Raw genomic sequence first — 65,697 nt, 5'->3', positions numbered from 1 at the left:
TCGATGGAGGGTACGTAGGAGCAAAAGCCCCGCTTTTGTCGACCTCAAAAATAAAAATGAAATAAAAGGTAAGATAACACAATTTCACAATTCTAAAAAATAGGTTGTTGTCCTTTGAGACAAACGTGAGAGGTGCTAATACTTTCCTCAAACGTAAATACAACTCCCGAACTTAGAATTTTCGTTTTGACCGGTTTCCTTCGGTTTTTCCGACGTTTCCCACAAATAAACATTGGTGGCAACTCCGCGTATCTTTCCTCCTTTGGAAAGCGCACCCATAAACCTCGCCTCGCTCTCATGCAAACGGGCATGTTGCGACATTCATCATATAAACAAGTTAAATAAAAGAGAAATTTTAATCAACTTAATTTTAAAAGATAATGGTTTTGATGTTACCTTTCCATGATTCAAGTGCTTAGATCTTTAAAGATGGAAGTTAGACTTTTGTTTTTCTTAATTAAAATTCTTGAGAGATGTTCTCATCACTTTCATAGTCCTTGGATAGAAGGTTGATCTCCTTCTCCGAACCATCGGATGAGTCATTGTCATCCCAAGCAATATATGCCTTCTTGGATCTTCTTTCTTTATAGCTTTTCTTCTCATTCTTTTCGGGCCATGACTCATTTGAGGGGCAGTTTGCTTTTATGTGACCGGGTTGATTACACTTATAGCATTTAAGTGTAGGAGAAACTTCTTGGGATTTCTTCCCATTGTTGAAGTTATGGCTTCTCTCCATTCTTCTATTTTTGACAAATTTATGAAACTTCTTCACAAATAGTGATAAGTCCTCTTCATCATCAGATTGTTCTTCTTGTATTGAGGAGGAGGCTTTGAGTGCTATGCTTCTTTTCCTTTTGTCAGTTTCCTCATTTTGGTTGAGACGTTGGAGTTCCATTTCATGTTCCTGCAATTTTCCAAACAAAGTGGCAAGAGACATAGAGGAAAGATCTTTACTTTCAGAAATAACAGTTACCTTGGGTTGCCATTCCCTACTTAAGCATCTTAAAACTTTATTAATTAAATTTTCATTAGGGAAGATTTTTCCTAAGGAGGAAAGATGATTGACTATGTGTGTGAATCTTTTCTGCATACTTTGGATATTCTCATTAGGGTTTATCCTAAATAATTCATATTCATGTGTAAGGGTATTGACTCTAGATCTTTTCACATTAGTGGTGCCTTCATGTGTAACTTGGAGAGTATCCCACGTCTCCTTTGCATTTGAACAGTTTGACACTCTAAAATATTCATCTATTCCTAGGGCAAAAGTGATGATATTTTTGGCTTTAAGATTATATTGAATTCTTCTTCTATCCTCTTCAGTCCACTTATCTCTAGGTTTTTGTATTGTTGTGCTAGTGCTTGAATCTACTGTGGCGGGTATGTAAGGTCCTATTTCTATTGTTTCCCAAATATTTAAATCTATGGCTTCAATAAAGATTTGCATTCGGGTTTTAGTAGTAACCCTCACCATTAAAGATAGGTGGCCAATGGATGGAATTTCCTTCAGGAAACAGAGAATTTGAGGAGGCCATGAATCTTGAAGTTGATAAACTTTCTACAAGAAACCTGCTCTGATACCACTTGTTGGATCAAGTGGCCTCGAAATAATTAAGAAGGAGGGTTGAATTAATTATTAATGTTCCTTGACTAATTAAAAATTATCCTTCTTAATGTTACTAGATTCAATTAGGCTTTACTACTAAGTTATGTAATTTAAACAAAAGTAAAGTGTAAAAGAAAAGTACACAACAGAAATTAAAGAGTGTATGGAAGCATAAGACAAACACAAGAATTCTATATTGGTTTGGCCACAAACCATGCCTACATCCAGTCCCCAAGCAACCTGTGGTTCTTGAGATTTCTTTTCAACCTTATAAAATACTTTACAAGCCAAAGATCCAGAAGGGATGTACCCTCCCTTGTTCTCTTTGAAAAACCAAGTGGATGTACCCTTCACTTGAACTGATCCACAAGAGATGTACCCTCTCTTGTTCTCAGTATAACGATCCCCAAGTAGATGTACCTTCTACTTGTACCACAAAGGATGTACCCTCCAATGTGTTGGGACAAAGGATTCTCAGGCGGTTAGTCCTTTGAATCTTTGTAAAGGGGAAACAAAAGATATTTCAGGCGGTTAGTCCTTTGAAATCTTTTGCTTAAGGGAAAGGGAAGAATCAAAAGAATTCTCAGGTGGTTAGTCCTTTGAACTTTCTTGTAAGGGAGAAGAGAGACACAAAAGAATTCAGGCCGTTAGTCCTTTGTTCATTTGGCAAAGGAAGAAGAGAATGAAAAAGATGAATAGCACAAGTTTTTGAACAAATAACTTTTCTTGGAAGAGAAAGTGTTGAACAAAAACTTTTAGAAAGATGAAGAGAAATGAATCAGAAAGTTCTGTTGAAATTGTTGAAAGATAATGAAAGGTGGATGATAGATTATTTTTTAAATTCATGCCATGGTCACATATTTATAATCTCTTGATGATTTAAGTCAAAGCTTGTGACTCTTGGAATTTTCTTTAAAACTAGTCACTTTAAAAGTTGTGACTTTTGAAAAAGTCTTCAGAAACAAGTCACTTGAAGAAATGTGACTTTTGGAAATTCATTTTTTCGAAATTAGTCACTGGTAATCGATTATCATTAAGGTGTAATCAATTACACATCAACAGATGTGACTCTTCATTTTAAACTTTGAAAATTGAAACGTTTAGAAGCTCAGGTAATCAATTACAGGTATCGTGTAATCGATTACACAAGTTAAAAATGATTTGAAAAATGTTTTATCACTAGTTGTGACTATTGAAGTTTAAATTCTAACGTTTTGAAACATTGGAAATTGATTACATGCTCATGGTAATCGATTACAGCTTTGTAAATCAGTTTTGAAAACAATGTTGGCTACTGGTAATCGATTACTATCTTCTGGTAATCGATTACCAGAGAGTAAAACTCTTTGGTAATGATTTTGTAAAAACTTCTTGTGCTACTCAATGTTTTGGAAAACTTTTATTAGTACTTATCTTGATTGAGTCTTCTCTTGATTCTTGAATCTTGATCTTGATTATTCTTGAAACTTGATTCTTGAATCTTGAATCTTGAAACTTGATTCTTGAATCTTTGCTTGAAACTTTGCTTAACTCTTGATTCTTTGGCATCATCAAAATAACCTTGGAAGACATTGCTTCCACAAAGGGCACGGAAATAACATCAATTTTATAAATAGATAACTTTTACAACGTCTCATTTTCAAGGGTTTTTCAAAGGAAGTGTAAAAACACCTTATTTCAGTACCCAAAACACAAGACACACTGAAATAAACTCAAACTAACTAGGAGGAAAGCTTAGAAGTCAAAATTACCTCAGAGAAGCTACAAAAGAAAGGATTGAGGGATTTTTCTCCACCAAATCCTTGAGGTCGATTCTGAGGATTCCGCTTTGATTAAAATGTTCCTCTTGGTGTGGTGGTTCGACAGTAAGCAATGATGGCTCATGGCGGCCACCGATGGTCGTGGATGGTGGAGAAGAAGGTGTTAGGGTTTGGGTGGGTATTTTGGAGAGGAGGAGAGTGAAAAAATCATGTTTTTCATGTTGAAGAACATACTTATAATCTACAGATCTTGCTTAGCGAGTAAGCAGGACTCCACTTTTGGTGCTAAGCGCAAAAATTCTCGTTCAGCGCAATTCCCTCTCAGGTTGGAATTTGCATTGAACGCGACAATTCTTGCTGAGCTCAATTCCTCTTGCACTAAGCGCAACAATTCTCGCTCAACGTAACTCTCTCTTGGGTTGGAATTGCGCTTAGCGCGCTTCTCGCGCTAAGCAAGAGGAGAAATTTTGTTATTTTAAAAATCCCAACCGTTAGATTATGCGTACATATGTTAGAAACCTACAGTTAAAATTTGAAGATGATTAACAAATCCAAGATCACAGTTTTACTAGAATAAGTTTAGGTGAAATTTGGAATCTCATAATTTCAGCTTAGGTCAATAAAACTCCACATAACTCAACATCCACATCAAGAAAATCACTCATGACTAATTTAAACCATACCTCAACTCATTCAAGTCAATCATATAATCAAATAACATGATAAATACAATTAAACATCGATTTATAATTAGCGATATTTTAGGGTGTTACAATAAGGGCTAGTAACAAAACATCAAATGATATTCATTATGGAGATAAGTTATCAATATTGTTTAGAAATTAGAGATGTTAGTAACACCTTTGAAGAATTGCAAAGGTAGAAAGATAAAACTAATTCACAAACTTACCAACCTTGGGCTAAGTCTTGAAGTGCATCATTGAGGCACAAGAACCAATTCGAAGTGAAAATACACATCTTATCATGCTAGTGTTCTCAAAGTGCAAACAAAATGACAATAATTAGGACAAAATGTAATATTAACATTACAATTAATGTAATTCTAAGCTTCTACAACTAAGATAGAGGAACATGTGAGTTGAAAATTGGTAACTCATCTCGAAACACTACTACATAAAATGGTTTTAACATCAGTTCTAGAGGAGTTTCAACATCGCTTCAATAACCAATGTTGAAACGGTTGTCGTTGAAAGTAGGCATTTTCAACATCAATTTTAAAAATCGATGTTAAAAATCTCTTTCTACATCAGTTCTAGTTGAAATCGATGTAGAAATAAGGCAAAAATTTTGTATTCTGAAGCGCTTTCTACATTGGCTATGAAAAAACCAATGTTAAATGTGTTTACGATATCGGTTATAGCCAAAAACGATGTATAAAGTGTCTTTATAACATAATATTGTAAAGACACTTTCTACATTGGTTTTAGACCAACCAATATTTTTGTTGTAATTTTTTTAATATTTAGTCTATTTTTACATGGACTAACCATAACCAATTTATAAAAAAAATATTAATTTTAAATTAAAATATTTAAAAATATTATTTTCATTGAAATATCACATTACTTACAATCTCATAATATTAATGATTCCATGGTTAGCTTTGAAAAGTATATTCTGGAAAAGTATAATCACAAGCAACTACTTTCTGTATGAATCTTATTTTTTGACTAGATATGTCACAATGGCAAACATGATTTTAGGAAAATATAATGGATCAATATCTCAAAATGATACTTTTAATTTATATTTCTACAATAGACTTTTATCATTTTTTTGGTAGATAACTACTGTCAAATTTTCCTAGCTAAGAACAAATTGAAATAACCTAATGATAACTCTTGGAACCTGCCATCATTCAGGAAAAAAAGTGTTAAACGTCATGATACATCCATTATACCTCTTCTTAATAAGAAAATAAACAACCATATTCCTCATTCTGTATAAGAGAAAGAACATAGAAGACAAAAATGCATAGGTAGAAAAGGTTTGCTTACCACGCTAGCAGGGCATGTTTGGTATAAACTATTTTTATAAAAAAAAAATCATTTGTTTTTGAACACTCTCATGAAACTAACAAAAATAAGTGATTATTTTTCCAAACAAATTGAATCAAACATACACTTGAGATTATTGACTTCACAATTATCCTAGGTAAGTTTAAACCTATTTATTTAGAAAAATATGTTTGTCTAAAATGTCAACATATAATTCATGTTTATGCGTTTTGTTTATTAGTCAAACATAAGAAAAGCTTAAGGTGAGTTGAACAACAAATATTTGTTCTGTTTGAAGTAAAATTTAACATCTGAAAAAATAATCACGACGATGCACTATATACATGTTTAAAGCATACATATGTAGTGACTTCTCACCTTGTGAAGCATCATCCAGAAACTAACTTCACAATAATGAAGACAAAGTTGGGAAATATAAGAGGAAATCTTAGGTACTAAGTTGTATAAATGAGACCTATAAGCTGGACTTTAAAAGTTTTAGTCTGGCCAACTAAAATATCTGATGAGCCCCATCCTTTAGGTCAGAGAAAACGGTCCTCATTTAGTATTACTAATGCGTTTGCAAGAAGCAAGAACCTCTCAAGTAAGGTCCACATACCCATTTCCCTGCATCATAAAGATTACTAGATGATATGTTAGGCAAAGACTACTAGATGCTTTAAGAAATGGCAGTAAAGGAGCAGATAAAGGAGAAGAGAATGTGAATCATGAAGGAATCATACGAGAGAGAAGAGAGGGGAAATATAGGCATGAGAGGGGATTGGAACATGTATCAAATATCATTTCAGAGACTTTTGGGGATGCTAAGTATAGGAACAATTCCTATCTCAACAAAAAAAAAGTCATTATCTTATTATTTTAAACCTTTTTAATTTGATCATCCTGTAAGGAGCTAGTCTTCAATCATTACATTCTTCTTTTGCTACTTTAACTTATAGGAAATCCTTGTATTGACTACTGAGGGCACTTCCTCAGTGTTTCTAAAGCATAAGAATACCATTTCAGTTCAGTAATTTAATTCCACTTCGAGTACCTATCATATGACTAATGAATTGCCGAAAAATGGGAAATATGATAATGATATGTTAAAACAAAGACTAGTAGATGCTTTACAAATCACTGAAAACCATATGCATTGGCAAGTAAGAAAAAGATCAAGTTCATTCTAAAGCATTGATTGAGATGAATAACAACAAGAAGCATCATATTAAATCATGTGTTAGCTACTACAAAACCACTAACTAGTAGTTCCCTCCATTGACTTATCTCTATTAAAAAGGCCAATGATCATTGATACGACTGATGTTTGGAGGAAAAAGGAATCATTAACCATGAGCATGAAAACAACTAGCAGCACTATGTAAGTGTTTTACATAATCAAATCCTAGACTTTCAGACACCAGTTATCCTCATATTGCCTTATAAGTAACCATAATTCATAACCAATACCCATTAAATTGAAGTGAAGCATGTTATCCTCGAACTGACAAACTTACAATAGAGTTGACTAATCCCCCTTATCTGAATGCTAGAAAAATCAAAGTTCCTCTTACAATCACATAAAGGATTTCAACATCAGTCCATAAAATTGTATTATTTTATAAATAAACTCTTACTCTCAATTGAAGAATTTCTAATTTGATGATACTAGTTATCTTTTACGACTTTGCCCCCTTTTTTATGTGGGTGTCAATTATTGTTGTGCAAAGTACACACTTCAAAGTTCAAACACATTGAAACAATTGGCAGGCACAAGTGATTTTAAGGCATGGATAAAAATCCACAATAATAAAGGAACTCAAATCAATTTGGATGACAGTAATACCAACTTTCTCAAGATCCTCAACCTCATCCATGATAGCCAAAGCAATATGGTAGCATGTTTCAAATCTAAAAACAAATAGATAATGTTAAATAAATAGATATCCAGCAAAAAATCATTTAAACCAGCATGGTAGCCATAAAGGATTATTTGCATACCTTGGTGAGTCATCTCTAACCAAGGACTAGTTCAGAATAGTAACAAGGCCAGTAAGCATTCCCTTAATTGCTCTCAAAAGTACTCAACCATATCATTCATCTGATTTGGCATGATTTTTCAACAATTAAGTTTTTAACCATATCTCACTTAAGAAAGAAGTCTTTATTAAACTACTAGTAATATAAACATCATCTCCTTACCTCGGGCTCTCCATGCACCAAGACATCAATGTTAAGTTCTTTGTGGAGCTTTATAACATTGTTATTGCTAACTTCCTCCTTAATGAAATGGATATAATCTTCATCGGAGATCCTATTCACATAGTAAACAACATATAGCAATTTATATGTCAAACTGTAATAATTGTTGGGTTTGGCAGGTGACAAAAGATGAAGACTTCATACTCACTTGTTAGTCTTGAATCCACGATGAAGTGGCGTCTACCCTGACTTATCTTCCTTCACCGGAAGTGGCGTCTACCCTGACTTATCTTCCTTCATTGGAAGTGGCGTCTACCCTGACTTATCTTCCCTCTTTGGAAGTGGTGTCATCCAAATCTCCATAGCCTGTATCAAGCGATCCGCTCCTAGTCAGGTTCACATCAAATATCATTAGCAAAAAAGAAAACATGCAAAAGGAAAGGCAATAAGAAACATAATGACATCAAGTTTGTGACAAAAAGCCTCCAATGGGTTTTATGTCCCTCATCCTTTTATCTAGACAATGCCTTGGCTAAGGCATTCACTTCAACAACTTTTTGTGTTGCAAATGCAAGTCAAGACTTAATCTCTTGGTCTAATTTGGTCTCACTCACCAGATCAACTATAGTGTGAAGAAGAGATCAAGACATGGAAACCACAACCTTGTCTGCAAAAGAAAAAGATCATTGAATCCCAAGACACATAGAACATTGATTTCTTTTATCATTTATTGTTTGCCCATGGAACATTGATTTCTTTGTGCATAAAATGCATATAGGTACAAGGCATTAGAATAAAAAAGTGTATCCCATAAAATATTGAATCCCAGGATACATAGAAACTATACCTCATTACCTCCTAATTGCATTACCCTCCTTTGCCTGCATTTTACAAGTCCTACCAAAGGTAATCTTTGAGCGAATATGATTACTATGCTTCTAAAGGATACATTATTTACCAGGATGGAAAATGATTAATGATTAATTAATCAATTTTCACATCCTTATCTCATTTCGATTTTTGAATACTTATTTCAGCAATAATTGATGTGTGAGTCTTATTAAGCACTTCGTGCTCAATGTGCTAGTTTCATATCTGATAATCAATTACATGGACACAATACAATTAGCATTCATATGAGCACTTTATACAATTAGCAGGTGCCTCTGGGACTGCTATGAGTGTTGTCCTAATGTAACAAGGCCACCCTATAACATTTTTCAGTAAATTTTTTTGTCCCCTTTATCAAAAATCTTCCTTATGTTAGGAAACTTCATGCCATAACCATTGTAGTTTGCAAATGGTGACACTAATTTCTCAACCACCCATTCATCATACTCACTAACCACAAGAGCCTCCATGAGCTAGTGCCATAAGTTATTCAGACACCTGAACTACAAGTTTAACTATCCAAGTTGTTAGGGTATGACTACTCCATCCAACTTAAATCTAGTGCTAGCAATATGATCACATATGCCCTATCTCATACTCCAAATAACACATCGCATTTTACATTTTCCATGCCCAACATCACATTTCTGGACCAACTAAGAAAATCCTTGGAAGACAACACAAAGTTCCAATCTTTGTTATCCCTAATTCAACAGGATCCTATGGCACAACCATACTACTCTGTCCATGGTGGAATTCCACAAGACTGCAATAGGGGACACATGGGTGTGGCTAAGACCTTACATAGGCTACAAGAAAATTTCTTCTGGCCTAATATGTGCAAGGACTTTCAAACATATGTTGCTCAATGCCTTGTCAATAAGTCAAGTATGAGACCAAATGACCCACAAGTTTTGTCCAACCCCTTCCAGTCCCATATGCTATTTGGGAGGACTTCTCCTTAGATTTCATCACCGACCTCCCTTCTTCTCGAGGGTATAATACCATCTTGGTGGTAGTTTATCGCTTCTCCAAGGGAATACATTTTGGATTACTTTGCCCTTATTACACCACCTACAAAGTTGCCTTGTTGTTCTTTGACATTGCCTATAAAACTTATGACCTATCTCACAGTCTAGTGTTTGATTGTGACTCTCTCTTCATAGTTAATTTTGGCATTAGTTGTTTCATGTTTGTGGCACCAAACATTGCATGAGTACATCGTACCACCCTGAGTTTGATGGACAAATAGAGGTGTTGAATTTAGTGTTGGAATAGTACTTGTGTTCCTTTGTGCATTCCAAACCATCGCATTGGGCCGAGTTCATTACATTAGCCAAATGGTCATACAACACTTCAATCCAATCAAGCATGAGTCTTACCCATTTGAGGTCATCTATGGTAAACCTCTTCCCTCTCTTTCCAGTTATCCTCTTGGATTGTCACAGGTTGAAGTTGTCGCTGAGTTCATCTCTACCGGGGAGACAATCCATGCTATACTTTAGAAATGTTTGCCCAAGGAACAAGTTGCTATGCAATGCCTTGCATATAGCAAACCATCGCATTAGGCCAAATTCATCATTTTGTGGGGGCTAGGTTTATGTCAAGCTCTGTCACTATCGCCAACTTTCAGTTGTAGTTTTTACAGCAAGCTTGCTAAGCGCTTTTATGGCCCTTTTCAGATCATCGAATGTGTTGGCCAAGTTGTTTATCACCTCAACCTACCCCTTAATTCCAAATTTCATCCAATTTTTCATTAGTATGTATTGAAGCCACACCAAGGTCTTTTTCCATCCAAACAAGATGAGTTTCCAACCTTTGCTTTTGAGAAAAATCCATTGATTGAACCTCTAGGCTTGTTAGAAGCAAAGTTGGATCACTCCAAAATTCCTCCAAACCAAGCTCATTTTGGTCTAGTGGCTTGGGTTGGCACTAGAGGACACCAATTAGTAAAGTTTGGATGAAATTAACTATATCTTTCACCTTGAGAACAAGGTGCTACTAGTGTGACACCCTCTACCTCACACATATATGTACTAATAATAAAAGAAATAAAAAAAATTAAACTTAATTCAAGTTTTTAAAACATATTTAAATACAAGCCTTTCAAGAGGGTAGCAGGCTCACATTCACCTTTCTAAAATCATCATAAAACTTTTCTAAATAAATAATAAATTCACTTTGGCTCAAACAAGGCCGTCTATAAAACCCTATACCCCAATGCCACATCCTATCAGAGCGTTGTGTCCCAACGTCCTTCAGCACATGGTTCCTTAAAGCAATTCACCTAGTCATCTGCTCCCCCGAACACAAAGTTCAAGATCATCACAGGATCCAAACACCAATAACACACAGGGAGTGAGTTATCACATTCCTAACTAATAAAGAAACAAGACAACGAGATATACATATCATATAAACCAAATAAAACTCACTTGCACATAACTCACGTAATTCCGTCACTTTGTCATTCAAAGCTCACTTTTCAACCATCAATCACACTTTTCAATCATCAATCACATCACACAAGAATCACACACTCTGATCAAGACATAGTAACACATCATATTCATAATAAACAATTAGCAAGTGCATGAGACAATTATGCTAGGACTCAAGCCTATATGTAATGTGGTACCATGTCAGTGAAAAACCACCCTGGGGTGCTTAGGAGTACATAACAAGACACACCACACAATGGGTTTGTCAGGTCACTCTCATTAAGTAAGATCATAGGGAGACCAGTCAGGGTCACAATGTTTCGCAAGAATGCTCCAACCATATGGGATCAACATAGGCTTAAAGGAGTACTCAAACCCGGAGACCCCCAAGGCCTACACTCCGAAGAGTCCGTCAGGGCCTCTTCCTCCTGATTCAGGTCCAACCCCTAAAACAATTTTGCATGCAGACACTGCTCATGAATTATACAATACCCACGACCTCACGCTCGTGTTTTAAACACGTTCAACACAATTGCACTACGATTTAAAACTGGTTCCTAAATAGGAAACCTACACTTTTTCTTTAACACTGGCTCCTAATTAGGAACTTACACTTTCTCTTTAACACTGCGCATCAATGCTTTTCTCAAGATAACACTGGTCGGGTTATTGTACAATTCATAGCTTACAACACAAGTAATGTCACATCAAGTGTTAACTACACACTTATCCACAACCAAAACTCATTCACAATTTCACATCTTATAATGTCACAATCCACCATCACATGTTTACACGTATCTCACAAATTAACACATGTTCAACTTTACACTTATACTCAATCTCAATAACAATATTATAATCTCAAAGCAACATGTTATTTCACAATTTATCACATATTCCATTTATAAACATTGCTAGTGAATTACACAATACCACGACCTCACACTCATGTTTCAACACATTTAACACATTGCGCTACAATTTAACACTGGTTTCTAAATAGGAGACCTACACATTCTCTTTAACACTGTGCATAAACAATTTTCTCAATATCAACACTGGTCGGGTTATTGTATAATTCACAACTCATAACTCAATACACACATCTCAATACACATGTATCTCAAATCTAAACATAGTATTCTCAAACTCCAACACTTGAATAATTTTTGGAATCACACAATAACAACACTACAACATTATTTACATAAAATATTAATATAAATAAATATATAACTAAATCTATATATATAAATCCAGCAACGTATATCATATTTGATCATGAATTTAAAGAAAGTTTTCAATGTACCAATTCTAAATAATTAAAACACTTTCTCATATATATAAGTATACATGAATTTATATATATATATATATATTATCTAAGAATACAACACATAGTCTATTAGAATTCTTTTCTCAATTTCAAATATAATATCAATTTTAAACTATAAAAAAAAAAACTAAAAAGCAAGAAAAGGGGAAAATACAAACTCAATATCTCCTTACTTAATTTCATCAATTCATACTACGGTTCACACTCAACACAAAAGCATATTAATTTCACAAAAATTTCTCATTGAGACATCAAATGATTCATCAAACATATATAATTTATATATAACTCATAGTTATAATTATAAGGATAAAGTAAAAATTGTAAAAACACCCCAAAATTCATTCTAATTGATACTCTAAGGATCTCTGCACATGTTCTCACTAATCCCCAATCTTGAATAACTCATCCCTTACCTCTATGCAGGATCATGTGTCTTCTGATAGCGATAATAGCATCTCTATTGATTCCTCAAGCTTTTCCTCCGACTGCTCCGATAGAATTCCTAAACGTCATAGAGACGAAGAAGTGATTGAAGTCTCCATTTTTACTGTCTTCTTGCGATTCCTTTTTCTCTCTCCAGGAATATTTTCTCATAAATCCCAACGGTATAAATGTGAGGAATTGAATTTTTAACAACATATCAAAATTTCATAAAAATCCAACAGTTAACGAAACCGGGATTATAGTTTTACTAGAACGGTTTTGGGTTTCTACGGGAAAAGAGAGAGTTATGGTGAGAAGGGTATTTCTCTTAGCTCCGACACGATTTTGCAATTACCAACGGTGAGATTGGTTGGAAATGAGTGGTGCAACATGTGATTAAATTTCGCAATGATCCAACGGTGAATGATTCCGAGATCGTCGTTTTACTGAGACAGATTTTGTGGGCTGCGGGAAAAGAAAATGTTTTGAGGAGGATGAGAGGGAACACGAAATTGAGAGGATGGTCAGTCGTAAAAGCTACCGTCTGACCTAACATATTGCTATTCATACCTAGGATACTCACAAGCTATTATTGTATTTATTTTTAATATTTTATAAAAACAAACTCTATTTTATTTGTTATCAAATGCATAAATAAAATACCTTTCTATTTTTTTTCTCAACTATTATTTTAATACACTTATTTTTCTTTATTTATTTAATTACAAAACCCTTACCATAAAACTCTATTTATTAACAAATAACAATTTCTTTCAAATTAGTGTACAAAAAAGGGGATGTTACAACTAGGGTACCCTTAATTTATAGGGTACCCTACAAACCTAAAATGACCAAAATATAAGTCCCAAATGAAGTAAACATATTCTATTATTTACAAAGAAAATTAGACCCAATCTTGGCCTATGGACTAAAAAATCTACCATGTTGTTGATGAGAACCCTATGGCCTTCTTCAACAGCTCTAGTCCAATCCTCTTAGAGCCTTTTGCTCATGGCTCCAGAGACTAGTCTTTTCCTAAGGAGGATTGCATCACACTCTTTCTGCTAAATGGAGATGGTATGTTTCTTCACCAAAATCAAGCTTTGTGTGTGAATATCCTAAAGTCCAAGTATGGGGCGGAAAAATTTGGAAGGGGTGAGATTCCTAGTGAGGCTTCTATATGATGGGGGGGACTTGAGGAAGGTTTATGGGAGGAAGTGTGAATATAATTGGTTCAATTCTATGAAGGAGTGAAAAATGGGTGATGGAGGGGAGACAAGGTTTTGGATGGACTGTTGAGGGAGGGAATGAGAGCTTAGTTGATAGATTTCCTTCAAAATTGCAAACAACAAATGGAATTAATGAAAAATGTGAGAAGATGGGAATTAGGTAGGTGGTCTTGGGTTTTAGCTTGAAGAAAGGAGTTTTTTGTTTGGGAAGCACAGTTTAGAGATTCTTTGGATTTAATTTTGCAAAATATTAAGTGCTCTAAGCATGTGGAGGACGAGTGGAATTGGTTACAAGATGGGTCAGGCGCATACCCAACTTCTTCGGCATACAAGGCAATATATGCATAGAGGTTCGTAAGTCAACTTAATGAGGTGATGGATAGTATTTGGAAGGTAAATATCCCATTCAAAGCTATAATGTTATCCTAGAGAATACTTTTGGGGAAGCTGCCAACTACGGATAATTTGTTGTCAAGAAACATGGTGCTCAAATCAGAGGAAATGTTGTGCCTTTTTTGCAAAAGAAATAATGAATCTGCACAAAATGTTCTTTTAACTTGTGATGGGATGTATAGAGTGTGTTTGAGGTGTTATCAATGGTTAAACTTGTCCACTGTGCTACATGAATCAACCGCTGTTAATTTCAGGAATCATTTGGGGACCCTTAGTGATAAGGAAGGTATAGAAAGATGGAAGACAGTATGGTTTGCTACCTTAGGTGCACGTGGTATTTTCGCAACAAATGCATCTTTGAATACCTCTGTTTTGATGAAAACAAATTGTTGTAGAATATAAGCTTCACATAATGGTCGTGGCTAAAGCACAAGGAACGAAGGTTCTCGTACATATTCGTGCAGTGTATATCTAATCCTTGAGCTTGCATCAAAGTTCTATACTCTTCGTCTAGGGATTAGCCAAAAATTGGATGATGGAATATGTTGTGCATGTTGGCGATGGTGGGTGGCACTTTCATAATGAGATTTTATGAGAATATGAACATGCATTTGAGATGGAGGACAAGATAGTTATGGAGTGTCAAAAGGGATATTTATTGCTTTGTCCAATTGGCCTACTAGGCACACAATGATTTTCTGGGGATTATAATTTTAGGCTTTTAGAGTGTGTTTGGACGAGAAAATTTACAATTATGAGAAATTTTAAATTCTAAGAATTTTAAATACTTCAATTGAAATTCTTTTATTTTCAAAATTTTATTTTTGGATAAAAAAAATTAAAATTGTGAGGGTGAAAGAAAATAAAATGAAAGAAAAGAGAAAATATGGTTGGTGTGCTTCCAAAGAGAAGAACACTAATGCAACATAGGAAGTCGTAGGGAAACCGGGACACAATGGTGTATCCCATCACACCCGACCACAACATTCAGTCAACAATGCAAGACATGACATGTTTCAAAACTAAAGTAACAAGTCTAATATATTATCTAGGTAAATAGGCATGAGATGTTTCAAAACTAAAGTCCAAGTCTAATATATTATCTATCAAAGGTTGTTTTTTGTTTGACCTGACCTTTTTTAAAAGTTTGGCCTATTAATCTATTTAAAAGTTTATTTTATATTCAAATCTAAATTCTATAATTTTTCCAAAAGTGAAACTTACAATTCATATTATTTTTTCAACAACATAACTGTGTTAATGTCTCCGCACAATATAATCAAACAGAAATGATAGTCAATAACATAGCATACTTATGTATTTGATCCAAAAGTGAAACTTACAATTCATATTAGTCTTTCAATTATGCATAAATGCTATTTTTCTTTTCGGTATTTTTATTTTTTATCTATGCATATGTTCATGTCAAGATTAAAAGGAAACAAAAACTTTACATTCTTCCCAAAAACTTAAACATAGGAAATAAAAAAATTAGCATGTAGATATTATCAGCTTCACATATTACATATTTGTGATTCACGAACATGAAGTTATAATTTACGTTCATTTGTTTTAAAATATTTTGTTTATGATATGAGATTATTAATTTATTAGGATATTAAATATATAAATGTAATATGTAAATTGATTGAACTAAATAATTTTGTTTTAAAGCTTAAGTCTAGTCTTTTTTATTAAATAGGTCACGCCAGACCATAGACTCCTATAGGCGGTCTAACCTATTCTCTTCCTCGTGTAACCCCATATGAGAAACTTTTGGGAAGAAGCATATGTTACATAAGGACATTTGTAATTAGTGTTATCAAAATCAATCCGATGATTGATCCGATCCATATGCTACATTAATGGGTTAGAGGTCGAATCAATTGGCTACTTATTGGCCTGGTTGACGTGGTATATATATATTAAAAATTAAAAAATATATAATATAACTAACAAAATATGATCAATTCATAGTCCATATTCAAAAATTAAATTCATTGTCATGATAAAACTATAAATATTATATAATCATTTATTATTAAAAGTTATTTTGTTGGGTATCATCATTAAATTATTAAGAAAACTCTTATTTTTAGTAACTAATTATAAAAATAGACAGATATAAATAAATCTAGTGAGCATATATAAAACAGATAAATATAAATTAAAATAACTTATAAGTATATTAATTTTCGCTTCCATTTAACTAGTTTTACCAGAACCAGGTTTTGCCAGTTTGGAGCTGGTTTGATGACATCATATCTGGTCTGAATACTGACTCAGCCCGGTCATGGGTCCGGTTCCCAGCCCAACCAGTCTGGTTGAGGTGAGTTTTATAACCATATTTATAATCATTCGGATATTACTTGTACCCTCTTTATATATATATTATACTTATCTTTACTAATACAAGAAATAAAAAAATAACTATGACCAATGTTTTAAATTCTGAAGTGGTTACGGTTTATTTGCTTGATGGCTGGTTGCGGTTTTGAAAAGTTGCAACAAATTATGGACAAATGCGGCTAAATTACCAATGTAGGATGAAAATCCTCTGTCCCATAATCCTTTCTCAGGCCATGTCGCCCAATGAAATATTGACATGTCTGTAATGAATCTGTGTCACTACTCCATCACTTTAACGAAGGATTAACAACATTGTTTTTGGCACAATATGCTGAATGATCATGTTTTGTGCTATTCTGACCCGGTTGGAGGTTGTTCAAAGCATCCTAGATATGTCTCCTCCAAATTTTGATTGATCGTATTGCCTGGAAAGAAGCTTCTGGTGGTGCCTTTTCGGTGAAGTCAGCGTATGCATTGGTTTCTCAATCTCATGTCAAGCCTGAGATAAAATTGTTCAAGTTGATCCACACTATGGCTAAACAAGCGTTAGACTGTGATAAGGGCCTTCACATTTTTGAATTTGCCCAAGATTGTATTTATGCTGCTTTAAGAGCTGATATAGCTCATAATAAATCTACTAGAGATAGTTAATCCTCTGGTTCGTATTCACCAAAAAAAATGATTTGGCCCAATGTTCTCCTCTTCCATTCGCAATTCTCGTTCGAGTGCTTCAACTAACTGCAATAAAATTTCTAACAAAATATCATGATTCATTTTAACAACTCTTGCTACCATTCATTTTTTGGAGGAAAAAATGAATAAAATTCTGCTCCATTCATTCAGTCCAGCGTTGTTATCTAGAGTTTCAAGCCAAAAGATAAGATGTATGCATATTGGAAATTAAATTTTTATCACTAAGATTTAGGTGGCTTAAATGCAAAGTGAAAGATTACATTTTACTAGATGAAGATTATTTGAATGAATGGTCTTGATCAAGCGTTAGAAGATGAAAGACCGACTTCTATAAATGAAACTGACTGGACTAAGATCCAAACGAGAGTCGTGAACACGATTCGATTAGCCCTTGCTCCTAAGATAAAACACAACATGTTGAAGGAGACAACACCAAAGAGAATATCTATGCGTCAAAGTCACTAACCAATCGCCTTTGTCCGAAGATGGAGTTGTATCAACTAAAAATGGAGATGGGAGGAGATCTCCATGACCACATCAACAAGTTCAATTAGCTAGTAAGTTAATTGTTGAATCTAGATGATAAACTCTTTGATGAGGAGCAGGTGCTATTGTTGTTGGCCTCACGACCAAGGTCCTTCAAAGCTTTGGTTTAAACATTGCTTTTGGAAAGATCAATTTTGAATTTGGATGAGGTGACTGCCGCTCTTAGAGAAAATGAGAGAATGATAATAACTTTAAATGTTGACGATGAAGACAATGCAATAGCTGTGGTGGAGTCTGAGCAAGGGAGAAATCATTCAAGGAAACATAATGAGCGAAGAGAAAGATTAAAATCTCAATTGCATCCGCAAGGAGATATGAGTAACCTACAATGATACTGTTGCAGTGAGAATGATCATGTTTAAGTGAGGTATAAACAAATGAAGAAGGACTTGAAGAAATTAAGAGATATAATCAAAGATGACACTAACTCTCAAGCTAATGTAGTAAAAAGTGTTGAAGATGAAAATGATTTATTTTTTGGCAACAAACGATCAGTTTTGAAAACATTCATGACATCCAATGCTTCATTTCAAAAGACAAAAAACATTCCTAGCTTGATTTCTCATTTTCAGTTGCACAACAAATGCAAAAATTGCATGGTCAGAAACATATTTTACTTTTATACTCACGTCCCGTTACAAAGTTCATTAGTAACGAATTAACACAAGCCCCCTTAAGGCAAATCCGGTGCATTTCAAGTATAGCATTAAATAAACAAACAAGTTGAAAATAATATAATGTTCAATAACCTTAATAGAGTTTACACTACCTTGCAAGATTTATGCAAAACCATAATAATTATATAAAAACACATGGACAAATTAAAGAACACATTCGATTCCTAGCTAATACACCTATTGAATTTTCCTAAGCATTTCAAACTACATAAGAAGCAACACATGTCAAAACAAACTGAAGGTAGAGCATTTGAGAGACCCCAATTGGCGAAACTGGAACATGGTGACCAGAAGACTTGGCATGCTGAGAAAGAGACTCATCAGCCATGACCCTCACAATCATCTTCTGACCCTTCTCACAGTGCCCTGATGCACCACTGATGAAGTAGAAGGTCCCTGAGTGGTTAAGCTTGAACACAGTGTTGCCATTGTTGGAGAAGAGTGTGGGGTGTGTGGCGTTGCAGTGTGTGTAATCTCCCTCTCCCACCTCCATCACAGAGTCCTTCTTGTACTTAAACCCTGCACACACAGAAAAAAAAGCCAACCACTTGTTAACACATGCACCAATTTTCTCATTAGGAAAAATTTGTTTCGTGAAGATTTTTTAAAAAAGGGTCCGCAACCATAAGATTTCAGCAATCACAATTGCGGCCGCATCAACATCTGTCTGCAGTTTTCTACAATATTAAAGATAAAGATGAAAACTGTAACACATGTACCATGTTTTTAAACAGAAGTGCTAAATATTAGGAAGACGAAATTCTTAAGATAATCTGATTGGTGTTTTAATTTTTTCTCTCCTACTGATTATGTCTAACCCTTACCTATCATTATCAATGCTACTTCTTGTTGGTTAAAAAAAAATCGTGCAGATCAATTAGTATTAAAAAAGTTTATAACAAATAGCACTACTGTTTTTTAAAACATGCATGCTTAAAAATTTGTTTCTTGCAGGTTTTATAAATTGGTATGTGATCGGAATTGCAGTCGCATCAAGGATTCTGGAGTTTCTAAGATCACATTAGCACAGCTGTCTGCAATTTTCTGTGATATCAAGGATCACGATAAGGCTATAACTGCAATTTAAAATCTTTAGTATTAATCATGAATGCGGAATTTAAGAGATCGAGTGATATAGTTCTTACGAATGGTGTCACCAGCCTGAAACCTGTTTTGGGAAGCCCAATCATTGAAGAAGTTGGTGTCGTTAGCAGGTGGAACAATCCACCCTTTTGAGCCACCAACTTCGAACTCATTGGAAGCCACAGAGAAACATAGAAGAGTCGAGGAAATGACAAAGGGAAGCACTAGTAGTGAACCGGAACAAGAAGAAGCCATTGGAGAGAAGCAAGAGAAGAAATAGAGTGGAAAAGTTTGTGGTAAAACTGGCACGTTACGGTGTAGTTGTATTGTAATGTGGATAAATGGGGTTAGTTTTTATATATAGATGTTAGTGGGGAAGTAGGATTTGAATGAGTTGGACGAGAAATGGGAGTAGTGGGGTGATTACAGTTATTTACAAGTTACACGTCTTAACTTAGAAATTTTGTTTTTTGCTAATAAATTTGACTTGGTCATTTGGGTCCAATCCTCAATTAAGTTAACTCGGTTGAAAAATTCAGATAGGAAATTTGGCGGGCAAAGCAGAAATATACACAAGAAGCAAAAGAAGAAGAAAATTGCTATAATCACGGATAATGGGTAATGGTGGTTTATTGGGTTATTCACCTCGTACACTCTGTATGGTAATTAGTATATTGGGAATTATAATTTGCCAAAAACAATGTTTTAAGGTGCTACATTTATTGCATTTCAAGAATATAAAGCACGTGGAGAATGTTCACTTCATGTATTGGTACCTTTCTCAATAGAATAATTGATCTCATAAGTGAAAAGGAAATTACATTTTGCTTGAATAATGGCATATACACACATATTGTTGATATTTTTTCTCTGTCATTTCCGTGAATAAGTGTAGGGTGTAGAACAAACAGGCAGGGTCAGTATTAATTATCAGTATGACACTATAACAAAAGCAGACAAAGTAATGATTTGCACTTGCTTTTCAAGATAAAATTATGTGACAATATACCATGATGTTCCTATGATGAAGTTTCCAAATCTATTATTGTATGTTTAGACTCTTGATCAGAATCATTAGATTTAGGTGTTTGGCATTTCAAACTTAAAATCCGAGGAAAAGCACTCTTTGATCTAATTATTTTGGTAGTTCCATGCTTCTCAGAAAGCTCATCAGATAATGTGTTTAAGATAACATCAAAACGCCTCTTGTAGGTAGGGAACCTTGTGATGAATTTGGTGATCCCTTGAAGCCTTTGTTATAGATATGAAGACAAAAATGAGAGGGAAAAATTCCTTAGTGAAAAATTAGTACAAAAATTATTAAAAACAGATAATTTGATTTGGTTTGAAATGTATACCTCCTTGCCAATGCATCAAGTTCAGCACGTTTGCGGTCAGATTCAGGGGCTGCGCCAATAAATGATTTTTTTATCCTCTCAGGATCACCATTGAAGAGGACTAATTTGCCAAAGTAATTCTCTTCTGACGGATTAAGATTTTCAGCTTTGATTTGTTCTTTAATGATTAAAAGGGGATTAAGAAACCATTCAAAAAATTGTTCCTTCGGTTTGTTTGAGGTAGTTAGTTCAGTATCTTCACCTACATGGAGGAAGTGTAAGCCTAATGATATCTTCAAGATGAATTAAAGCAATTGATCATGAAATACAGAAGCAAAAGGGGCAGAGTAGAGAGACGAGAAAAGAAAAAGAAAATGCTGACTTTTGTAAGATTGTCATATAATAACAATACATGAATCAAGGGTGAATGCTACCTAGTCATTTATAGTCATATATTTATGTTTAAAAAAACATGCACTCTTGGTATAAACTTTTTTCTTAAATATGTTTTAAATCCCTAATAAATATTTGATTTGTGTTTTTTCTCTAATCAATTTTTGTTTTGCATTAAATCTGTAATAAAATAACATTTTTTGTTTTTAGTCCTTGATATTTTGTTTTTGTTTACGATAAATTAGTGAATTTTGTGTTTGCTCCATAATAAATTAGTAATTTTTTTTTTTATTCTTGACTAATAACAAATAGAAAAATTTTATCATAAAACAAATATAATATTCACTAACTTATAAGGGACTAAAAATAAGTGTCAAGAATCAAAAACAAAATTGTTATCTTATTAGAAATTCAATGCAAAGCAAAAACTTATTAAAAGCAAATACAAAAATCGAATATTTATTAGAGATTAAAAATATATTTAAGCCTAAACTTTTTTACATTGTCAATTAGTGAAAAATCATCTTTGGTATAATTTAAAGATAATTATTGTAAAAGTCAACAGCGTACGCATATATTATTTAGGCTTAAATATGTTTAAGCTCTCAATTTTGTTCTAGATTCCTAATAAATTTTTTTCATTGTTTTAAATTTTCGATATATTAAAATTTTGGTTGAGTCCCTAGTATTAATTAAATGATGATATATCAACTTACAAATTGATCCTTCTAACCTTATCAATAGTTACAATGGTGTCACATCATCACTTAATATAAAAGTTTTAATATATTAGGGATCATAAACATATTTAAACCTATTATTTATTCTATATAATAATTAGAGGGAAGAAGGAAATTACAACTAGTTCTGCAACAAGTGATCACTTACTTATCAATATACCAGGGGAATTGGCTTTTGCAGAACGCAAGAGTACTTGGAGAAGGCAATATGCTGGCAAACCAATTCTAATGACTCTACTCCCTTTACCTGACTTTGCTTCTTGTATGTCTTCATGTGTTATCACCCCTTCAGAAACCAGTGATTCTCCAAGCTGATGACATTCCTTGAACAAGCCATCCAACAGCTACACAAGTCACAAGTCATGAACAACATTTATTTAGTATAGCTCCTAAAGCCTAATGCAAAACATGAACTCAAAAAGTAACATTTGAGTCAATGGCATGCCTCAGTGGACATATCAAAGAGAATACCTCAAATGGTTTGAACTCGGGTATATTATCTTTCAGTGAATATGCATGAGAAAGTGTCTTTGTTAAGGACTTTGTTTTTGGGAGGGAAATTGAACGAGAAGGTGTCCTTGACAATTTCAATTCAGTAATTTTTCGATATCGAGGCCTATCAAACACAAGTCAAGAGCAATATTAACTGCAAAGTCACAGTAACAAACTAGTATTAGAAAGCATGGCTGAATGAAACCTTGGGAAGCAGGATCCTTCTTTCATGTCAAGAATATCATTGCTGTATTCATCATAAAGGGACACAGCTGCAACAATGTACCCCAGGCCAAACAAGAAAGAGGATTCCTGCATTTCAAAGAACAAAATAAACATGTAATGCCTAGGAGAAACCGATGCATCGTCCAAAGTTTAAAAAAGGCTTGGTTCTTATTGTTGTTTATACCATGACTCATTCAAGTTTAATACCATGAATGAGGTATTATTCATCAGTGCCATAGATAGCATATTTAAGAATTTGGGCATAGAAAACATTACAAAGTAGGCTGCTTAAAATCCAGATTTAAGTAGAGGATCTAAGGTTGGCAGAGGATGTGACCATGTGAGCATACAAGAAATATTTTTTATTCTAATCCCCAGATTTCCTACAATTCATCTCTTAGAATTTCGGTTTAGGGGACTCAACCCTATAAAACAGCATTGTAGGGTGAGGACTGCCAAGCCTTAGAAGAACTACATTAATCATATCTCTAATCCATGTGGGAGTCGGCACCCTCCTAAGAACAGACAACTAAAACAAATAAATACTGATTGGATCTAGGATAAGATTTGATACAATTTTAGATTTTAAGCTTACAACCTAACTCAACTCCACAAACTTAACTCATAAGGTGAAGACTGTCTAAGCCTTAAAAGATCTTGAAACTGCTGAGTGTGTGGATCAACTGGCATGGGATTGTTTCAATTTAACCAGTAGTCTTGAGTTTTTGCCTTGAATATGTAGTTGCGTTAAATACTCGGAGGGAGAATTTTGCCACCCATAAAGGTCCTATCTAGCTTGAGCATAATTCTCTCTAATGCAGAATGCATAACAAAAGGATATAAAAGCAATGACATACATGAAAAGAAACCAACTAAAGTCTCCCCACCAAACTTATACATGTGTCAGTCATTAGAAAATTATTGTCTTACACTAACCTAAGCATAGCATAACAGGCTACAATAAATTAGTACCAATAGTATCAATAGAGACTTAAAACTTGTAAAAGGATTGACCTGATAAGTAATAAAACCTGCATATCCACCAAGAACGAAACTGGCTAACACAGATGCCAGAACTGCCCCAACAACAGCCAGTGGCCACAGAACAATAGCAAGGCCAGCAAAAGGCACACATATTGTCTCCAAGAAAGGGCCTTCACGACCCATGAGATCATGAAACAAACGCTTCCACCCTTTGAAAAGCATGTAAGGGCCTTTAAATATGGCAACAACTGATATAACAGGCATGTCAATAATGATCCCAAGAACCGCAGCCACAATAGCACCAGGAAGATATCGCAGCCTGCATTGAAACAGATAAAAGAAACATCATTGAAATTTCAATTAAAATATGGAATCCCATTATTCATGTGTTAATCTAACTAGAAGACATTTTTATAGCCACAATTTTTTGTTTTTGCTTTGAAGTTCCCAAAATCTGCCAATGCAAGTCAGCTCACTAGTTGGATAATCATTTGTTAAATCTAGCATAGACCAAACACAACTAAAAAAAACAAAAAATGCAAAAGAAAGAATGAAAGAAAAACAATTTAGTTTCACCTTCTTAGCTAAATTAGTAAGAAAGGAAATTTAGGCAGTAAAATTAACAATGAATCATGCTGGTAACTAAAGTTTCCATACATCAGATTTTACTTGTTAATTGGAACTGCTTATCCCATGAGAATTGCCATTTAAAGATGCTACCCGGTAATAATGCCTTCTGTCAATATTTTATATGGCAATCTACTTTGACTTTGCCATAGTGATATTTGATATGCATACGATGAATGATTAAAATCACCATTTATAGCATTCATTTAGGCCAAAACATGAGCATAATACCACTTACTCCCCACTTGGTTACCCAAAAACAGAAAAATTGGATTATATAAAAAACAAATTCCAAAAATGATACAATGGTATAACAAAAATGAAACAGAAATATAATGACACAAAACCTGATCTCATAATATTTCCCGTTCAGTTGTAGTAGATCATCCATAAACGAGAAATAAGAATCATAGCATTCATTTTTCACATCCTTGACAATATCGAAGGTCTTTCTAATGGTGCTCCATGTTCCATCCTGAGGATAAAATATGAAATTCTGTATTGAGTAACAACAGCAGGACAAAAATAACAAGGATTTTAATAACCACAAAGATGAAACATACAATAAAACAGTGGAAAAGTTTGTTCTCTTTTCCTCCCTCTACAGCTTCAAAAGTAGCAAATATTGGTGCAAAAAATCCATAGGCAGCTCCACCTATAACACTCCCAACAATGCCAGCCACTGGCCATAAAATCAACACCAAGGGTAGTATACATGTGCATGTAACAAACTTCAGTGCAGGTCCTAATTTTTTAGATCTGTAGTTAAGTAAATCAATACAAGGAAACAATTACAAATCTTAATCAAATGAAAAAATCAAATTTGAGAGACTTGAAGCCAAGGAAAGCACCTCACTACACAGTAATATGTCCAAATACAATGTATGGGCCAAAGACCATGTATGATAGCTGAGTTGCCTATTGTCATTACTAAGCATACCAACGGGCAAAAAATGACACCTGAAGTCATAGTGCAGTTTGAGTAAGTTTGATTGATTGTAAACCTGAAGCAGAAATTTCACTTAGCTCTATTCTAGTATGATAGGAACAATAAGTAGGCAATGATCAAAGTTAAGAGAGAGAGAGAAACAGAGAGAATAACCAAAGCAGCTATTACATATTCAGCAGAGGAAACGTAAACTGTTTAATTCCAAGTCATGGTTGGAAATTTAAAATACCACATACTTGTTTGTTATGTCATTTAAATAGTTTTCCTTTCTTTATCTTTTTTTAATTTTCAAAAACTTAAAATTTTGTTGTGCTTAATGTTCAAACCTACAAGATTGATCATCCACAAAACAAACAAATTTTAATTGTTTTGCCTTATTAATAACACACAATCATGGATGGAAATATGTATTTGTCACCAGCTAATTAAAATGAGTAAATCTCCAACAAATATCTTTCAAAATTGAACACATGCTAGATTACATACCAATGTTCACTCCACCATTGTCAAAGGAAAAGATGGCCTAATAAATTTTACATTAAGATGAATAATTATATAAAAGAACTTGTAATTAAAAAAATGCATATATAGATGTTCCATTGCAGTACGACAGTTTGAAAAGTGATCAGCTAGAAATTCCATTTCTGAAGTTCAACTTGTGTTTCTCAATCAAAGCATACTAAAAAGCAGCTCAGATAACAAGAAAAATGAAACCATAGTAATTGGCATTCACCTTTGATGTTGCCAAGAAGCCAAAGACCAACGAAAAACGGCAGAAAGCAAACAAAGTTCCATATTGATGCCCAAAATCCTGTTGGAGGTTCCATTGCTCCTCCACTGAGATCTTTAAAACCCTCCACTATAAACTCATCTTGCTTTCAGCCCCTCAAGCACAAAAGATTCGAACTTAGACCACTCTAGAGATGATAAAGATTGAAAACCACACAGCCGGATGCTAAAAACCAGTTTTCTCCTAGCACAACTAGTTAACTAAACATCAACACCAAAACTCAAATTGCTCCTCATTCTGTGAATGGCCATAGATGCAGAAAAACAGCACTTGGGTCAATCCTAAGCCCCATTTTGTTCCCTTTTGTAGAACTTTAAGGCTTTAGCCTTAAAATATTTGAAAAGGGTACAGTGAAATGTTGTTCAGTTTTTATTTTGAGAATATGGGAAAATCATGACACAGTCAAGCCTGAAATTAAGAAGAATCATTATGAATAGAGTTGGTTATGTTACAAGCAAAGAATGAAGCATCATCACATGATCGATGCTTTGCTGAATTCTCATATATCTTGTAGTTTCTAATCACCCCTTTATTCTGAGCATCTTTATATTCTTTTGTGCTCAACTTTGGCCTAAAGCAAAGGAACGAGTGCGTGTTCTGGTGACTTGTGACTTGTGAGGTGCGATTTGTTCTGATTTTAGAAAGGGAAAAAGTAAGAGACCACTTTGAATGTGATCCAACAAATCATAGACATAGACTTAGTTACAAGGGACCTGATGCTGATATGAGAATACATGAATTTCATGTAGATACGCGGGTTCGTTAGTTTTCACATTATTGTTACAAGATTTTCTTTAAAAGAGAATCTATACCCTGATACACGGTATGTTGTGTGGTGAATTCGCGTGCAGCACGCATGTAGGTTATTTGTCTACGTGTGTACTAAAATAATTGTTTTGAACCAGACTGATTTTTAAGAACCAATTATACACAATAAATTATCATCTGGACAATGAAAGATATATAATACACATTTTTCTTAAATGAGATTTTATTTTATTTTTCGGAATTTTCTTATGCTTTTATCTCTCTTGATCTACCCTTTTATCTTTATTTTTAATTTGAATTTTAATACTTTTTATCAAAAAATATTAATAGTTAAAAATAATATCCAATCACATATAATTGTTTATTATAAATCAAAACATATAATTTATATGTTTCCAAATATTTATTTATTAAGAATTTTAATTAATTGCTTGAGTCCGACAAAATAATCGTAGTCCTTATACTTATATATCGACAATTTCATCTTCATATTTAAAAAAATGTGAATTTCATCTTCATATTTAAAAAAATGTGAATTTCATCTCGTATCATGCTTTTTAAAGTTAGGAATATTAAATCCTTGTTTCTTTTAAATTTTGAATCGTCAATATAAAAGTACAGCAATATTGACCACCTTTTAACTAAAAATATAAGTATACACATAAAATAAATATCTAGGTTTATATGTAACTTTGATTTCTTAATTTATTCTATTTATAATTTGGGTACCTCTATTTTAAATTTGAGACATTTAATTCTCTTAATTTTAAAAAAAATTATGATTTTAGTTCTTTCATTTTAAAATAGAGACATTTAGTTTTCATATTTTAAAAAATTCATAATTTTGATCAAATTTTTAATTTTATCTATGTTTTTTTTCTTTTAGTTCAATTGAATGTTAAACCTAACATATTTATTCGAGATATTATAAAAAATTATTTAATTAATTACAGAGCAAGAAATAAAACAAATAAAACGTGACAAAATTAAAGATTAAACTAAAATTATGATTTTTTTTAAAATATGAAAACCAAAATTACAGATTTTTTAAAAAATGAGAACTAAGTGTTTGTATTTTGAAATAAGAGGTGTGGGTTTTTTTTAAATAGAGAATCAAAATTAGAGCTTGTTTAAAGAAGAAGAACCAAAATTTTATTTAAGTCAAATATTAATCTTGTTAGATTCCAAGAAATATGGAGATGGAAATATGTTTTTCCATGTTTGCTAGAAGGTAAAAGATTTTATATTTTTTATTCTCAGAAAAAATGAGATTCACATGCTCATTTTATTTTTGTATCGATTTGATTTACATGGAATGTGAGAATGTGAATTCCTACTGAAAATATGATTTATTGTGTAAAAAATTATTCTATACTCCTATTAATATCCACTATCATGCTACTTCTCTACTTACCTATCAATTTTTTTATTCCTGCACTACTCTGTAAATCAAAATTCCACTTTACATCTTTTATGATTCTTCTTAATTTATTTCCTATCTATTAGGTGAAAATTACACAACATGCACAACATTTTCATTGTGTTTTAAGTTTGAATTTAATTTCATATATGTACATTTGAATTATGCAAGACATTGGCTGTCATGTAGGATCAATTCATGATATAATTGATTGTTGATAAAAAAAAATATAATAATTTTTTTAATACAAAAAAGATATTTTGATAATATAACATATATTTCTAAAAAAATAATATAAATCAAACATATATTTTAAATATTCCTTAGAATATAAAAAAAAAATCAATACAACAACAACAACGCCTTATCCCACTAGGTGGGGTCGGCTACATGGATCAACTTCCGCCATAATGTTCTATCAAGTACCATACTTCTATCCAAACCATTAATTTCGAGATCCTTTTTTATAACCTCTCTTATAGTCTTTTTGGGTCTTCCTCTGCCTCGAATTGTTTGTCTTCTCTCCATCTGGTCTACTCTCCTCACTACAGAGTCTACCGGTCTTCTCTCTACATGCCCAAACCACCTAAGTCTATTTTCCACCATCTTCTCTACAATAGGCGCTACTCCAACCCTCTCTCTAATAGTTTCGTTTCTAATTTTATCCTGTCGAGTCTTACCACACATCCACCGCAACATCCTCATATCCGCTACACCTACTTTATTCTCATGTTGGCTCTTGACCGCCCAACATTCTGTTCCGTACAAAATCGCCGGTCTTACCGCAGTCCGATAAAACTTTCCCTTTAGCTTGATCGGTACCTTTGCATCACATAACACCCCGATGCTTTTCTCCATTTCATCCATCCTGCTTGAATGCGATGATTCACATCCCCTTCAATTTCCCCATCATCCTGTATTACAGACCCAAGATATTTAAACCGTGTGACTTGAGGGATAATATTTAAACCGATGCTTTTTTTTTATATATATTTTTTTATATTTTTTTTTTAGAATATAAAAAAAAAATCAATAATTAAGCAAATACATTTTTTCTTAAAATAGCTAAAAATATCATTCTCTTCTAATATTCCTAAACATAACATGTTAAAATACTTGTTTAAATAACTATGCAACAAACTGCGTATACCTATATGTACTCAACAACTACAAAAACAAAAACAAAAAAACATATACTTGTATGTTGCGGTAAAATACGAATATCTTTTGTTTTTCAACTGCATAAAATATGAATAACTGGATACCCAACATCCATCTGAAAACGTTTTCATGGAAACGTTTTCTGATTTCATATTCCTTTTTCAAAAGAAGCAATTCAACAGTAAAAATATTTTTTAAATATTTTCTGTTTTCTCATCTATCTTCACTCTTTCGTGCATAAATTTCGGGAAACATGAAGCAAAATTAAAATAGAACTTGGAAACGATCTCTCAAATCAAACTATGCTTCCAATTTCAACAGGGCCATCTGTCAATTTGTCTACTTCTCCCTTTGTTAACATTATATATAGTTGAGGCTTATTAAAATTTGTGAATATTTATTTATAGCGAGAAATAAACATTTCTTTTACTTGACAAGGTATGTAAGATAAAATCATCAATTCTCGAGAAAGACGTGTCATGTCAACCATGTATTTGGGAATATGTCTGAACAAATTATATTTGGAAAGAATCATGTTTGTCCGTTGTACTTCACAAGGGAAGATTCATGCATGCCTTTAATGGCGGTCAATTGAAATTCTTTAATTCAATATTATTTGATTATTTTTTTAGTTTTAAAGTGGTCTTTTATTATTCTTACTACTTCTTATACAAATGTTTAATAGTAAAAATAAATAAAAATACAAACAACTTTTTATAATTGGTATAAACATCAAATAGAAATAAATAATATTTTTTTGGTTGCATTTTCTGTTACGAAGACTTATGAAAATTGGAGGAACATGATAAGCTGCCCTAACATATATATTTTTTTATTGAATTAATTGGCAATATGCCAAGATGAATTGAACCAAATTGTTATGTTGCATTGTATGAACTTTGTGTGTGAATCATAAGCATTATGTTTTAATTAAAAGATAGGGCAAATCCAGTTGGCGTCCATGGGGTACGAATTAAAGTTAAGCTGTTGTTGCCTAGTTATAAAAAGATAAGTTTTATTTGTTTATTTGTTTTATTTTAATTATGAGAAGTGCGATTGCGATATGAGTAGTATTATCCAGATATGTGGTAGGGTCTGCTTTTCTACTAAAAAGGAAGAAGAGAAAATTAAAAATAAGGGATCACCTGGTTGATTGTTAAAGAATTATTGGGTCACGTCGTAAGGCTAGCTAGGCACTAAGTATTTTATTTTTTTGTCGAAAAAAGAAAAGAATAGAAAGGATTTTGCCTCTGCCAAAAAAAAAAAGAAGAAAAAAACAGGATGTTGCCTTTAGTAATTTAGCTTATGTATGTTAGGAAAGTGATGCTTTCGATTATTTGGGCTTCAAACGTGCCCTAAAGCTATAGGTTTTAAAATATTACATTTTTACTACTAATTATTTTTATTTGTTATCATCACTAAAAATATTTTGAAAAAAAAAGTTACTAATTATTCAATGTGTAGTATTAGCCATTAGGAGAAAATATTTTTCTCTCACAACATAGGACCGTTCATCTTAATATATATATATATATATATATATATATATATATATATAATCATTTAGAAACTATTTTATTTATATTATTAGCGTAAAACCCCTTGTCTGACACAGATATTAAGTTTAAACTTCATAATATATATTTTTATATTATTATAATTTTTAATCTATCATTTCTTATTATTTAATTAAAAATAATAATTTATATTACTAAAGTTGTGATAATTTATTTATTTATTTTTATGAAGTGTGTAAAAATAAAGTAATAGATTAATATTAAAAAAATTTGTCATGTAGTGGCAAATTGATAATAATTTTTTTAAAATTTTAAATAATTACTATTAATAGAGAAATCATGTATTTCAGATTTATATATATATATATATATAAAAGGACAATGATACAGGACTTGGAGAATAAAAATTGGAAAAAATACATTTTCAAATTGAGAATGTGACTAAGTTGTCTTAACATCAATTTTAGTTATGCTTTTACTTAATACATTAAATACATATTTATACAATGACAACGAAGTAGCAATGGAGGTGGTCAATAATTTTGATTCACAATTTCTTAGTTTTGTTCCTTTTATACATATTTTCTATATACTTTTACTGTCTTCATTTTATAAAATTAATGGATTGAATTTTTTTATTTTTTTTACATGAACACGAAAGAGTTTTCTGTTATTGAAGCTATTTTTGTAATTAGATTAAAAATGTAAAAATATTAATTTAAAATTTTGGATAATTTACATGAAAATTATTTTTTATTATTTTTGTTAATTATATAAGCTTTATAATTTAACTGTAATATTTTGGATATGAATCATTTTAATCAGAATTTGATTTAATATGATTTTAGTCAAAATACTATATAATTAAAATTTAAGAAGCCTAGTTTGATTGAGTAAGTTATTTTTCTGGTATGATAGAATTGTTCTTATTTTTTATTTTTATTTTATTTCCTTTGAATCCTTTTACGCACCTGCAAAAAAAAAAGTTAAATTAGAAAAAAGACAACCCATATAATCTCATCTTAGAAAAAAATGTAAATCAAATGAAAAATAATGTAAGGAAAAATCATATGAAAAAATAAAAGAAAGAAAAGAAAGAAATATTACCATTAAAGAAAACTATATATATATATATATATATATATATATATATATATATATAAATTAAAAGAGGAGAAAAAATATAAATTAAACCTTACATTATAAAAAGAATAAAAAAGGTGAATGCATTTGCTCCATTGAAGCTGAATAAAAAAAATGTCAGTAATTAGATATTTAAAATGAAAATAATAACAATCAAATTGGAAATAATAATAGGTTGAAAGTAAAGAAAATGTAAAATAACAATAACAAATAAATATTCAATACTAAATATTAAACAAATTGTGTAAAAAAAACATTCAAAAAAATTGAAAAAGATATAAGAAAAAACTTACCATAGAGAAAGAATTGAAACTGAATAAAATTAAAGGAATAAAGTGTCAATAATTAAATATTTTAAAAGAGAAAATTAATAATGAATTTGAAAATAATAATATACACTTATTTATAATTGAAACACGAATCATGCAAATCATAGGAATAAGAAATGTGAGCAATAGTTAGTAAGAACAGTAAAAAAGAAGAGAAAGAAGAAGTGTAAAATGGAAGACCAAGAGAAAGGGAAAGAGAGTATTGTGTGAATTTTGGTTTAAAAATCTAAATGGATAAAAATTGAGAAAGAGTACAGAAAAAGCCATAACATCCAAATTTACGTGATAATATATAATAATTACATTATTATTATTATTATTAATCAAGTCATTATCAAGAAACTTCCATTCCAGAAGGTTTAGTTTTATAGTGATCCCTTTCAGAAGAAATATTATGAAATTGATCACTCCCACTGACCAAGTCATTCTGAAGAAACTTTGTATTCTTTGATTCTACAATCCTAGTGTTGTGGGATGGACAATAGAACCTATACCCTTTAAACTTTTCAGCATATCCAATGAAATACCCAGTAATAATCCTAGGGTCTAGTTTCTTCTCTTGTGAATTATAAGTTCTTACTTCAGACAGACATCTCCAAACGCGTATATGTCGCAAACTTGGTTTTCAACCCTTGCTTGAATAACTCAAAAGAAACATGCATAGAATTATACGTAGCATTGCTTGAATAACTCAAAAGAAACGTGCATAGATCTCTGACTTTATCATGCTGGTCAACTGAACCCTAGATACTAGCGGATGTGTTGATTTTTATGAACATAACGGAGAGACAATTAGATCTCTCCCACCTTTCATAAAGGTCAACGACATTAGGTTCGCTAGTTTCAGCAATAATCGATGGCTCATCCTTCCTTATAGCATAGTCAATATTCATCCAACCTAAATGAAGGAGAATTCTCTCCTTCCAAACCTTATAATTATCACCTTTCAATATGGGAAGGTCACAAGAAATATTCATAGATTGTGAAACTACAAACAAACACACATGCTCATTAAGCAAATTTGAGACTAAACAAATGTCATGTTTTGCCAATGCAAATCATGTCTTAATATATGAATCTAGTGACACAAAACTTGCCTGCGGGTTAAAGTCCTACCCAATTAGATTCATAATGCAACTTTATGATAAAACTATAAAATCATGTTCTTTTCCTTAATTCCTATGGGAAAATTAAGAAATATAATCTAATATTTTATCCTAATTAATCATACAAATACAACAAAATTCTTGTGGGTAGATTTCATCACATTACATATGATTAATCACAATTAATATTTCTAATGTGATTATAAATTTAGCATATAGTTTCACTCAATTAAAGATGTTGTGGTTACTCTCTAATTTAATAAAATTATATTAATCACTTAACATTTAAAAATAATATTTGCATAACATACTTAATAATACAAATGTGCTCAATATTAAATCATAAAATTTACATGTATAACAATCATACCAATTCAAAATAATATTGTATGTATATCCATTCAACATGTAATAAACTTTAAAGGATCAAATCCGCATACCAATATTTAACATAATATTGCATGTTAATTTTTAAATAACTTGTACATAAATGATTTATCATTACGTATTGCATGCTTCAGGGCAAGGGTTTGAGACTGGCTGAAGGCGTTTCCATTTATGTGTTTCTTTTTATTTATTAAAAAGGAAAACATGCAATTAAAAGGCTACAAGTGAGATTCGAGCCCGCAATTATGAGGTAATATAAAACACATCAACCATTGGATCAAGTCACTTGCTTTGTTTAATATTCTCATAAAATAATATCTATTAACAATTTCATATCAGTAAACAAAGCACGTGCATGTGCGTCTTCAACCTCCAGCCGGGTCATAAAGATCCGATTAATACCCACGAACCCGGTTACCAAAATCAACACCATTATATGCATTTTGGACACCCAAAAACACGTTTTAAATCACAAAAAAATTAGAAAAATCATATTATTCCTAATTTTGATGTTATTTCGAATTAAGGAGGCTAAAAGCACAACACCCATATACTCAAAAAATAAATTCCATAAATGCACAATAGGAACGACCCAACAAACAAGACAGAGGTACAAACAAGCTCTGATACCAAATTTAATAAAAACGAAAAGGATCTAAACGCTCAGCAGAATCTAAAGGAGACATGACCAACCTCCAGCCATTGCTACTGTTGTTCTGAACGTTTGTGGGGGGTGACGGTTTTGCTCCACGACAATTTCGTAACTGATTGTTGTTTCAAACCCTTGCTCACTCGTACTCGATGATGTTAGTATATGAAAGGAGGAGCGGATTCGGTGACCTATCAGAGCAACAACACACACTTTATATAGAGCTATGGTCATCAACAAACTCAAGTGTGCAATGGGATATGGAAGATAATTGTAGGATAGTGGTTACAACAGTTTTTCAAATATTAGAGTTGAACCTGGACAGAATATGGACTACATCAGAAATAGATTTTTCACATGACAACAATTCAATATCCTAACTAAATATTCAGATAACAAACTGCATACGGTTGTTCTAAAGACATGGGATACATGAAAAAACTAACAATATGTGCCAAGCATTACAGACAACATGCTGATAGTCCGCATGGGTGCACCATGTAGCAATGAATCTAAAGGGCCTCTTGCCACGAGATTGGGGAAGCCACCACAAGGAAGCAGGAGGGGATTATGATTAGAGTAAGCTGTCTGAAGGACTTCAATCACTACCTCTAATAAGTTTAATATCCAGGAACTGTCACATAGAGCCCTATCCAGGAACTGTCACATAGAGCCCTATCCGGTTACCACAGAAGTTTGGAATGCTTGTTATGGCTGGATAAATTTGTCTGTGGTGCTACCTCATTCTATCAGCGACCATTTTTGTCAACATCATCTTGTGGGAGTCAATCGGAGTAAGCAAATCAGATGGAAGGTCTTGTGGTGCGCGGTGGTATGGATGATCTGGAAAACTAGAAATGACATCACTTTCAACAATTATGAATTTCACTTACAAAATTTGCTGCAGGGGGTACTATTTCATTCAAGGAGTTGGATCAAAGCTTATGATGATTCATTTTGTTACTCCTTCGCACAGTGGTCCCTCAACACCGGAGCCTGCATTTTAGGTATATAATTTGTTGTATGGAGAGAGGTAGGTGAGATGAATAATTATAAGGCCAATATATAGTATTTTTTGGAGGGTATAGGGGAATTTAGAACATATATGAATCTTATGCATAGCACATATGGTACAATGATACTGGGTCGTACATTGGGGGGGTATTATTTTTTGTTGAAATAATTTGCCTCTGGGTATAGTTTCTTTCACTATAACCAGTGATATATTTGCAACAGGGACTTTTGGGGAGTAGCATGGTTAGTATATTGTGTACTTGGGTACTTCTGGTGCCATTATGTAACCGTTATTCTGGTAAAAATATATTGCTTTGTTTTTGTCGATAAAAAAAATCACCATGAAGGGCCCCCTCTTTGTCATTAATGACACTGATTATATCCTTAGGGTTTTTTTGGCCTGGCTTCCCTCCGTTGTCGCGGGACTCTATTGTCACCGCCATCGCTTGGACTGCATCACCAATCCTCTCATTTTCTTTCCTTAAAATAACAAAGAATGTATATATGTATATGTGTATGCGCTTGCTTAACTTAATTAATTGTGTATCATTTTTTTTATTCTTAAAAATTGAAGATAAATATTAAAGAATTATAATAATTTACATATCATGTTTAACTAATTAAACTTGACCCCTTAATAATTTTAAAGCAAATCATTTTACTGACAAGGTTTCATTCATTTATTGCATGGCCGAACGCATGTACACTATGCAAAGTAACCAAGGCACTTATCTCACGTCCATTTAGAGTAAGGTGCTTAATATCAAAGCACATATTTGTTTCGGATTGAGGTCACTAATTCCCTATATGAATTAATGAATAATTAATATAATTGACTACTTCTCATTAAATATTTTTATTTTATTTTTCAAGCTTAGAATTAAAAGACAAGGAATAAAACTTTGGTTTTTGTTGTGATTGGTCATTACTTAGCCACTTTCTAAATTATCAAGAATATAGAAGTTGTAAATTTTAAATTGGGTGGACGACACTAACACTATTGGCAGAGTATCTAAATCTAATATGCATGATTGCTAAATGTCGTCCATGCTGGCTTCAAGATTAATCAGCTCCATTTGCATTCTGCTTTGAGGACATTGGAATAGGAACAACAATGGCCAAGTGTTATGCATTAAGGTCATTATCAAATAAGCAACAGTACTCACGTCTCTAGCTAGTGCAAACAAACAACACATGTACCACACCCAAAAAGATTTAACAAAAAGTGTGTTAAAAGATATCATAAGACAAGCAATCTTAAATATTACAATAATATTCGTGTTAGTATTTTTTACCTCTATTCTGTTTCATTGTTCTTTTCAATTACATTATATAACTGATCATATTTTTATTTTCTCTGTATTTTATTTCTTTCTCTTGTTGTCTCTTATATCTTAAAATTTGAGTATATAAATCACATATTTTTCTAAATGTTATATCTTAAAAAATGTGATAATTACGTTAGGCATATTATTTAATAATAAATTAATGTATAAATTCTATAACTTAACGTACGTTAAGTTGGTGTTAAAAATATAATTTGATATCAATTGGTCTTTAAACATTACATATTAATGACAAAATAGTCTCAGAAAATTAAGGATTGAACAAAATTATAGCACTTTTTACGCATTAAAATAATTAAGTTAGAATTTTTGTTCTTTCATGAATTAAATTATCACCCGTTTATAAATTGCAGGACAAAAGTAAAGTAATCATTTATCGTGTTTTTAATGTTATTTTGTTATACTAAATATGTGATGTATCAAAGGTACAAAATTAACAGGAAAAAAAAAAAACTTGAATCAAACTTCTAAGAATAACGGTTGTCTCAATTTTTTACGAGAAGTGAGATGGGTACGGTGAAAAAAGTAATACAAAAATAAGAAAAAGGGGGAAAAGTGGTAAAAAGTAAATAAAAAAAAAAGAAAGAATAACAGAAAAGAAAATTAAAACGTATAAGAGAAATAGATACAAGAAAAATCAGAGAGGGGTTCTTACCATAAGCTATGTTGCTTTCAATGGACTTCAACATATTCATTCATTTTCAATATTCAATCTAAACATATTTGTTTGCCCATTTAGAAGCATGAAATACAAAATCAACTTTTTTCATGACCTAAAACAAATTCAAAATCTTCTTTTGTGACCCTCTACCTGAAATGTGGAATTACATAAAATAATTTTATTTAATAAATATAAAGGAGCTCGAGTGAGTAAAAAGTTCATATTCGTGTTAATCACCAAATTAAACACTTATTAATTAAGGGTATGAAAATATTTCCGACTCAAAACAAGGTCGCTCAAGTTTACAAAAGAACTTAAGTTAAGTAGCAAACTAAAATAAAATAAAATGACATGTTTGAAACATCATGTAATTAAAACAAAAATTCATGCCCCAATGTCACATCCTATTAGAGCATTGTGTCCCGACGTCCTCCAGCATGAGATTCCTTAAAGCAATCACCTAGTCATCTACTCCCATGAATACAAGATTCGAAATCATCACAAGATCTAAACACAAACAACACACGAGGAGTGAGTTATCACATTCCTAAACAGATAGAGATAAACGAAAACGCATATATATAGTATAAGTATAACAAGTTTAACTTAGCACAATTCACATCATTTTACCACTCATTACGTAACATCACTTGTCTCAAGTAGGGGTGGGTAAGCGAGCTCGGGTCCATAGACTGGCCCGTGGTCTAGGCAGGTAACAAACCAAATCTTTTAAACAATCCACAGTTATATAGTATTTTGGGCCCGCCCCACATAATCTGTGGGCTGTGCAGGTTTGGTCCGAGGGTCCGCGGGTTGGCCTATGAACCCACAATATCATTAGTTTCCCCATAAACCCGTAAAAACCTAATTTGAGTAAATGCAGTAATGCACACAACACATCGTTTCTTTCTTCTTCTCCTCATGGCCACCGCAACTCAGCATTTCTTCTCCATACGATGCGCCTCACATATCCCTTCGCGTCGCACACCCTGGGCCCTCACATATCTGTAGCATCCTATTTTTATTAGGGCTTTTTTTTCCCCTGAAATTGGGGCTTTTTTTCGTGGAATGCATTGTGTGCTTTCAATGGATGCTACAAATATATACATGTACATAGATCCATTCATGTAATTAACTACCTATTGCAATCACAAAACAGTAACCTATTTAAGGATATATACATGTACATTTATAACACGTAGAAAAAAAACTGTTTCTAAGAAGCTCCATGCATCGAAGATAAAAAACATACATTGCATCTTGTAAACTGAAGAATTTGGTTTTGTTTTGTTTTGTTTAAAGAGGATATATTATTATAGTCAATGTACATGGGTTTGATTTTGTTTTTATTATGGGATGACAATTTGAACGCAGTACAAAGAATTTGCTGCATTTCTGTCTTGTAACATTTTCCGTAGATAATGTTGTATACACCGAAATAGGGCCACTCATATTCAAGCATATTTTTTATGACTGAGAAAAGAAAATACTACATTTATGTGCCTTGAAGTGCATTTTTCTTGTTGAAGTGCACACACAAATCAGTTTTCTTTTTCTATTGTTGAAGTGCATTTTTCTTGTTTCCTAAGAGATTCGTTGTTGCTGTAATATGGACAGTTCACATCCTTCAAAGTGCATTTTATATATTGTCAGTGTAAAAAAATTTACATTATTAAAATAAAAACCAGTATAAATAAATATTTGAGTTTGAGTTTGAGTTTGAGTTTTCTTTCTCTTGATCTGCTAAGTTATAAACATGGTGAACTGAGTTTTTGTGTGATTTATTTGAATTTAGAATTGAGTTCATTTAATTTTATTATTTCAGCTTTCAAATATGGATTCTTTTGAAGTTAATATTGATGAGAATGACAATGAGAGTATTGATGTGGATGTGCATGAAAATGTTATTCTTGAAGATGAACCCATTGAGTCTAAAATGTTATTCATGAAAGATTATGTGGGCGGTGACAATAAGAATGCGATGTTGGAAATATTATTCTAATAGTGATGTATATTTGAAGACACATTCTAATAATGATGTTGGAAATATTATTCTTGATCATGCTGGGAGATTAAGAACTTAAAACCTTGATCAAATTATGGTATGTGAGATGATATCTATGATGGTTATTGAACATGATCTTCCATTCTCTTTTGTTGAACATAGGAGGTTTAAAGAGTTATTACAATATTTGCATCCTGATGTTAAGGTACCCTCTAGGCGTGTTGTTACCATGAATGTGAATAATTTGTATGATTTTGAAAAGAAAAAAAGAAGATGAAGATGAAGATGTGGGGATGCAAAAGGCTCAAGCTACTTCAAATATGGAATAATTTGTTGTTGGAGATGTTTAAGTTTCATATTTTAGATTTAATTTTTGAATTTTCTTTTGTTAAGACATTATTTATTTTATTGATGTAATTGACTAATTGTTGAGATTTTATTTACATTTATGTTGAACTTAATTTGGATGTGTTGCATTTTTGTTGAAATTGAATTTTTTTTAAAATTAGGCCCGTGGACCAGTCTGTTTGGCCCGCAGGATCCGCGGGGCAGGGGCAGACCAATTTATTAGGTCTGTGTAAGAGTGCAGGGTGGGCTGGCCCAATCCGCTGCCAATGCGGCCTTACACGGGCGGGCCGACCCGCTTATCCACCCTTAGTCCCAAGGATTTAATCACAAAATCACATTCCACACGTTCACATTAATCACGTGTTCAGAACAAGAAATTTCAAGTACTACACAACATCTCACACTCACATAATTCATTACCCACCATCATATAACAAATCACAATGATCATTACACAAACGTTATGTAACAGATATACTAAGACTCAATCCTATATGCAATGTGGTACCACGTTAGTTAAAAGTAACACTAGGGCGTCTAGGAGTACATAACAAGGCATGTCACACAATGGGTATGTCAGGTCACTCTTACTAATTGAAATCATAAGGTGACCATTCATGGTCACTCTGTTTTACGAGAATGCTCTAATCATATGGGATCAACATAAGCTTAAAGGAACACTCAAATCAAGTGTATTTACCCCAAGGCCTGGGCTCTGAAGAATTCGTTAGGGTCTCACCTGCCTGATTAAAGTCTAACTCCTAAAACAACTTTTGCATACAGACATTGTTCATGAATTATACAATAATCACAACCTCACACTTATTTTCAAACACATTTAACACAATGCGCTATAATTTAACACCTCAGTTTCTTAACTTGGAATCCTAAACTTTCCTTTTAACACCTCACGTATTGCGTTATAATTTAATACCTCAGTTTCCTAACTTGGAACCCTACACTTTCCTTTTAACACCTCATGCATAAACATTTTTCTCAAGGTAAACACCAATCAGGTTATTGTATAATTCACAACTCAAAACACAAGTAATATCACATCAAGTATTAGTCACACACTTATTCACAACCATATCTCATGTCCACAATTTAACACCTCCCAACGTCATAATCTACCATCACATGTTGACATGTATCTCACAAATTGGCACGTGCTCAACTTGCCACTTATACTCAATCTCAATCACAATTCATAATATACAAATAGTATTACGCATATAAACACACAGTATATAAATAACTAAACACAAATATTCTAATCATGAATTTACAAAGTGAAATATAAGCAAACAAAATTGCACCAATGATTCACTAAAACATTCGAAGAACCTTATAGTTAAATAGACTTTGGCCAATTTTAAAGAATAACAATATGAAACAATATATAAACTCATTCTAAATATTAAAACTAAAACAATAATCGAGAATGTCATTTTGTTAGCTTATTCTAATTCCATATTATAATATTAATTCCAAACTATATAAAAAAAATTAAAAACACCAAAACGGAAAAAATACAAAATCGATTTCTCACTCCCTCTTACGATAAATCTCTCGTTACTCAATTTCATCAATTCACGCTAATTAAAAAAGGCTCAATTTCTAGATTTCACACTCAACACAAGAATATATCAATTTCTCAATAATTTCATATCGTGACATTAATTAGTCCATCAAACACAGTCAATTCATAAATAAAAGAATAAGAACATAATTGAAAATCATAAAACAATATAAAATAATCCAAAATTCATCCTTTAGGGATCACTACACATGTTCATTCTAATACCCAAAAGTGAGTAACTCATCCCTTACCTCTAAGCAGGTTCACGTATGTAGTTCGGCAGTGATAATGGCGTCTATAGCGATTCCCTAAAATTCCTCAAGCATTAGAGAGAAGAAGAAGAGATTGAAGCCTTAATTTCACTATCTTTGTGTGAAGGGAATTTCTCTCTACAGACATTATTTTGCAAATCCCAACGGTGGGAATGTGCAAAAATGAGTTCCCAAGGTGGTGTCCAAATTTCAAGACGATCTACCGACTAACGATTCTAGGATTATAGTTTTATTGGGACAAGTTTAGGTGTACGCGAGAAAAAAAAGTTTTGGAAGAGGAAAAGAAAGAAGGAAGAACAAATTTTTGGGAGAAAGAGAGAATGTAGGAACATATCGTAAATGTAAAAATTGATATGTCTCTATTTATAACTAAGGTACTCTGAGCCTATTATTTACTATATATATTTTTATTATTTTATAAAAAAGAACTTTATTTTACTATTTCATTAAATAAATAATCAATTAAGACATCATTTTATTTTCTAAAACATCATTTTACTCTATTTATTTTCTAATACTATGAAACTCTTATTTTAATTAACAAAAACAATTTTCTCTCGTTTATTTAATTTCTAAAAATTCTATTAATTTTTAAATAAAATTCTTTTTATTTATTTAAAAAAATGGGGTGTTACACCTTCCCAGGTGAAGCATGTATAATTCGTTGATATTTTTTATCCATGGAAATTGAAAACAAGAAATTTATAATAATTCACGCACCATATTCAACCAAGTGAATTTTAAACCTCCTTGACATATAAATGGTTGATGTGATAATGTTCAAGTGATATCTAACACCACTTTTATCCCTAAATATAAAACTCTCTTTTTAATTTTGTTTGTTTTTTTATAAGACTCTTTTCAAGTTGTATTTTACATTAATTATTTTGATCCAATTATACCCTTAGTTACTTTATAATAAATGTTATATATATATTTAAAAAAATACATTATCTCTCTTATAAGGATTAAATAAAAAGATTAACACATATTAATTAATTAAGTGAAAAATTAATTAAGAATATGAATTATTAATGAATTTAATACTATCAACTATATTAACTAACTTTTGTTAAGAATATAAATTCGTTAAAAGAATTCTTATATTCAGAAACGGAGGTATCAGTTCCCTAAGTTACTTTATTAGCACAAGTTTGGATAGCATACATGATATCTTTAAGTAGAGATAATCTTCATTACGCAGTGTTTGTGGCCTGATGTTCATACTATATACCTTTATGCTCTAATATGAAACCATGAAAGCGTTGGCATTAATAATGAACCGAGAGAATCATGCTCGTCGTGCATATGTTTTTGGTTATTGGACATAGCATGTAGTGGATTTACTTTCCGATATTGTGTCATATTCATCATTGCGAGTGAACAAAAAATTCGGTATGCAAATCCTCCTATTGGGTCTTAGATGTAGATGCACTTGCTTGCGGACTCCATGTTGTATGTTCTATGAATATCTTAATTTGGACAAAATTTAACAATTAAATTATAAAAGAAATCCATAATTCCATAAAAAAAGGAAATACATAATCAATTCAAGTAATATAAATTTGAAATCATTAGATAAGGATAAGTAATTTAAAAAGAAAAAGTCTAAAATATCATTTGCATCGTTTTTAATGGGTTGGACAGAATCAGCTTGTATTTAACAAGAATAAGGCTCTTGCTTCCCGCATTTCCTTTTCTTCTAATTACACTTTCCCTTCGTATAACTTCCTTTCTACATTATTTCTCCTTTCTCGTTTGTTGAGAGACTCTTGAGGTGTAGAAGTCACATATACTTCAGGTGAAATGAGTTTTTTTTTTTTCTTTTCAATTTCCATATATTTCTGGATAGTTGAATAACAACATGCAATCTAAAAATTCATTTCCAGAATTATGATAACATATTTCTGAAATTGTGTTCTCCGAAATGCATGTTGGTTTTCTGAAAATGTTTTTCCAAAAGGGGTGCACAAAACAAAACCAGAGATGCAGGAAGTAACTCTCCTAGAATAAATGCAGTTTTGGAGCTAAGAAACTAGAGCATTTGGGATAAATCAGCCAGTATTTCTTCCTACACCCTGTATACTTACCTACCAACAAGTTATTTGTTCGAGTGATATTGGATTCTATTTTCTTAAGCAAGATCTTAGATTCAAACTTGTGTATGCAAGAAAACTAATTGAGAGAGAAGAAACCCAATAAAGATGGTCGATCAAGTTCTCCGAGTGAAACTAATCATCGGTAAAAATAATAAATACTTCGTCTTAATATCATAATACCAATAAAAAAAATATTACTATCTGCACCCCTTTTAATTTTAAAATGACCTCAAATCCTCAAAATTAGGGTGGCCAAAGTTCAATTCAGTTTTTCCCTTTAACTAGATAGTTATTAATAATTGAACTGCTTATGGGAGAAAACAGTTCAGTTCAGTTATTAATAACAGTTCAGTTCTTATATAATTTAAGGATAATAATAACACAGACTTCAGCTACTTGTTGGTCGTATGAAATATTTGTTCCTAGACCCAAGAAGTTGTTTTATGATATAATGTAAATGTACTACTTGGCTGATTGAAATAAGTTTGTCACTTCATTGACTAGTTGAAACAAGATATCCTTCATTAGATATGAACCCATTTTTCCGTGGAAAACTTCGCTAGTTGCGCATTCAGTTTGCAGGTGAAAAATCTAACATCAGTAAGAGGAAATGTGAAATAACAATCAACCATTGCTCACTATCACAAATCTCAAATCTTAACATATGCAAGGACAAAGACTCTTTGTTTGGCAAAGTGCTCTGTCTTTGACTCTCTGTCTAACTCACGAAAGTGAAAGAGTGAAACATTGCGTTCCTTTTTTTTTTTTTATTAAAAGTTTGAAACAATTTACAACTGAACTGTTCCATACCAGTTCAGTTTATAAAACTGAACCCGTTAAATAATTCAGTTTTAGTTTTTACAGAAATAATTTAGTTATTTACAGTTAAGTTATAATTCAGTTTCAATTAAATTCAGTTCAAAAAAGTTATTTGAACACACCTATCCAAATTACTCTCTTCTTCTTTCTTTGCTAAATCTTATCCTCTCAGCCACCATAGACCACCATCCCCGCCGCGTAAAACTGATTTGAGAAATGAAATTATTGGGAAATATTCAAGTCCCACATCGGCTGCCTCAATCCTTGGAGTGCACGAACCACTGCCCATGAGGATTAGGCGATGCTGCTTGATGTACATAGGCCTGTTGAGGCAGTTTTGGGCCGAGCAAATCTGCATGGCGCTGTTGAGGAGTATTGGGCCGAACCCATCCTTGATTTGGGAATGGACAAGGAGGAATAGGCCAGGTCGGGTTATACCATCCCCATGGAAATGGTTGTTGCTGCTGCCATTGTGGAGGAGTGGTTTCACCGTGGCCACCAGAGGACTGCCCCCAACCACCGCCTTTACCGCTGGTCGAGTTCTGGCCACCACCAGAACCTGCATTCTTCCGACCTCCCCCATTGTTGCGCCGTCCGCCACCAGAATGTTGCGCACCATTTTTTCCCTTCGAATGTCCTGATTTCGTAGGTTGTGGGGACCCATCATTAATCGAAGAGGCGATCATAGCAGACTCAGTGGCTGCTTCCTTTGCCATCCCGGCCTCCTCAAGAGTGAGTATGGAACGAGCCTTGTAAAAGGGAGGAAGGGGGTTGCTTTGACGGATCAATGTACCCACTCCACGGTACGGCTGTGTAAGACCCCCAACCAATTGCAATACCAATCGACTATCAGACACCGGAGCCCCAATGTTCTTTAATTGATCTGCTAGAGATTTGAGACATTGACAATAAGAGGAAACATTTGGGAAATTCTCCATAGAAGTGGCGGAGAATTCTTGCTCCAAGGCAACGGCACGAGAATGTTGATTATCTTGGAATATATCACGCAATCTATCCCAAGCCTCCATAGTCGTTGAGTCAGGCTCAATAATGGTGTGCAATAAGTCACTAGAAATGGTAGCATAAATCCATGAAAGAACCGTGGCATCCAAAGTTGACCATAGCTCCCTCTCTTCCTCAGTAGAAGGAACCGTCCCCGTGTCGTTGGCCGGAGGTATGATATGATCAAGCACCTTGGTTGAGCGTGCGTGAATCTTGAAGAGTTCCGCCCATGTCGAATATTGAACGTTTTCCATTTCAAGAATAATGGAAACATGATTCCTGATGTTTGATACGGCAAGAGCCGAATGAAAAGAAGATTTGTTGGAAGCCATTGAGAGAAGAGAACAAAGTGAGGAAAGGGAGATTGAGGAAGACGACGGGCAAGGAACACAGAGCTAGGGCAAGCGGAAGACAGCAAAAGAAAAACCTTGGAGTGCAGCTTATATATCTGTTGGGCAACTTCACTTAATGCCAATTGGTTTTAAGATAAAATCTAACATGGTATCAGAGCAGGCTCTGACCCTGGGACCTCGCCTTCGCTTCTGCTGCGACGGGCACCCACCATTTGTGGTTCACACACCAAGCCTAATAAGTGCTGGGCGTGAAGGGGGTGTATTGGGAAATACCCAAGTCTCACATTGGCTGCCTCAATCCTTGGAGTGCAGCTTATATACCTGTTGGACAACTTCACTTAATGCCAATTGGTTTTAAGATGAAATCTAACAGAAATATCTCGCTTATTTAAAATTATTTATAAGCAAATTTTCACATCTAAAAGAAGTTACAAATGTTGCTTTTGCATTAGGAATTATTGAATGACATGAAGGCTGGTTTATTAATTTACTAACTACCTTTCTATGGCTAGAGTGCTCGTATACAGGTAACCACTCGTTCTCGTTGGTGCATTTTTTGTCTTTCAGACGCGTAGTATTTTACTATTTTATAAACCATTCAAGTCTAGCTAATATTTATTTTTAATCGAAAGAAAAAAGATACATTACTATAGGAGGGCACAAAGGGGTGTCAAAACCCATTACAGAAAAAACAGCTATGGCCCCTCTACAAATGATTCAAATCATTGGTTAAAGTCTATCTAATGCTACAAAACAGAAAAACAAAAAGGCCAATATTAGTTGCAGCTGGTCCAAAGAACCAGATTATCCAAGCCCAATTGGTAGCAAACCGGGATAATATAGAGGCTTTTGCTTTGTGTACCCAGCAATATTTTGATATTTCAGAAATACCCGTGTTAGTTCTTCTTCTTCCTTTTACCTTTTTCTTTCACCTTCTTCACTCACTCATTCATTCATTCTATTGGTTTCGTGGCATTCATTCATTCTCATGAGAGGAGAAGTCCATTGTGTCTGCTTTGGTCGAGCTGAAAATCTTACAGAGGTATGTCAGCAAGTGGTGATGGTGGTGGTGATCGGTGTGGTTGTTAACAGTAAAGGTAAGTTGCAACTTCTCTTCGATATAATTTTTATTTTTGCATATAAAACTTACAAACTATGAATCCGTAAGTTACATAATAGTTATGAATTGATAATATGTAAGTTTTATATAACTTACAGATTAAACATTAGTATGTTACTTATGGATTGTTAATTCATAAGTTTTTTTTTTTTTTAGTTTTATAAAAAATTATTTTATTGTTTGTTTTAAATGTAATTAGTATTATTATTTTAAATATTTTTAAATAAGTTTAGTTTCATAATTTATTCATAAGTATTTGTTTTTATATTTATGAAGTGGTATTAATTGTAAAATAATTTAGACTTATAATTTATTTGAGTTGTTGTACTTTAAAATTGGTTATTTTTAGTGCTTATAATTTGAAGAATCACAATTAAGTTCAGTAATATTAGAGATTTTAGTATATATGGTTATCAATTTTTATGTATTATATGGTTACCAATTTTAAGTTCAAAAACTTGATTTTGATGGTTTTCTAATATATATGGTTATTAATTTTAATGTATTATATTATTAAATGCAGTAAAAAAATAAAAAAATTATGTGATAGTATATGTATGCTGTGGTTAGGTGTCATTTGTTTGTTATTGAAATTTTTCAATGTTTTGTTAAGATGGACGAAGATCATTGAATGCATGACAGTATAATGTCTGAAGAAGTTGATATGAATGTAGAAAATGGAGACGAATCTAGTGTGAAATCAGAACATGTTGATTGTTTTAATTCCCTCAATACTTCTAAGGTATTAAAATTAATTTTTGTTGTTAAAGTAAGCTAATGAATGTCCCTTGAAGACTAAAGATGTTTGGATTGCATTGTAGGTGTTTGCTACCAGTGATGATGTTTTGAATTAGGCTGAGTTGTTGCTTATGAAATTGGTTTTGTGGCAGTGATTATGAGGTCAAACACAAATACTGGTATGAGAGGAAGGACATCATTTGTCTTAATTGGTTGTAAAAGAAGTGGTCAATATAGGGCCAGGAAGAAAGATTTGATAAAAACAATTACTGGCAGTAGAAAATGTGGTTGTCCCTTTAAGTTGTGTGGGAAACCAATGGTTGGAGGTGAAGGATGGATGGTGAAGTTAATGTGTGGGAGTCACAATCATGAATTGGCCAAGTCATTAGTTAGACATTCATATGTTGGTCGATCGACTAAGGAGGAAAAGATTATTATTGCTGATATGATAAAGTCAATGATGAAACCAAGACATATATTTGCTAACGTTGAAGGAGCACAATGCCAATAGTTATACAAAAATCAAGCAAGTATACAATGCATGAAATGCATACCATTCTTCCATAAGAGACAGTAATACCGAAATACAACAACTAATGAAGCTTTTTGAATAGGATCAGTATATTCATTGACATAGATTGAAGGATGAAGATGTTGTACGTGATATCTTTTGGAGTCATCCTGATGTAGTCAGACTATGCAATGTCTGTAATTTGGTATTTTTAATAAATAGTACCTACAAAACAAATAGGTAGAGGCTCTCGTTACTTGACGTTGTTGGTGTCACACCAACAAGGATGACATTCTTTGCTGCTTTTCCCCCTATTTGGAGAAAGAATATCTAAATAATGTTGTTTGGGCAATAGAATGGTATCGAGGTCTTTTTCTCAGATGTGATGAATGCAGTAAAAACCATATTCCCTAAGTGTACCAAATTGTTCTATCCATTTCACATTGATAAGAATGTGAAGACAAAGTGTAAATCCCTGGTTGGTAAAAAAATGCATGGGATTATGTCATGGAAGCTTGGGGAAGTTTGGTTGATTGTCCTTCTGAGGAAGAGTTCGATGTGTGCCTTAAGAAGTTTGAAATTTCTTGTTCACCATGGTCAATGTTTGTTGACTATGTTAACCAAACATGGATAATTCTCCACAAAGAAAGATTTGTTAAAGCCTGAACGAATAAAGTCATGTATTTAGAAATCACAACAACTAACAGGTATGAAAATTGTAAACTTTTTTTGTTGTTTAGGGTTTAGGATTTAATGGATAAAAATAGTTGTCTTTGTTTATTTTTTTGTGTGTATTTCATATGCAGGGTTGAATCTGCTCATTGAGCCTTAAAAAAACTACTACATAATAGCCTTGGAGACCTATGTAGTATTTGAGAAGCCATGAACAACATGATTACACTGCAACACATTGAAATTAAGACATCTTTTAAGACAAGTACACATGTGGTTGGACATGTTTTTAAAGTTACCTTATACTAGAAACTACTTGGCGTGCTATCAAGGTATGCTTTAAACCAAATTGACATTGAGTATGAGCATGTGAGTTATGCTGGTATTGACAGTTCTCATTGTGGATGTGTAATGAGAGCTACTCATGGTCTTCCTTGTGAATGCAAGATAGTTAGATATGTTGTGGGTAGCATACCTCTAGGTGTAATCCATATGTTTTGGCGGAGGCTTAGTTTTTCAGACCTAGGGTTATCTGAGCTCGAAGCATAACCGAAGATATGGAAATCATATCGAAGTGGTTTGAAGAACTTGATGTATGTGGCAAAGTTACTCTAAAGAGTAAACTTCGGGAAATTGTCTACCCTAACCAAAACTCTATGTGTGCTCCTCCAGAAAAGGTCAAAACAAAAGGTGCTTACAAGAAACCGATGACAAAGCATCAAAGATCAACAAAGTGTGATCCATCTTACTGGGAGTATGTTGATGCATTATATTCTGTACAAAATAGTATTTCTTCAGTCAAATGTAGTGCATAATCATCTGAGCAAGAAAAACCATGAAGGACTATGCCGATCTTGGATCAATTTCATCCATGCATTCATGATTCCATTGAAAACATTGTTGATGTCAAAACTAATGGTAACTATGGATATCATGCAATTATTGTCTTATTAAGTATGGGTGAAGATTCATGGTCTTTGGTGCGCAACCATTTGGTTAAAGAACTTGCAAAATGGTCTAATGAGTATATCAACCAGCTTGATGGCAAACAAATTTAAGGAATTAAAGCGGTCTCTACTTGTTGATGGATTATCCATGGTATATAAGTTTTTTGTTATGTTTTGATGGAATAATTTTGCTTTAAATAAATCCAACAAAAGTTGTTACGTGTAGGTTACCATGGATAAGTGAATGAATATAACCGACATGGAATATGTGATTGCATCAAGGTATAATGTCATCCTTGTTTCTCTTTCTCTCCAATAAAGCATGACATTTTTTCCTTTTAGAAGTGAACCACCAAGAGATTGTTTTGTACATCGCGTAATATGTATTGGTCATGTGTATGGTAATCATTTTGTTCAGGTAAAAGTGTTATCATTCTATTTGTGTAATTTATGTATTAAATTGTCTTATGATAATTTTAATGTGTATGTCCATATATAATAGGTATTTCTAAGAGATCGTTGTCCATTACTTCCAGTAGCTTTGTTATGGTCTACACATTATCATCATCAGGCAAAGCAATGGCCTACACCATACATTAGTAGAATGCAGCAGTATACAAATTTGTCAAGGTTGAAAATAGACTTTGTTGATTTAGGTGAAGATTGAACATTTAGTTACTTATATAATTGTCATGTAATACGATAATATACACGTGTTTCATTGGACATTCATATAATTATCTATTATAGTTAACTTTTAAACGGTGTACAATTATTTATGTTTGACTGTTATAATGACAAAATTATTTGACTAAAGAGGGTTTACGATTACTACAATGTGTTGAGTTTAGTTGTACATCACTAATTAGGGTTTATGGTTTACTTATTGTTTGATGGTACGCGACTAATTAAGGTTTATGGTTTAATTCACGACCTAGGGTCTAAGGTTATAAGAGATATTATATAATAAACATTGTCTAGTTACGAAAATAAATGAAAAGGTTCTCAGATAAAATTAAATAATAAACATTGTCTAGTTATATTGCACACAAAAATCATATAAAATCTAATAAATCCTAAAGGTTTTCATACGTCTTCCATACGTTGCCTTCTTCGTGACCGTACATATACATTGTGTTTTGCAGTCACACCTCTGGTTAGGCAGTCTTTCGTGACAGTGTATGCTTTTGTACCTTCTATGACTATCCTTAGGTTGATCAACCATTCCAACCTTTCAACTATTGCTTGGCAAGCCTCCTAGGACATTGACAACAATGAAAAACGTTTATACTTAATGCATGTTCAAATAAAATGAGTAATAGAGTTAATTCAAAATATATTTTACAACTGCATGTTGGGGCTATTTTAATCTACAGGTGCTTTGTCTATAGCTGTTGTTGTCACCAGGTGCTCAGGAATATCTGGTTCAATAAATGTGTCATCGTGTAGCACGGGTGGATGTCTAGGAGGATCCCCAGGCTGTGCTGGACTCATGAAGGGATGAGAAATCATGTAGAACCACTTCATGTAGTCTGCTTCACATTATTCATGTGCAACACATATCTGACCCACCAATGCAAGGTTTTCAAAAAACTAAATCCATTTGTCATCAATATCTTTTATGCATAACATTGGAGCAGCAAGGTGTGGAGGAATGGTTTGCACATATCCAAACTATCGCAAAACCCACTATGGTCGATGTATGACAATAGATAGACCCCATCCGATATGTCCGGAAAACAAAGAAATCAGCTTAAATTCTCTAAATGCACGGTGGTCACTATAAGGAATTCAGCACACAACATAAGACGTCAATCTATCCAACCGCTTATGATACGTCAACATTGGTAATGCCTTCCTAGACTTCCAATGGTAGGTACATGGTTTCCTCTCATGATAATCTTTAGCAGCAATACACGAAACAACAGAAGGAAAATGCTTGTAGATCCAACACTACACATATTTTGAAAACAAAAAAAATATTCAAAATAATACTCATCATAAAATACATAACAAAAATAAAAAAAATAAATTAACTTATAATTACCTGTAAAAGTGTGATATATCCTGCAAGTTGTTTGGCGCGGGTCTTAGACGCATCATTCAAATTCTCATACGTATGGACTAGGGCGGTAGCTCTCTATGTGTGGCTTCCATTCTAGGTGACATCACGAAAGGAATCCAAGAATACCACATGCACGTGTGTGACACTCTTGTAAGCAAATAGTGTGCAACCTACCAAATACAAGAGATATGCTCGAGCTGCTACAGTCCACTGTGTTGCGTCACATTTGTTACGATAAATGTCTCGTAGTCACGATAGCCGAACATATGCCCCATGGCATTGTACTGGCTCAACTCTTGCTTCTTCTGAACTAACTTCAAGCAATTAAACTTATAGGAACATGGCTTTGTCCATATGAAGAGCCTCAAAGCTATGGAAGGCGCTTGTAATGGACAGATGAAGCAACTATGTCACATCATCAAGGGTGATAGTCACCTCTCCTACAAGAAGATGGAAACTACTAGTTTCCTTATGCCACCTCTCTTCAAAAGCCGATATAAGTCCTCAATCGCCAATGTCCAAGGAACATGCGATCAAAGGACTTAATCCTGTGGCAGCCACTAAGCCCTCAATCGCCACTCAGCCTTCCTTCCATGGGAGGATAACTTTAACTCAAGACGTTCTTGGAAATCAAAATTTAAATCATTTCAACAATAATAACAAATACTTAAGAAAACATTATTTATTTAAAAATATAAATACCTCTCCATTCCAAACTATCACTACAACATGATAAATATAGCCAATCAGAATTGATGTGTCGTGGGGCCCGTCTGAAAAACCCTCGGCATTAGTAACTACATCATCAGTGGCTGCTTCTTTAGGTTGTTCATGGACTTTGTCAGCTGCATGATCCGTATGTTGAACATCCTCAACAACAGGTGAAGCTTCTCATTGCCTACGTACAGATGTTGTAAATCTTCACCACTAGGGGGTTTCATCAGCATCACGACTCACTTCTCTCCCTAAGGCTCTTCTTATAATCCTGCCTAAAGCCCAACCTAAACCTTTGGTTCTAACCATAACCTGCACATTAAAACAGTCATAACAATTTATGTAAGTGTTCAAACAATACTTCAATCAATTACTATTTGATAATTCATAAAAAAATATTATTTTTTATATAACTGTTTTATTGCTTTTATATATTCATAAATGCATATATAAATTAATTTTTCAAATAGATAGAGTTCACATAACTAATTCTAGTAAACTTAAATTAATGACCAAAATGTAACTACAATTTTGGTTTTTTTTTTCTTCTAACAAATCACTATTTCATTTTTCAACAAATTACTATGACAATAACTTTAAACTTTTTTAAACTATTGAAAAAAAATTAATTTTATACTTCCAAACACTATTTATATAAATATTTAATACTATGAATGTTATAATATATATACAACTATATCAATAAAAAAAATTGTAATTTACAAATTTACATTTTCTTGTTAAACTAAATTGTGAAATATATACTAATAAAAATTTGAAATTTATGATATCCAACAAATTTATAAAAAAAAAACTTTTTAAAATACCAAATATAATTAAATTACTTATATTTTTTACAAAAAGATTAAATCACAATAATATATTACTTATAATTAAATCAAAATAATTACTTATACGGATTTCCCAATCTACAAAACATTAACATACAAACGGAGGGGGAGGAACCACGACAACTTACGACACAGACGATGGCGGAGCTGCCACTAACAGCACGACAACGACAAAGAAACTAACTGCGTGGTTTCACGACACAGCGGTAGAGGTCTCGAAACTCAAGGAATGCAATGAACAATAGCATATGTGCGATAAAGAGGGAGGCTGAGGGAGATGCACTTTTTAAATTTTTTTACTGAAGGGCATTTTTGCCACTCATATAACTTGTTGGGTGTACCAGTAATTCTATAGGGTGCATAAAGAAAAATCCTAATATAAATTAGAGAACAAAAGTGGGTTTGGAGCTAATAAAGCCCAATTGGATTGAAATGTCATTTAATTTGTTAGAAACATTAATGAGAACATATTTGTAAAAAAAAAAAATTGAAGTACCAAAGAGTCAATAATTCATGCATACTATTCAATCAACTAAATTAGAATTTTTTTCTCAACCAAATGGAATTGGGGACTTTCCAAAAAGAAAGTAGAGATTAATTAGAGCAGAAAATAGGACTATCTTGCCTATCTTATATCATTTTAAAATTTTAGTTTTAGTCTAATTCAACTTCAAAAAATAGATTGTGATAAGAATTCACTCAATAATATAATACTATTATTTTAACTATATTAGCAGTTAACGTGAGATCTCTCCAATGCATCCATCACATTTTGATAAAAACAAACTCATCTAGCTTCATTCTAGAAGTCATAAACTGATGGATAAAAAACAAAGCATTTTCAAATGTCCATTTTGATCACAACCAACGATCATTAATGAGTGTCCACCACACTACAAGATAAAACTTTCTGCACTACCACCATTGCAGCATGCGAATTGCTATTGGCCCTTACCAAGGGCTGATCACTTTTTTTATTCTCAAAGTGTCTTTCTCAGGAAATCATGATTCTGTTGTAGGTAGGGGTAGCAAATGGATCCATATATCCACCATCCATCCAATTCATCCACAATAATTTCATCTAATCTATCCATTATACAAAAATGTTTTGTTGATTTCGTGGTTGAATTCGTGTTTTGTTGTTATATGGTGTTTTGATTCCATGTTTTGTTGTTATGGTGTTTTCATCCACCATCAGATTTGTCAATAGCATTTCATGATTATGTTCACCTAGTTCTATGCTGTCGAATGCATTCATTTCAACTAGCATTTTTTTGCTTGGACCACAGTAAGTGCTCCAATTTTTATATTCTGAAAATAATTGATTTTATTCAACTAGCGTTCTATTACCGATCCAAGCTACCTATGTGCCTGCTTGACAGATTCTGCTCCTGCTACTACCTTTGTGTTATGCGTTTATTTGCTAAGAGTATTCTGAGATATGGCCTGCCACCTCTTTCTTGGTAATATACTCTAAGTCTCAACTTGCTTCCTTTTTTTAAAAATATTTATCACTGAGCATTGGATAGGTATTCCAGGAATTATCACAAATCTTTGAGCACGTGATGCAAATACTATAAGACTCATGTATTGTTGTTTTATATATTGTATACTTGCATTTCAAAAATATATCATATTAATTTGTCTTGGTGGTGATTACACAGCATCCCTTTATACTGAACTGCTTAAGCACTATTAGCCTAGTAAAAAGATTATCGCAAGTCTATCACGGTTAATTAGTGTTTTGTTGTTATATAATGTTTTGATTCCATTTATTGTTGTTATATAGTGAACTTCACCATTCTCATGTTCAATGTTTGGAGACTGGCGCCCTTGCAACTTGAAGTACTCTAACAAGATGTGGCAGGCAAACTGGATGATAAATCACATCTGCACCCAAACTGAAAATAAAAATATAATAAGAATTGCATCTGAGTTCCGAACATATTCAGTGGAACAGTTTAAGAAAGTATGTCTCAGAGGTTAAATATAAACTTAGTTGAACTCTCACATAACAATGTTTTGTAGGTTGAACTAGTGCATATTCTAAGAGTGGCACAGATTGACCAGTGCTTCTTCTGCTATAAGTATTTAAGTTTCAACATAGTTCCATCATGTTACTGTGTTTAGAGGGTGACACTGACAGGTATTATAATATGGCCAGATATGGTTCCTATGTTAAGTTGTTAACATTTCTGCAGCTTTATTCTAGTTTGTAGTGTCCTCTGTTAACACTACAAAAGGAAGAAAAGTTCAATCACTGACTATATTAATATCCCTATGGAATTTGGATAGTTGAGTTGTGTAGTTTAAGGCATTCGTTCTGCATTTTCTATGCTTTGTTTTGTGAAGTTGAGCTGAATTTTATATGTTGCAAGTTGCAGCTGGGTAATGGTATAGCAAACCTAGAAGGGTGATATTTTGGTCATGAATTTTGCTTGTTTAATGTCTTTGTCTCGACAATCCTAGAGTTAAAATCATTAGATGTGTTTGACAGATTTTGTTCATGAATTTTGCTCATTCCTCTAAATATATAAATGCGCAACATTTTATTTTAATATTATTTAATTCCATTTTTGAAGTCCTTCTGTAGATTATAATCAAAGTGAGAATAAATACTTAGTATGCCCAAGCAATGAAAGAAAATCTATGCAAGAACTGTATTTATTAGTTATTTACTTCAGCTTAGAATGGATTGTCTAGACTAGATTGGCTGCTTTTGTCTTATCATGCGTGGTGTTTATAGATTAGTTATTTATAAGAACATGCATGAAAGATATATGCTTTAAAATTGGTTTTGTGGTGCCATGTTTTATAGAAAAGAAGAAAAAAAAAACAATTGGTTTTGCTAGTTTAATATGCCTTGTGAGGAGAACCAAGGAGAACCAAACCGAAGAAAGTTATTCCCCTAGTTCAAAAAGAATTAGAACATTTGTAGCTTGGGACTATTTTGAGAGATTTGTCAATGATGAAGGGATTCCAAAAGGAAAATGTAAAAAGTGTGGTAAAGAGTATGTGGCAAGAAATGATAGTGGGACTTCAAATATGAAAAAGCATGCAAAGAAATGTGATGTAGATGGGAGAATATCTTCCTATCCGCTTCTAGATCAAGAAAAGTATATGGACAAGGTTGTTGAGCTAATCATCAAACATGGCTATCCTTTTTCTTTTTTTGAACATGAAGCATGTTAAGGATTTGCTTAGTTTTTTAAACCCACATGCTAAAACAATATGTAGAAACACATCAAAGTCAAAGGTTTTGAAGAGGTATAGGAAATAAAAGATATTCTCAAATGTTACTTAGAGTCTATTCCTGGCCAAATTTGTTTAACTATTGATATATGTGGTCATCAATCACTACCAATCAGTATATGATGTTGACTACACACTATATTACTAAGGTTTGGGTGTTACAAAAAAAAGTGTTAGCTTTCTTTCACTTTCCTTCGCCACCTCATACTAGAGCTAATTTGACCAAGAAGTTATTGAGTCTTTTAGAAGAGTGGGGTATCGATAACAAGATATTCACAATTACATTAGATAATGCTCCTAACAACAAAGCAATGGTAAAGATATTGAAGAAACATCCATCATTTGGATTTGGATTGGTTGCTAATGGAGGTTATTTTCATATTAAGTGTAGGGCACATATTCTAAATTTGATTGTTCACTAGGGTTTGAAGGTGATTGACGGTTCTTTGGTTAAAATTTGAGAGTGTGTGAAATATATTAGGGGTTCAGGTTCATGAACCTCAAAGTTTGTGTCATGTTTAGAGCAACTTTCACATATGACATCTAAGCAAGTTTATCAAGATGTGCCTACAAGATGGAATTCTATATATCTCATGCTTAAAAGTGTTATAGGTTTTTGTGAAGCCTTTACCATCCTAAAAAATACGGATCCCTATTTTGATAATTGTTTATTAGAAGAGGAGTGGGTTGAGGTAGTAAATTAACAATGTTTTTGAGACCATTTTATGATATCACCACTCTTTTCTCAGGTAACACTTATCTAACCACCAACCTCTATTTTTATGGTGTGTTGAGTATTCAAATTAATATTAATGAAGTTGCATGCTTTTTTCATGATGAGTTTGAAAATGAAAATCAAATATGTTGCGTGGCTAGAAAAGTGATGGTAAAATTTGAAAAATATTGGGATTCTTACAATTTTATTTTATCCTTTGCTGTCATCTTAGATCCTTGATATAAGGTGCAATTTGTTGAATATTGTTATGTGAAGTTGTATGGAAATGAAGAGGTTGTGAGATTGGAAAAAAGGTTTATGAAAGGCTAGAGGTTTTATTTCAATAGTATCTTAATTCCTCACCAAATGAGGCAAATATGTCATGTTCACAAAGATCAAGTAAAGGTAGTCCATGCATTATCTCATCAAGCCATTTGGAGAGTTTTGGAAGCTTTCAAAGCAAGTTTTGTGCATCGTCAAAGAAAGAATTTAATTTGGAAGCTTATATGCTTCAAGATAAACTTGATCATAAGCAGTATGTTGATTTAAATGTTTTGGAGTATTGGAAATCAAGTGAAAGGAAATATCCTGAACTTTCTTTGATGGCACAAGATGTTTTGAGTATACCGATTACTATACAGTTGCATTAGAATTAGCATTTAGCATTAGTGGATGTATACTTAACAAGTATCAAAGTTCTCTTTTGCCTGAAAATGTTGAAGCATTAGTGTGTTTAAATGATTGGCTTCATGGAACTCAAGGTTAGTATCCACTAACTTGTTATTCTTAATCATTGTATTTAATTTGAGCCTTTTTAAGTTATTATTGTTTAATTTTTTTATTTTATTTTACTTTCCTTCTCTTTTATAGCTGCATTGGATCTTAATGATCAAGAACTTGTTGAAGACTTTTCAAGCCTGTCTATATTGAAAACCTAATGATTGTAAGTTTAAATTTATATTTTATTCATCCCTCAATATTTTTGATGAAAACTAATGGCAAACCTGCTTGTGAGAGCTACAGTTTACTCTTAATTCTTAAACTATTACAAGCCCGACTAAGTGCTAACAATAGTGACAAAAGATAGAAAGGGTTATGTCATACTATTTATGTTATAAGCTTATAATTTTGATGTTGATGTTATTGACACTATTAGAAAATATACTTTCTACATCGGTTATCTATGACTTTCAACATCGGTTTTTGAACCGATGTTGAAAGTACCGACGTTGATAGTATTATCGTTAACATCGGTTTTTTAAAAAACGATATTAACGTAAAATTACCAACATCGGTTATATAAATAACCGATGTTACTAATATGAATTACACCCAGAAAATGTATATTAACGTTGAAAGTTAACATCGGTTTTTACAAAAAATCGATGTTAACGAATGTGTTAATATTAATAGTTAACATCGGTTTTCTGTAAAAAAAACCAATGTTAACGAATGTGTTACTATTGACAGTTAACATCGTTTTTTTAAAAAACCGATGTTAACGAATTTGTTAATGTTGACAGTTAACATCGGTTGTTTGTAAAAAACCGATGTTAAAGAATGTGTTACTATTGACAGTTAACATCGGTTTTCTGTAAAAAAAACCGATGTTAACGAATTTGTTAATGTTAACAGTTAACATCGGTTTTTATAAAAAACCGATATTAACGAATGTGTTACTATTGACAGTTAACATCGTTTTATTCAAAAAACCGATGTTAACGAATGTGTTGCTATTGACAGTTAACATCGGTTTTTTTATAAAAAAACCGATGTTAACCAATGTTAGCATCAATTTTTTGAAAAAACCGATGTTGTTTTTCAGGAATTTTTTTTATAAAAAAACCGATGTTAACCAATGTTAGCATCAATTTTTTGAAAAAACCGATGTTGTTTTTCAGGAATTTTTTTTAAATAATGTCTCTGTTTTTACAAAAAAAACCAAAATTTAACCTGTAAATTTAAAATCAGACCACACAGCACACAACATATATCATTTGCATTCTGTTTTCAAATAGGTTTTAGCAAAAAACTAGCTATCATCAAAGGTTATTCAATGTTAAGATGAAACAACAATTATAAAAAATGTAATACAAAGTATGTAAACTAATTAAGTAACCTAAAGTTACATAGTTGCCTAACATCCTATGTTTGATTTCTAACTTTTAGATAATACTGTGCCCACTGGATGCGAAGCGCCTTGAAACTCTCTGCTTCCAATGGTCTAACTTCATTAAAATACTGCATGATCAAATAAAAAAATAAATTAATAATGTAATAACAATTATAAGAAAACCAACTTTGTTTGAAATAAACAATTACCGTCTCCCAATTATTCCTGAAAGATCCTAAGATTATCGTGGACATCCAGTGCATCACGTAGTAGCCACATTCTGTGATTCCTTTTTGTCTATTACACTAAATACATAATGAAATTTGGATATTAATTAAACGTTAACTACAATTAGTGTACACACACATAAAATATATATAAGTAGAACTTTTATTTAAATCACGTACCTTAACAACAATCCACCTAGCAGCAGCCTTGGATTTCGGTTGTGAAGTATCATTAAGTCCTTTCAAAGCAGTAGTGTTGAATATGAGGAACATTAAAATATTGATGTTGTTGAGTTATGCCAATGAAAATGTATTGAAAACAATATTGACCTGTTAATTATTCCCTTAAGGTAGTTGTCTGGCCTGTTATGTAAAGAACAAAACCAGACAACTAGGTTTTCCTTAGGCAGAATGACGACCATTTGCCAGTGTCCGCTGCAGTAGAGACGAATATGAGTTATTGTAGTAGTATAGATTATTTAAATTCAATTATTGTGTTTGACTTACCCATTCAGGTAGGCTCCAAGGTAAATATCTCGTTTTGAACTCTGTATCCAACTCTTGATGTAACTTTCGGATTCAAATTGTGATTGCCCAGATCTCTGAATGGACTGTGGCTCGAGGAGTCCATACACATCAGAATTCCCCGCTCGCACACTTGTCTCAGTCAGATGGCTGTGTTGTTAAGTTAAAGTTAATTATGTATGAATTTAAAACAATTACTTTGGTAATTAATAGTAATCTAAAATGACTTACAGAATCCACAACTGTATAACAGATATGCTAAGACATTGACCACCGTGTGCAATTTCAGAGAGATCTTCATGCTTTATATACAATGGGAAGTTTTGATTAAACACCCTGAATATGGTAGCATCCCACATAACCTGGAGCGGCTTCAAAAACAGTTGTGGGATGGTCAATGTCATCAGGTACAGGGGATCATCAACCTCTTCATCCGGGCTTTTTGGAGGTTTTGCTGGAGACACAGTTGCCTGTTGATAAAACATAGTTAATTAGCAAATTTTGATTACAGTGAACAAATTAATTGAAAAAAATAAACATATAATCAGAGTAAAATACATGTTCTGATAAACGCTTCACAAGATGTGTTGACCAAGCAAGGAAGGTGTTAAGTGTCTGCCCCACTAAGGTAACCTCGACAATGGGTACAGGAACGAGAGCCTCTGCATCTTTAACCTCCTCAACACCAACCTTGACTTGGCCATGCAACAAAGGGATGTTGTGAACTATTGTGGATCCCTCATAAAGTCTTCCTAGGGCAACCAGGCGGGAAGGATTTTCTTCAATATATAGCCCGCATTTGTCTGAGTCACTCGTCCCTGGATCGTTCCCTGAGGGAGCAACACAACTCTCCTTTGTGCTGACACGAGGACCTGAGGGACCAACCTCTGGCTCTGGAGGTAGTGCAAGTCCCTGTGATTGCATCTGAGAATGAAACTGGGACTGCATCTGGCTGAAAGATTCCATCATCTTTCGAGTCACTTTTTCTGTGATTGACTCCTCCAGTTGGTCTCTGATTTGTTGGGTCAGCTGTTCTAGGTCTTCAGGAGGCATGGAGGAAGAACTGCGGGACATTCGTGAAGCCGATCCAAAGTATTGCTTTATGGTGACACCGGCTCCAACAGCACGAACACGGCTAGGGTGCTCTGGTCGCCCAATGGCAAATGTTGAAAAGTCATGTGCATCTGTTTGCTTCCACTTGGTAATTAAAATTTACATGCGCAAATTTGACATTAAGTGATGTGCCTCTGTTTGTTTTCACTTGGTAATTACAATTTACATGTACAAATTTGAGACAACCTATAGATTTGAGTGTTTGTTTATCCATTTTTTTTTTAAGAAACCACACCCATACTCCCTATCTTGATCATAGACCCCTAAAGAGGAAGAGCAACAATCTGCTACAGCACTACTGCAGGAACAAGAAAACAAATATATATAAGTTTCATTCTTTTTCTTCACACCTTAAACATGAACAGGTGTCTTATTTATACCAGAAACAATGACAAAGAACTATTGCTAACATGACATTAAAAACAAGTAACTAAGATATTCTACACCAAACCCAAAAATATTAAAATTAGATATTCTACAAACAAAAACCTTGGTTTTGGGATTTTATAAAACCTAATCTGAAACGAAAGTCATTCTTACAGAAGAATAACAAGAGGTTCGCACAAGCAAAACTAAAAGGGTTTAATTAATAGGGAAAAGAGAATCACTGAGGAAGAAGAAAACATAAATGCATAGCTGAGAGGCATTACCTTAGGATGATGAGTAGCGAAGTGAAAAAAAGAGTGAGTCAGTGACTGAGGAATGAAACGACAACAATAAAGAAGGGTGTGATTTCGATCAAACTTCATTTTTTTTATTAAAACACAATTGTAGTGAATTAAAATTAATAGTTTTTTTATTAAATTTTTAATAATTAATAGTTTTAATTAATTTATAATTAAATTAATTGATCAAACTTAATTTTTAATAATATATCAGCAGAATCAAAATTATTAATCTATAAAATTAAAAGACTAAATGTTATAATTAAAATCTAAAGGATGAAAATATATTTAAAAAATTAGAAAGATGAAAATTATAATTTATTTTTTTAATTAAATAATTTTTTCCCTTAAAATTCTTAATGATAATCATACTTATGGAAATAATATTTTCAAACATAATGTTACTAAAAATATAATTCCTATAAATATAATTGTAATATTGTAAAGCTTAAAAGAAGAAACGCCTAAAAAGAAGAAACGCCTGATTAGTAAAATAAATTAATTTCAACAACTAAAAATATGTATTCTAGTGAAATTATGGATCAAATAATTTTTTAGTTACAAATTTTATTTTTATTTTTGTCTATCATATTAATTACTCATTTTATCTCATACTTTTCTCTTCCTAATCATATTAAATAAATTAAATAAATTTTTATTTTAATAATACTTATTTCAAAAAAGAAAGAAATCCCTACATATTCTACGACCTCTATTTCAAACATATTAAAAAAAAAAAGGAAAACTAAAAAGTCACAGGCCCAACGACTTCTAAAAAAATCAAATTTCATAATAAAGTCAAAGAAATTTTCACGACTTTTAAAAAAAACCAAAAATAAAAAAACTCTAAAGTCCTAAATGGTATCTACGACTTACCCTTGACTTGATAATTTTTCAAAATGTAACTCCATTTTGGAATTTCGGAAAATAATTGTCCTTTCTTGATAAAAAAAAAAAAAAAGAAGCCAAACTTATTGTTATTAACAGTAATGTTAACTAACTTTACAGTAATGTGAATTTCAACTTAATGATTATAAGATCAAGAAAAGAAATAAGCTGACCATAGTTTTGATTTTTTTGAATATCGTAGCATTGGATTTTATATTATTTATTAATTAAGATCGATAGTATATGCGTGCAAGTGCAAAACAGATTGTAGTATGTAATGTAGTATACTGCTCAATAGAAAGATAGATAAAAGAGTTTATTAATTCAGAGCCAAAGTCATATCTCAACTTGAGAGAAATAAAAAATGTAAGAGGTAAACTTGTCGGCTTTTTTTTAATAAGAGTAGGCAATTTTTTTTCCAAAATTACCCAATAGGGATATATCAATAATCATATTTTAAATGATCCTAATCAATAATCATGTGACATATAGATAATTTAATATTTTAAATTAATTAAAATCCATTAGATGAATGAATAATACAATAATTATTATTCACTTATTATGATTATTGGTCGGAATCATGGATGACGTGATGGTCTTAAACTACTTAACAATGTTTTTTTTATCCAAATCCAAAATCTTACTTTAACCCACTACTATTTGGACCAACAATTTATCGATATACAACTTAATATTTGATTTATTTTTCTATAATCAAAGTTTTCAAATAAAAATTAAAAAAAAATCTGGAATACATCAATACATATGTTTTTTTTATATATCTAATAAATATCTCTTATTTATCTCTTCATATCTCAAATCTCATTACCTATAACATTTATACTTTTTTTTTACTTTTCTTTCTCTCTCACTAGGTATTGTTAGCATATTAGTTATTTATCAATAATTTTTCTATTCTTTATGATATACTTCCTCCTCTGCTCTTAAAAATATAAGATTATTTTAAAAATGAATCCTTAAATACAAGGCATAGTGCATTTTAATTATTAACAATTATTTTTTATATAATAAATTGTAAATTTTTTCTATTTTAAATAATCATCATAATTCAAGTTTTTGACTCTATAAAGCTCAATATAATTTAAAAAATTTGGATCTTTTTGAGCAAATCATTATAATGTTGATTAATTTTCATGGGATATAATCGCATTTTTTAAAATATGTATCTTTTTAACAGCATGTATTTAGTATTATGCAAGAATCATATCTTAAATTAATTTTTAGAATTTTTTATAAATAACAATGATTTTATATTTATTCTGAAATATGTCCATTGAAATAAATTATTTTATCGGTCAAAGAGATCTGACTAAAGAATTATTTTTTTTTTTTTTGCCTTTTCTTGGTTGAACAGTTATTATATATTTTTATGTTTAATTTTTATAAATAAAAAAAATTAATCAATTCGACCCTACACTTACTTGGGTAGTAGTCACACACTACATTTGGACATTTGCGGTAGACCGATCTTTGACAAAAAAAAGTTACGCAAGATTTTAATTTCTATAAAGAAACCATATAATTTTTTTATATCATTCATTAGTTAAAATTTATTATTATTACAATTTTTAGGATAACTAACATGAGAAAAAATTGTACATGATAATTTATTATTAAATATTAGTGTAAAAAATTAAATTATTAACATACACTATTTACTCTTTTTTTTTTAGTATCATCCACTATTTACTCTTAACACAATGCATTTGGTAATAACCAAAATATTAAATTTCACCTCCATTTGTATGTTGGTTATTTAAGCAGTGAAGAAAAAACTTTGCTTAATCAAATGACAAAAAATATGGCGAAGTCTGATCAAATTTTGTTGATTAAATAATAATAAAATTAAAATTACGAAATTCATTTTAAAAATTTATTTTAATTTTTAAATGTTTACCTTTTGAATTTATAACTGTTTCTTAATTATTATATATTTTTAATTAAAATATAATTAATAATGCAATATATGATTTTTTTAAATATATAAATAATTAAAAAAAGTTTATATTAACATCGATTTTTTGAAAAACCGATGTTAACATATCATACGTTAACATCGGTTTTTCAACGTATGATATGTTAACGTGTATGCATTAACATCGGTTTTTTAGAAAATCGATGTTAACATATCATACATTAACATCGGTTTTTTAGAAAATCGATGTTAACATATCATACATTAACATCGGTTTTTCAAAAACCGATGTTAACATCATTAGTTAACATCGGTTATTAAAAAACCGATGTTAACGTATGATATGTTAACATCCGTTTTCTAAAAAATCGATGTTAAGAAGGATACTTTATTTACAAATATGTCACTGCGTTTAACTTAACATCGGTTTTGTATAAAACAGATGTTAATAAGCCGATGGTACACTGCTTT

The 65,697-nt window shown here is 32.3% G+C and overlaps 3 protein-coding genes across 5 annotated transcripts; all 3 read right to left on the bottom strand.

The window, feature by feature from the left end:
- Positions 1-18,616: 18,616 nt before the first annotated feature.
- On the bottom strand, positions 18,617-20,479 carry LOC100815728 (early nodulin-like protein 1). The gene is made up of 2 exons (XM_003554961.4): positions 19,716-20,479; positions 18,617-19,089 (listed from the first exon to the last, which is right to left on the bottom strand). Exons 1-2 carry the CDS (start codon positions 19,906-19,908, stop codon positions 18,770-18,772), a joined length of 513 nt encoding a protein of 170 aa, XP_003555009.1. The 5' UTR covers positions 19,909-20,479; the 3' UTR covers positions 18,617-18,769.
- A 153-nt stretch (positions 20,480-20,632) lies between these two features.
- On the bottom strand, positions 20,633-26,958 carry LOC100815201 (uncharacterized membrane protein At3g27390). Of its 3 annotated transcripts, none has more exons than XM_003554960.5 (10): positions 26,134-26,958; positions 25,303-25,411; positions 25,015-25,210; positions 24,799-24,926; positions 23,855-24,143; positions 22,821-22,927; positions 22,595-22,739; positions 22,272-22,467; positions 21,012-21,252; positions 20,633-20,904 (listed from the first exon to the last, which is right to left on the bottom strand). In XM_003554960.5, the coding sequence occupies exons 1-10, from the start codon at positions 26,225-26,227 to the stop codon at positions 20,673-20,675; spliced, it is 1,737 nt and encodes a 578-aa protein (XP_003555008.1). In that variant the 5' UTR covers positions 26,228-26,958; the 3' UTR covers positions 20,633-20,672. The 3 variants fall into 3 exon arrangements, with proteins under 3 accessions (XP_003555008.1, XP_006604002.1, XP_014627617.1); XM_006603939.4 differs by having other exon boundaries at positions 25,303-25,455; positions 26,134-26,931; XM_014772131.3 differs by lacking the exon at positions 25,303-25,411 and having other exon boundaries at positions 26,134-26,930.
- Positions 26,959-45,073: 18,115 nt separating this feature from the next.
- Positions 45,074-46,150, bottom strand: LOC100814678 (uncharacterized). The gene has a single exon (XM_003554959.2). The coding sequence runs from the start codon at positions 46,148-46,150 to the stop codon at positions 45,074-45,076; it is 1,077 nt and encodes a 358-aa protein (XP_003555007.2).
- Between the last annotated feature and the right edge of the window lie 19,547 nt (positions 46,151-65,697).

Source organism: Glycine max, chromosome 19, assembly GCF_000004515.6.
Source record: "Glycine max cultivar Williams 82 chromosome 19, Glycine_max_v4.0, whole genome shotgun sequence".
Taxonomy (NCBI): Eukaryota; Viridiplantae; Streptophyta; class Magnoliopsida; order Fabales; family Fabaceae; genus Glycine; species Glycine max.
This window is presented reverse-complemented; position numbering and strand designations above follow the sequence as displayed.

Coding starts and splice junctions, on each gene's coding strand:
- LOC100815728 (XM_003554961.4), bottom strand. CDS start 19,908: ATGGCTTCTTCTTGTTCCGGTTCACTACTAGTGCTTCCCTTTGTCATT. Junction 19,090..19,715: donor TCAGGCTGGTGACACCATTC/GTAAGAACTATA, acceptor CTGTGTGTGCAG/GGTTTAAGTACAAGAAGGAC.
- LOC100815201 (XM_006603939.4), bottom strand. CDS start 26,195: ATGGAACTTTGTTTGCTTTCTGCCGTTTTTCGTTGGTCTTTGGCTTCT. Junction 25,456..26,133: donor GCTTCTTGGCAACATCAAAG/GTGAATGCCAAT, acceptor TTTCTGCTTCAG/GTTTACAATCAATCAAACTT. Junction 25,211..25,302: donor ACATATTACTGTGTAGTGAG/GTGCTTTCCTTG, acceptor ACTTAACTACAG/ATCTAAAAAATTAGGACCTG.
- LOC100814678 (XM_003554959.2), bottom strand. CDS start 46,150: ATGGCTTCCAACAAATCTTCTTTTCATTCGGCTCTTGCCGTATCAAAC.